The following is a 68,717-nucleotide window of genomic DNA, read 5'->3' as shown; positions in this document are numbered from 1 at the left end:
TCCACCAATTCAGTGAGGAGTCCGAATGTCCCCCGTTTCAGTGAGGAGTTTGAATGTCCTCCGTTTCAGTGAGTATTCTGAACGACCCCCTTTCTGTGAGTAGTCTGAACGTCCCCCGTTTCAGTGAGGAGTCTGAACGAGCCCTGTTTCAGGGAGGAGTCTGAACGTCCCCCATTTCAGTGAGGAGTCTGAACTTCCCTGTTTCAGTGAGCAGTTTGAATGTCCCTGTTTCGGTGAGGTGTCTGAACGTCCCTATTTCTGTGAGTAGTTTGAATATCCCCCATTTCAGCGAGATGTCTGAATGTCCCCCGTTTCTATCAGGAATGCGAACGTCCCCCGTTTCAGTGAGGAGTCGTAAAGTCCCCCGTTTCAGTGAGGAGTCGTAAAGTCCCCCGTTTCAGTGAGGAGTCTTAAAGTCCCCCGTTTCAGTGAGGAGTTTGAATGTCCCCCGTTTCAGTGAGGATTCTGAACGACCCCGTTTCTGTGAGGAGTCTGAACGTCCCCCGTTTCAGTGAGTAGTCTGAACGTCCGTTGTTTCACTGAGGAGTCTGAACGCACCTGTTTCAGTGAGGAGTTTGAATGTCCCCCGTTTCAGTGACTCGTGTGAACGTCCTTTGTTTCACTGAGGAGTCTGAACGCCCCTGTTTCAGTGAGGAGTTTGAATGTCCCCCGTTTCAGTGAGGTGTCGTAAAGTCCCCCGTTTCAGTGACGAGTCGTAAAGTCCCCCGTTTCAGTGAGGAGTTTGAATGTCCCCCGATTCAGTGAGGATTCTGAACGACCCCGTTTCTGTGAGGAGTCTGAACGTCCCCCGTTTCAGTGAGTAGTCTGAACGTCCTTTGTTTCACTGAGGAGTCTGAACGCACCTGTTTCAGTGAGGAGTTTGAATGTCCCCCGTTTCAGTGACTCATGTGAACGTCTTTGTTTCACTGAGGAGTCTGAACGCCCCTGTTTCAGTGAGGAGTTTGAATGTCCCCCGTTTCTGTGAGGAGTTTGAATGTCCCTGTTTCAGTGAGGAGTCTGAACGTCCCACTTTTCATTGAGGAGTTTGAATGTCCCTGTTTCAGTGTGGAGTCTGAATGTCCCTGTTTCGGTGAGAAGTCTATACTTCCCCCTTTTCAGTGAGGAGTCTGAACGTCCCTGTTTCAGTTAGGAGTCTGAACGTTCCTGTTTCAGTGAGGAGTTTGAATGTCCCACATTTCAGTGAGGAGTCAGAAAGTCCCTGTTTCAGTGAAGAGATTCAATGTCAACCATTTCAGTGAGGAGTTTGAATATACCCCATTTCAGTGAGATGCTGAACGTCCCTGTTTCAGTGAGGAGTTTGAATATCCCTGTTTCAGTGAGGTGTCTGAACTTCCCCCTTTTCAGTGAGATGTCTGAACGTCCCCCGTTTCTATGAGTATTCCGAACGTCCCCCGTTTCAGTAAGGAGTCGTAAAGTCCCCCGTTTCAGTGATGAGTTTGAATGTCCTCCTGTTTCAGTGAGGATTCTGAACGACCCCCTTTCTGTGAGATGTCTGAACGTCCCCCGTTTCTATCAGGAGTCCGAACGTCCCCCGTTTCAGTGACGAGTTGGAATGTCCCCCGTTTCAGTGAGGGTTCTGAACGACACCGTTTCTGTGAGGAGTCTGAACGTCCACCGTTTCAGTGTGTAGGCTGAACGACCACCAATTCAGTGAGGAGTCCGAATGTCCCCCGTTTGAGTGACTAGTCTGAACGTCCTCTGTTTCAGTGAGGAATCTGAACGTCCCTGTTACAGTGAGGAGTCTTACTGTCCCTCATTTCAGTGAGGAGTCTGCAGGTCCCTGTTTCAGTGAGGAGTCTGAACGTCCCTGTTTCAGTTAGGAGTCTGAACGTCCCTGTGTCAGTGAGGTGTTTGAATGTCTCTATTTCAGTGAGGAGTCTGAACGTCCCTGTTTCAGTGAGGAGTTTGAATATCCCCCATTTCAGCGGGATGTCTCAATGTCCCCCGTTTCTATCAGGTGTCCGAACGTCCCCCGTTTCAGTGAGGAGTCGTAAAGTCCCCCGTTTCAGTGAGGAGTTTGAATGTCCCCCGTTTCAGTGATGATTATGAACGACCCTGTTTCTGTGAGGAGTCTGAACGTCCCCCGTTTCAGTATGGAGTCTGAACGTCCACCAGTTCAGTGTGGAGTCCGAATGTCCCCCGTTTCAGTGACTAGTCTGAACGTCGTTTGTTTCACTGAGGAGTCTGAACGCCCCTGTATCAGTGAGGAGTTTGAATGTCCCCCGTTTCAGTGAGGAGTTTGAATCTCCCTGTTTCAGTGAGGAGTCTGAACGTCCCACTTTTCATTGAGGAGTTTGAATGTACCTGTTTCAGTGAGGAGTCCGAATGTCCCTGTTTCAGTGAGGAGTCTGAACGTCCCCCTTTTCAGTGAGGAGTTTGAATGTCCCTGTTTCAGTGAGGAGTCTGAATGTCCCTGTTTCGGTGAGGAGTCTGAACTTCTCCCTTTTCAGTGAGGAGTCTGAACCTCCCTGTTTCAGTTAGGAGTCTGAACGTCCCTGTTTCAGTGAGGAGTTTGAATGTCCCACATTTCAGTGAGGAGTCTGAAAGACCCTGTTTCAGTGAGGAGTTTAAATGTCCACCATTTCAGTGAGGAGTTTGAATATCCCCCATTTCAGTGAGATGTCTGAACGTCCCCCGTTTCTATGAGTATTCCGAACGTCCCCCGTTTCAGTAAGGAGTCGTAAAGTCCCCCGTTTCAGTGAGGAGTTTGCATGTCCTCAGTTTCAGTGAGGATTCTGAACGACCCCGTTTCTGTGAGTAGTCTGAACGTCCCCCGTTTCAGTGAAGAGTCTGAACGTCTCCTGTTCCAGTCTGTTATCTGAACGTCCACCAATTCAGTGAGGAGTCCGAATGTCCCCCGTTTCAGTGAGGAGTTTGCATGTCCTCAGTTTCAGTGAGGAGTCTGAACGAGCCCTGTTTCAGGGAGGAGTCTGAACGTCCCCCATTTCAGTGAGGAGTCTGAACGTCCCTGTTTCAGTGAGCAGTTTGAATGTCCCTGTTTCGGTGAGGAGTCTGAACGTCCCTATTTCTGTGAGTAGTTTGAATATCCCCCATTTCAGCGAGATGTCTGAATGTCCCCCGTTTCTATCAGGAGTGCGAACGTCCCCCGTTTCAGTGAGGTGTCGTAAAGTCCCCCGTTTCAGTGACGAGTCGTAAAGTCCCCCGTTTCAGTGAGGAGTTTGAATGTCCCCCGATTCAGTGAGGATTCTGAACGACCCCGTTTCTGTGAGGAGTCTGAACGTCCCCCGTTTCAGTGAGTAGTCTGAACGTCCTTTGTTTCACTGAGGAGTCTGAACGCACCTGTTTCAGTGAGGAGTTTGAATGTCCCCCGTTTCAGTGACTCATGTGAACGTCTTTGTTTCACTGAGGAGTCTGAACGCCCCTGTTTCAGTGAGGAGTTTGAATGTCCCCCGTTTCTGTGAGGCGTTTGAATGTCCCTGTTTCAGTGAGGAGTCTGAACGTCCCACTTTTCATTGAGGAGTTTGAATGTCCCTGTTTCAGTGAGGAGTCAGACTGTCCCTGTCTCAGTGAGGAGTTTAAATGTCCACCATTTCAGTGAGGAGTTTGAATATCCCCCATTTCAGTGAGATGGCTGAACGTCCCTATTTCAGTGAGGAGTCTGAACTTCCCCCTTCTCAGTGAGGAGTCTGAACATCCCTGTTTCAGTTAGGAGTCTGAACGTCCCTGTTTCAGTGAGGAGTTTGAATGTCCCACATTTCAGTGAGGGGTCTGAAAGTCCCTGTTTCAGTGAGGAGTTTAAATGTCCACCATTTCAGTGAGGAGTTTGAATATCCCCCATTTCAGTGAGATGGCTGAACGTCCCCCGTTTCTATGAGTATTCCGAACGTCCCCCGTTTCAGTAAGGAGTCGTAAAGTCCCCCGTTTCAGTGAGGAGTTTGCTTGTCCTCCGTTTCAGTGAGGATTCTGAACGACCCCGTTTCTGTGAGTAGTCTGAACGTCCCCCGTTTCAGTGAAGAGTCTGAACGTCTCCTGTTTCAGTCTGTTATCTGAACGTCCACCAATTCAGTGAGGAGTCCGAATGTCCCCCGTTTCAGTGAGGAGTTTGAATGTCCTCCGTTTCAGTGAGTATTCTGAACGACCCCCTTTCTGTGAGTAGTCTGAACGTCCCCCGTTTCAGTGAGGAGTCTGAACGAGCCCTGTTTCAGGGAGGAGTCTGAACGTCCCCCATTTCAGTGAGGAGTCTGAACTTCCCTGTTTCAGTGAGCAGTTTGAATGTCCCTGTTTCGGTGAGGTGTCTGAACGTCCCTATTTCTGTGAGTAGTTTGAATATCCCCCATTTCAGCGAGATGTCTGAATGTCCCCCGTTTCTATCAGGAATGCGAACGTCCCCCGTTTCAGTGAGGAGTCGTAAAGTCCCCCGTTTCAGTGAGGAGTCGTAAAGTCCCCCGTTTCAGTGAGGAGTCTTAAAGTCCCCCGTTTCAGTGAGGAGTTTGAATGTCCCCCGTTTCAGTGAGGATTCTGAACGACCCCGTTTCTGTGAGGAGTCTGAACGTCCCCCGTTTCAGTGAGTAGTCTGAACGTCCGTTGTTTCACTGAGGAGTCTGAACGCACCTGTTTCAGTGAGGAGTTTGAATGTCCCCCGTTTCAGTGACTCGTGTGAACGTCCTTTGTTTCACTGAGGAGTCTGAACGCCCCTGTTTCAGTGAGGAGTTTGAATGTCCCCCGTTTCAGTGAGGAGTTTGAATGTCCCTGTTTCAGTGAGGAGTCTGAACGTCCCACTTTTCATTGAGGAGTTTGAATGTCCCTGTTTCAGTGAGGAGTCAGAATGTCCCTGTCTCAGTGAGGAGTCTGAACGTCCCCCTTTTCAGTGAGGAGTTTGAATGTCCCTGTTTCAGTGAGGAGTCTGAATGTCCCTGTTTCGGTGAGGAGTCTGAACTTCTCCCTTTTCAGTGAGGAGTCTGAACCTCCCTGTTTCAGTTAGGAGTCTGAACGTCCCTGTTTCAGTGAGGAGTTTGAATGTCCCACATTTCAGTGAGGAGTCCGAAAGACCCTGTTTCAGTGAGGAGTTTAAATGTCCACCATTTCAGTGAGGAGTTTGAATATCCCCCATTTCAGTGAGATGTCTGAACGTCCCCCGTTTCTATGAGTATTCCGAACGTCCCCCGTTTCAGTAAGGAGTCGTAAAGTCCCCCGTTTCAGTGAGGAGTTTGCATGTCCTCAGTTTCAGTGAGGATTCTGAACGACCCCGTTTCTGTGAGTAGTCTGAACGTCCCCCGTTTCAGTGAAGAGTCTGAACGTCTCCTGTTTCAGTCTGTTATCTGAACGTCCACCAATTCAGTGAGGAGTCCGAATGTCCCCCGTTTCAGTGAGGAGTTGAATGTCCTCGGTTTCAGTGAGGATTCTGAACGACCCCCTTTCTGTGAGTAGTCTGAACGTCCCCCGTTTCCGTGAGGAGTCTGAACGAGCCCTGTTTCAGGGAGGAGTCTGAACGTCCCCCATTTCAGTGAGGAGTCTGAACGTCCCTGTTTCAGTGAGCAGTTTGAATGTCCCTGTTTCGGTGAGGAGTCTGAACGTCCCTATTTCTGTGAGTAGTTTGAATATCCCCCATTTCAGCGAGATGTCTGAATGTCCCCCGTTTCTATCAGGAGTGCGAACGTCCCCCGTTTCAGTGAGGTGTCGTAAAGTCCCCCGTTTCAGTGACGAGTCGTAAAGTCCCCCGTTTCAGTGAGGAGTTTGAATGTCCCCCGATTCAGTGAGGATTCTGAACGACCCCGTTTCTGTGAGGAGTCTGAACGTCCCCCGTTTCAGTGAGTAGTCTGAACGTCCTTTGTTTCACTGAGGAGTCTGAACGCACCTGTTTCAGTGAGGAGTTTGAATGTCCCCCGTTTCAGTGACTCATGTGAACGTCTTTGTTTCACTGAGGAGTCTGAACGCCCCTGTTTCAGTGAGGAGTTTGAATGTCCCCCGTTTCTGTGAGGAGTTTGAATGTCCCTGTTTCAGTGAGGAGTCTGAACGTCCCACTTTTCATTGAGGAGTTTGAATGTCCCTGTTTCAGTGAGGAGTCAGACTGTCCCTGTCTCAGTGAGGAGTCTGAACGTCCCCCTTTTCAGTGAGGAGTTTGAATGTCCCTGTTTCGGTGAGGAGTCTGAACTTCTCCCTTTTCAGTGAGGAGTCTGAACCTCCCTGTTTCAGTTAGGAGTCTGAACGTCCCTGTTTCAGTGAGGAGTTTGAATGTCCCACATTTCAGTGAGGAGTCTGAAAGACCCTGTTTCAGTGAGGAGTTTAAATGTCCACCATTTCAGTGAGGAGTTTGAATATCCCCCATTTCAGTGAGATGTCTGAACGTCCCCCGTTTCTATGAGTATTCCGAACGTCCCCCGTTTCAGTAAGGAGTCGTAAAGTCCCCCGTTTCAGTGAGGAGTTTGCATGTCCTCAGTTTCAGTGAGGATTCTGAACGACCCTGTTTCTGTGAGGAGTCTGAACGTCCCCCGTTTCAGTATGGAGTCTGAACGTCCACCAGTTCAGTGTGGAGTCCGAATGTCCCCCGTTTCAGTGACTAGTCTGAACGTCGTTTGTTTCACTGAGGAGTCTGAACGCCCCTGTATCAGTGAGGAGTTTGAATGTCCCCCGTTTCAGTGAGGAGTTTGAATCTCCCTGTTTCAGTGAGGAGTCTGAACGTCCCACTTTTCATTGAGGAGTTTGAATGTACCTGTTTCAGTGAGGAGTCCGAATGTCCCTGTTTCAGTGAGGAGTCTGAACGTCCCCCTTTTCAGTGAGGAGTTTGAATGTCCCTGTTTCAGTGAGGAGTCTGAATGTCCCTGTTTCGGTGAGGAGTCTGAACTTCTCCCTTTTCAGTGAGGAGTCTGAACCTCCCTGTTTCAGTTAGGAGTCTGAACGTCCCTGTTTCAGTGAGGAGTTTGAATGTCCCACATTTCAGTGAGGAGTCTGAAAGACCCTGTTTCAGTGAGGAGTTTAAATGTCCACCATTTCAGTGAGGAGTTTGAATATCCCCCATTTCAGTGAGATGTCTGAACGTCCCCCGTTTCTATGAGTATTCCGAACGTCCCCCGTTTCAGTAAGGAGTCGTAAAGTCCCCCGTTTCAGTGAGGAGTTTGCATGTCCTCAGTTTCAGTGAGGATTCTGAACGACCCCGTTTCTGTGAGTAGTCTGAACGTCCCCCGTTTCAGTGAAGAGTCTGAACGTCTCCTGTTTCAGTCTGTTATCTGAACGTCCACCAATTCAGTGAGGAGTCCGAATGTCCCCCGTTTCAGTGAGGAGTTTGCATGTCCTCAGTTTCAGTGAGGAGTCTGAACGAGCCCTGTTTCAGGGAGGAGTCTGAACGTCCCCCATTTCAGTGAGGAGTCTGAACGTCCCTGTTTCAGTGAGCAGTTTGAATGTCCCTGTTTCGGTGAGGAGTCTGAACGTCCCTATTTCTGTGAGTAGTTTGAATATCCCCCATTTCAGCGAGATGTCTGAATGTCCCCCGTTTCTATCAGGAGTGCGAACGTCCCCCGTTTCAGTGAGGTGTCGTAAAGTCCCCCGTTTCAGTGACGAGTCGTAAAGTCCCCCGTTTCAGTGAGGAGTTTGAATGTCCCCCGATTCAGTGAGGATTCTGAACGACCCCGTTTCTGTGAGGAGTCTGAACGTCCCCCGTTTCAGTGAGTAGTCTGAACGTCCTTTGTTTCACTGAGGAGTCTGAACGCACCTGTTTCAGTGAGGAGTTTGAATGTCCCCCGTTTCAGTGACTCATGTGAACGTCTTTGTTTCACTGAGGAGTCTGAACGCCCCTGTTTCAGTGAGGAGTTTGAATGTCCCCCGTTTCTGTGAGGCGTTTGAATGTCCCTGTTTCAGTGAGGAGTCTGAACGTCCCACTTTTCATTGAGGAGTTTGAATGTCCCTGTTTCAGTGAGGAGTCAGACTGTCCCTGTCTCAGTGAGGAGTTTAAATGTCCACCATTTCAGTGAGGAGTTTGAATATCCCCCATTTCAGTGAGATGGCTGAACGTCCCTATTTCAGTGAGGAGTCTGAACTTCCCCCTTCTCAGTGAGGAGTCTGAACATCCCTGTTTCAGTTAGGAGTCTGAACGTCCCTGTTTCAGTGAGGAGTTTGAATGTCCCACATTTCAGTGAGGGGTCTGAAAGTCCCTGTTTCAGTGAGGAGTTTAAATGTCCACCATTTCAGTGAGGAGTTTGAATATCCCCCATTTCAGTGAGATGGCTGAACGTCCCCCGTTTCTATGAGTATTCCGAACGTCCCCCGTTTCAGTAAGGAGTCGTAAAGTCCCCCGTTTCAGTGAGGAGTTTGCTTGTCCTCCGTTTCAGTGAGGATTCTGAACGACCCCGTTTCTGTGAGTAGTCTGAACGTCCCCCGTTTCAGTGAAGAGTCTGAACGTCTCCTGTTTCAGTCTGTTATCTGAACGTCCACCAATTCAGTGAGGAGTCCGAATGTCCCCCGTTTCAGTGAGGAGTTTGAATGTCCTCCGTTTCAGTGAGTATTCTGAACGACCCCCTTTCTGTGAGTAGTCTGAACGTCCCCCGTTTCAGTGAGGAGTCTGAACGAGCCCTGTTTCAGGGAGGAGTCTGAACGTCCCCCATTTCAGTGAGGAGTCTGAACTTCCCTGTTTCAGTGAGCAGTTTGAATGTCCCTGTTTCGGTGAGGTGTCTGAACGTCCCTATTTCTGTGAGTAGTTTGAATATCCCCCATTTCAGCGAGATGTCTGAATGTCCCCCGTTTCTATCAGGAATGCGAACGTCCCCCGTTTCAGTGAGGAGTCGTAAAGTCCCCCGTTTCAGTGAGGAGTCGTAAAGTCCCCCGTTTCAGTGAGGAGTCTTAAAGTCCCCCGTTTCAGTGAGGAGTTTGAATGTCCCCCGTTTCAGTGAGGATTCTGAACGACCCCGTTTCTGTGAGGAGTCTGAACGTCCCCCGTTTCAGTGAGTAGTCTGAACGTCCGTTGTTTCACTGAGGAGTCTGAACGCACCTGTTTCAGTGAGGAGTTTGAATGTCCCCCGTTTCAGTGACTCGTGTGAACGTCCTTTGTTTCACTGAGGAGTCTGAACGCCCCTGTTTCAGTGAGGAGTTTGAATGTCCCCCGTTTCAGTGAGGAGTTTGAATGTCCCTGTTTCAGTGAGGAGTCTGAACGTCCCACTTTTCATTGAGGAGTTTGAATGTCCCTGTTTCAGTGAGGAGTCAGAATGTCCCTGTCTCAGTGAGGAGTCTGAACGTCCCCCTTTTCAGTGAGGAGTTTGAATGTCCCTGTTTCAGTGAGGAGTCTGAATGTCCCTGTTTCGGTGAGGAGTCTGAACTTCTCCCTTTTCAGTGAGGAGTCTGAACCTCCCTGTTTCAGTTAGGAGTCTGAACGTCCCTGTTTCAGTGAGGAGTTTGAATGTCCCACATTTCAGTGAGGAGTCCGAAAGACCCTGTTTCAGTGAGGAGTTTAAATGTCCACCATTTCAGTGAGGAGTTTGAATATCCCCCATTTCAGTGAGATGTCTGAACGTCCCCCGTTTCTATGAGTATTCCGAACGTCCCCCGTTTCAGTAAGGAGTCGTAAAGTCCCCCGTTTCAGTGAGGAGTTTGCATGTCCTCAGTTTCAGTGAGGATTCTGAACGACCCCGTTTCTGTGAGTAGTCTGAACGTCCCCCGTTTCAGTGAAGAGTCTGAACGTCTCCTGTTTCAGTCTGTTATCTGAACGTCCACCAATTCAGTGAGGAGTCCGAATGTCCCCCGTTTCAGTGAGGAGTTGAATGTCCTCGGTTTCAGTGAGGATTCTGAACGACCCCCTTTCTGTGAGTAGTCTGAACGTCCCCCGTTTCCGTGAGGAGTCTGAACGAGCCCTGTTTCAGGGAGGAGTCTGAACGTCCCCCATTTCAGTGAGGAGTCTGAACGTCCCTGTTTCAGTGAGCAGTTTGAATGTCCCTGTTTCGGTGAGGAGTCTGAACGTCCCTATTTCTGTGAGTAGTTTGAATATCCCCCATTTCAGCGAGATGTCTGAATGTCCCCCGTTTCTATCAGGAGTGCGAACGTCCCCCGTTTCAGTGAGGTGTCGTAAAGTCCCCCGTTTCAGTGACGAGTCGTAAAGTCCCCCGTTTCAGTGAGGAGTTTGAATGTCCCCCGATTCAGTGAGGATTCTGAACGACCCCGTTTCTGTGAGGAGTCTGAACGTCCCCCGTTTCAGTGAGTAGTCTGAACGTCCTTTGTTTCACTGAGGAGTCTGAACGCACCTGTTTCAGTGAGGAGTTTGAATGTCCCCCGTTTCAGTGACTCATGTGAACGTCTTTGTTTCACTGAGGAGTCTGAACGCCCCTGTTTCAGTGAGGAGTTTGAATGTCCCCCGTTTCTGTGAGGAGTTTGAATGTCCCTGTTTCAGTGAGGAGTCTGAACGTCCCACTTTTCATTGAGGAGTTTGAATGTCCCTGTTTCAGTGAGGAGTCAGACTGTCCCTGTCTCAGTGAGGAGTCTGAACGTCCCCCTTTTCAGTGAGGAGTTTGAATGTCCCTGTTTCGGTGAGGAGTCTGAACTTCTCCCTTTTCAGTGAGGAGTCTGAACCTCCCTGTTTCAGTTAGGAGTCTGAACGTCCCTGTTTCAGTGAGGAGTTTGAATGTCCCACATTTCAGTGAGGAGTCTGAAAGACCCTGTTTCAGTGAGGAGTTTAAATGTCCACCATTTCAGTGAGGAGTTTGAATATCCCCCATTTCAGTGAGATGTCTGAACGTCCCCCGTTTCTATGAGTATTCCGAACGTCCCCCGTTTCAGTAAGGAGTCGTAAAGTCCCCCGTTTCAGTGAGGAGTTTGCATGTCCTCAGTTTCAGTGAGGATTCTGAACGACCCTGTTTCTGTGAGGAGTCTGAACGTCCCCCGTTTCAGTATGGAGTCTGAACGTCCACCAGTTCAGTGTGGAGTCCGAATGTCCCCCGTTTCAGTGACTAGTCTGAACGTCGTTTGTTTCACTGAGGAGTCTGAACGCCCCTGTATCAGTGAGGAGTTTGAATGTCCCCCGTTTCAGTGAGGAGTTTGAATCTCCCTGTTTCAGTGAGGAGTCTGAACGTCCCACTTTTCATTGAGGAGTTTGAATGTACCTGTTTCAGTGAGGAGTCCGAATGTCCCTGTTTCAGTGAGGAGTCTGAACGTCCCCCTTTTCAGTGAGGAGTTTGAATGTCCCTGTTTCAGTGAGGAGTCTGAATGTCCCTGTTTCGGTGAGGAGTCTGAACTTCTCCCTTTTCAGTGAGGAGTCTGAACCTCCCTGTTTCAGTTAGGAGTCTGAACGTCCCTGTTTCAGTGAGGAGTTTGAATGTCCCACATTTCAGTGAGGAGTCTGAAAGACCCTGTTTCAGTGAGGAGTTTAAATGTCCACCATTTCAGTGAGGAGTTTGAATATCCCCCATTTCAGTGAGATGTCTGAACGTCCCCCGTTTCTATGAGTATTCCGAACGTCCCCCGTTTCAGTAAGGAGTCGTAAAGTCCCCCGTTTCAGTGAGGAGTTTGCATGTCCTCAGTTTCAGTGAGGATTCTGAACGACCCCGTTTCTGTGAGTAGTCTGAACGTCCCCCGTTTCAGTGAAGAGTCTGAACGTCTCCTGTTTCAGTCTGTTATCTGAACGTCCACCAATTCAGTGAGGAGTCCGAATGTCCCCCGTTTCAGTGAGGAGTTTGCATGTCCTCAGTTTCAGTGAGGAGTCTGAACGAGCCCTGTTTCAGGGAGGAGTCTGAACGTCCCCCATTTCAGTGAGGAGTCTGAACGTCCCTGTTTCAGTGAGCAGTTTGAATGTCCCTGTTTCGGTGAGGAGTCTGAACGTCCCTATTTCTGTGAGTAGTTTGAATATCCCCCATTTCAGCGAGATGTCTGAATGTCCCCCGTTTCTATCAGGAGTGCGAACGTCCCCCGTTTCAGTGAGGTGTCGTAAAGTCCCCCGTTTCAGTGACGAGTCGTAAAGTCCCCCGTTTCAGTGAGGAGTTTGAATGTCCCCCGATTCAGTGAGGATTCTGAACGACCCCGTTTCTGTGAGGAGTCTGAACGTCCCCCGTTTCAGTGAGTAGTCTGAACGTCCTTTGTTTCACTGAGGAGTCTGAACGCACCTGTTTCAGTGAGGAGTTTGAATGTCCCCCGTTTCAGTGACTCATGTGAACGTCTTTGTTTCACTGAGGAGTCTGAACGCCCCTGTTTCAGTGAGGAGTTTGAATGTCCCCCGTTTCTGTGAGGCGTTTGAATGTCCCTGTTTCAGTGAGGAGTCTGAACGTCCCACTTTTCATTGAGGAGTTTGAATGTCCCTGTTTCAGTGAGGAGTCAGACTGTCCCTGTCTCAGTGAGGAGTTTAAATGTCCACCATTTCAGTGAGGAGTTTGAATATCCCCCATTTCAGTGAGATGGCTGAACGTCCCTATTTCAGTGAGGAGTCTGAACTTCCCCCTTCTCAGTGAGGAGTCTGAACATCCCTGTTTCAGTTAGGAGTCTGAACGTCCCTGTTTCAGTGAGGAGTTTGAATGTCCCACATTTCAGTGAGGGGTCTGAAAGTCCCTGTTTCAGTGAGGAGTTTAAATGTCCACCATTTCAGTGAGGAGTTTGAATATCCCCCATTTCAGTGAGATGGCTGAACGTCCCCCGTTTCTATGAGTATTCCGAACGTCCCCCGTTTCAGTAAGGAGTCGTAAAGTCCCCCGTTTCAGTGAGGAGTTTGCTTGTCCTCCGTTTCAGTGAGGATTCTGAACGACCCCGTTTCTGTGAGTAGTCTGAACGTCCCCCGTTTCAGTGAAGAGTCTGAACGTCTCCTGTTTCAGTCTGTTATCTGAACGTCCACCAATTCAGTGAGGAGTCCGAATGTCCCCCGTTTCAGTGAGGAGTTTGAATGTCCTCCGTTTCAGTGAGTATTCTGAACGACCCCCTTTCTGTGAGTAGTCTGAACGTCCCCCGTTTCAGTGAGGAGTCTGAACGAGCCCTGTTTCAGGGAGGAGTCTGAACGTCCCCCATTTCAGTGAGGAGTCTGAACTTCCCTGTTTCAGTGAGCAGTTTGAATGTCCCTGTTTCGGTGAGGTGTCTGAACGTCCCTATTTCTGTGAGTAGTTTGAATATCCCCCATTTCAGCGAGATGTCTGAATGTCCCCCGTTTCTATCAGGAATGCGAACGTCCCCCGTTTCAGTGAGGAGTCGTAAAGTCCCCCGTTTCAGTGAGGAGTCGTAAAGTCCCCCGTTTCAGTGAGGAGTCTTAAAGTCCCCCGTTTCAGTGAGGAGTTTGAATGTCCCCCGTTTCAGTGAGGATTCTGAACGACCCCGTTTCTGTGAGGAGTCTGAACGTCCCCCGTTTCAGTGAGTAGTCTGAACGTCCGTTGTTTCACTGAGGAGTCTGAACGCACCTGTTTCAGTGAGGAGTTTGAATGTCCCCCGTTTCAGTGACTCGTGTGAACGTCCTTTGTTTCACTGAGGAGTCTGAACGCCCCTGTTTCAGTGAGGAGTTTGAATGTCCCCCGTTTCAGTGAGGAGTTTGAATGTCCCTGTTTCAGTGAGGAGTCTGAACGTCCCACTTTTCATTGAGGAGTTTGAATGTCCCTGTTTCAGTGAGGAGTCAGAATGTCCCTGTCTCAGTGAGGAGTCTGAACGTCCCCCTTTTCAGTGAGGAGTTTGAATGTCCCTGTTTCAGTGAGGAGTCTGAATGTCCCTGTTTCGGTGAGGAGTCTGAACTTCTCCCTTTTCAGTGAGGAGTCTGAACCTCCCTGTTTCAGTTAGGAGTCTGAACGTCCCTGTTTCAGTGAGGAGTTTGAATGTCCCACATTTCAGTGAGGAGTCCGAAAGACCCTGTTTCAGTGAGGAGTTTAAATGTCCACCATTTCAGTGAGGAGTTTGAATATCCCCCATTTCAGTGAGATGTCTGAACGTCCCCCGTTTCTATGAGTATTCCGAACGTCCCCCGTTTCAGTAAGGAGTCGTAAAGTCCCCCGTTTCAGTGAGGAGTTTGCATGTCCTCAGTTTCAGTGAGGATTCTGAACGACCCCGTTTCTGTGAGTAGTCTGAACGTCCCCCGTTTCAGTGAAGAGTCTGAACGTCTCCTGTTTCAGTCTGTTATCTGAACGTCCACCAATTCAGTGAGGAGTCCGAATGTCCCCCGTTTCAGTGAGGAGTTGAATGTCCTCGGTTTCAGTGAGGATTCTGAACGACCCCCTTTCTGTGAGTAGTCTGAACGTCCCCCGTTTCCGTGAGGAGTCTGAACGAGCCCTGTTTCAGGGAGGAGTCTGAACGTCCCCCATTTCAGTGAGGAGTCTGAACGTCCCTGTTTCAGTGAGCAGTTTGAATGTCCCTGTTTCGGTGAGGAGTCTGAACGTCCCTATTTCTGTGAGTAGTTTGAATATCCCCCATTTCAGCGAGATGTCTGAATGTCCCCCGTTTCTATCAGGAGTGCGAACGTCCCCCGTTTCAGTGAGGTGTCGTAAAGTCCCCCGTTTCAGTGACGAGTCGTAAAGTCCCCCGTTTCAGTGAGGAGTTTGAATGTCCCCCGATTCAGTGAGGATTCTGAACGACCCCGTTTCTGTGAGGAGTCTGAACGTCCCCCGTTTCAGTGAGTAGTCTGAACGTCCTTTGTTTCACTGAGGAGTCTGAACGCACCTGTTTCAGTGAGGAGTTTGAATGTCCCCCGTTTCAGTGACTCATGTGAACGTCTTTGTTTCACTGAGGAGTCTGAACGCCCCTGTTTCAGTGAGGAGTTTGAATGTCCCCCGTTTCTGTGAGGAGTTTGAATGTCCCTGTTTCAGTGAGGAGTCTGAACGTCCCACTTTTCATTGAGGAGTTTGAATGTCCCTGTTTCAGTGAGGAGTCAGACTGTCCCTGTCTCAGTGAGGAGTCTGAACGTCCCCCTTTTCAGTGAGGAGTTTGAATGTCCCTGTTTCGGTGAGGAGTCTGAACTTCTCCCTTTTCAGTGAGGAGTCTGAACCTCCCTGTTTCAGTTAGGAGTCTGAACGTCCCTGTTTCAGTGAGGAGTTTGAATGTCCCACATTTCAGTGAGGAGTCTGAAAGACCCTGTTTCAGTGAGGAGTTTAAATGTCCACCATTTCAGTGAGGAGTTTGAATATCCCCCATTTCAGTGAGATGTCTGAACGTCCCCCGTTTCTATGAGTATTCCGAACGTCCCCCGTTTCAGTAAGGAGTCGTAAAGTCCCCCGTTTCAGTGAGGAGTTTGCATGTCCTCAGTTTCAGTGAGGATTCTGAACGACCCCGTTTCTGTGAGTAGTCTGAACGTCCCCCGTTTCAGTGAAGAGTCTGAACGTCTCCTGTTTCAGTCTGTTATCTGAACGTCCACCAATTCAGTGAGGAGTCCGAATGTCCCCCGTTTCAGTGAGGAGTTGAATGTCCTCGGTTTCAGTGAGGATTCTGAACGACCCCCTTTCTGTGAGTAGTCTGAACGTCCCCCGTTTCAGTGAGGAGTCTGAACGAGCCCTGTTTCAGGGAGGAGTCTGAACGTCCCCCATTTCAGTGAGGAGTCTGAACGTCCCTGTTTCAGTGAGCAGTTTGAATGTCCCTGTTTCGGTGAGGAGTCTGAACGTCCCTATTTCTGTGAGTAGTTTGAATATCCCCCATTTCAGCGAGATGTCTGAATGTCCCCCGTTTCTATCAGGAGTGCGAACGTCCCCCGTTTCAGTGAGGTGTCGTAAAGTCCCCCGTTTCAGTGACGAGTCGTAAAGTCCCCCGTTTCAGTGAGGAGTTTGAATGTCCCCCGATTCAGTGAGGATTCTGAACGACCCCGTTTCTGTGAGGAGTCTGAACGTCCCCCGTTTCAGTGAGTAGTCTGAACGTCCTTTGTTTCACTGAGGAGTCTGAACGCACCTGTTTCAGTGAGGAGTTTGAATGTCCCCCGTTTCAGTGACTCATGTGAACGTCTTTGTTTCACTGAGGAGTCTGAACGCCCCTGTTTCAGTGAGGAGTTTGAATGTCCCCCGTTTCTGTGAGGCGTTTGAATGTCCCTGTTTCAGTGAGGAGTCTGAACGTCCCACTTTTCATTGAGGAGTTTGAATGTCCCTGTTTCAGTGAGGAGTCAGACTGTCCCTGTCTCAGTGAGGAGTTTAAATGTCCACCATTTCAGTGAGGAGTTTGAATATCCCCCATTTCAGTGAGATGGCTGAACGTCCCTATTTCAGTGAGGAGTCTGAACTTCCCCCTTCTCAGTGAGGAGTCTGAACATCCCTGTTTCAGTTAGGAGTCTGAACGTCCCTGTTTCAGTGAGGAGTTTGAATGTCCCACATTTCAGTGAGGGGTCTGAAAGTCCCTGTTTCAGTGAGGAGTTTAAATGTCCACCATTTCAGTGAGGAGTTTGAATATCCCCCATTTCAGTGAGATGGCTGAACGTCCCCCGTTTCTATGAGTATTCCGAACGTCCCCCGTTTCAGTAAGGAGTCGTAAAGTCCCCCGTTTCAGTGAGGAGTTTGCTTGTCCTCCGTTTCAGTGAGGATTCTGAACGACCCCGTTTCTGTGAGTAGTCTGAACGTCCCCCGTTTCAGTGAAGAGTCTGAACGTCTCCTGTTTCAGTCTGTTATCTGAACGTCCACCAATTCAGTGAGGAGTCCGAATGTCCCCCGTTTCAGTGAGGAGTTTGAATGTCCTCCGTTTCAGTGAGTATTCTGAACGACCCCCTTTCTGTGAGTAGTCTGAACGTCCCCCGTTTCAGTGAGGAGTCTGAACGAGCCCTGTTTCAGGGAGGAGTCTGAACGTCCCCCATTTCAGTGAGGAGTCTGAACTTCCCTGTTTCAGTGAGCAGTTTGAATGTCCCTGTTTCGGTGAGGTGTCTGAACGTCCCTATTTCTGTGAGTAGTTTGAATATCCCCCATTTCAGCGAGATGTCTGAATGTCCCCCGTTTCTATCAGGAATGCGAACGTCCCCCGTTTCAGTGAGGAGTCGTAAAGTCCCCCGTTTCAGTGAGGAGTCGTAAAGTCCCCCGTTTCAGTGAGGAGTCTTAAAGTCCCCCGTTTCAGTGAGGAGTTTGAATGTCCCCCGTTTCAGTGAGGATTCTGAACGACCCCGTTTCTGTGAGGAGTCTGAACGTCCCCCGTTTCAGTGAGTAGTCTGAACGTCCGTTGTTTCACTGAGGAGTCTGAACGCACCTGTTTCAGTGAGGAGTTTGAATGTCCCCCGTTTCAGTGACTCGTGTGAACGTCCTTTGTTTCACTGAGGAGTCTGAACGCCCCTGTTTCAGTGAGGAGTTTGAATGTCCCCCGTTTCAGTGAGGAGTTTGAATGTCCCTGTTTCAGTGAGGAGTCTGAACGTCCCACTTTTCATTGAGGAGTTTGAATGTCCCTGTTTCAGTGAGGAGTCAGAATGTCCCTGTCTCAGTGAGGAGTCTGAACGTCCCCCTTTTCAGTGAGGAGTTTGAATGTCCCTGTTTCAGTGAGGAGTCTGAATGTCCCTGTTTCGGTGAGGAGTCTGAACTTCTCCCTTTTCAGTGAGGAGTCTGAACCTCCCTGTTTCAGTTAGGAGTCTGAACGTCCCTGTTTCAGTGAGGAGTTTGAATGTCCCACATTTCAGTGAGGAGTCCGAAAGACCCTGTTTCAGTGAGGAGTTTAAATGTCCACCATTTCAGTGAGGAGTTTGAATATCCCCCATTTCAGTGAGATGTCTGAACGTCCCCCGTTTCTATGAGTATTCCGAACGTCCCCCGTTTCAGTAAGGAGTCGTAAAGTCCCCCGTTTCAGTGAGGAGTTTGCATGTCCTCAGTTTCAGTGAGGATTCTGAACGACCCCGTTTCTGTGAGTAGTCTGAACGTCCCCCGTTTCAGTGAAGAGTCTGAACGTCTCCTGTTTCAGTCTGTTATCTGAACGTCCACCAATTCAGTGAGGAGTCCGAATGTCCCCCGTTTCAGTGAGGAGTTGAATGTCCTCGGTTTCAGTGAGGATTCTGAACGACCCCCTTTCTGTGAGTAGTCTGAACGTCCCCCGTTTCCGTGAGGAGTCTGAACGAGCCCTGTTTCAGGGAGGAGTCTGAACGTCCCCCATTTCAGTGAGGAGTCTGAACGTCCCTGTTTCAGTGAGCAGTTTGAATGTCCCTGTTTCGGTGAGGAGTCTGAACGTCCCTATTTCTGTGAGTAGTTTGAATATCCCCCATTTCAGCGAGATGTCTGAATGTCCCCCGTTTCTATCAGGAGTGCGAACGTCCCCCGTTTCAGTGAGGTGTCGTAAAGTCCCCCGTTTCAGTGACGAGTCGTAAAGTCCCCCGTTTCAGTGAGGAGTTTGAATGTCCCCCGATTCAGTGAGGATTCTGAACGACCCCGTTTCTGTGAGGAGTCTGAACGTCCCCCGTTTCAGTGAGTAGTCTGAACGTCCTTTGTTTCACTGAGGAGTCTGAACGCACCTGTTTCAGTGAGGAGTTTGAATGTCCCCCGTTTCAGTGACTCATGTGAACGTCTTTGTTTCACTGAGGAGTCTGAACGCCCCTGTTTCAGTGAGGAGTTTGAATGTCCCCCGTTTCTGTGAGGAGTTTGAATGTCCCTGTTTCAGTGAGGAGTCTGAACGTCCCACTTTTCATTGAGGAGTTTGAATGTCCCTGTTTCAGTGAGGAGTCAGACTGTCCCTGTCTCAGTGAGGAGTCTGAACGTCCCCCTTTTCAGTGAGGAGTTTGAATGTCCCTGTTTCAGTGAGGAGTCTGAATGTCCCTGTTTCGGTGAGAAGTCTATACTTCCCCCTTTTCAGTGAGGAGTCTGAACGTCCCTGTTTCAGTTAGGAGTCTGAACGTTCCTGTTTCAGTGAGGAGTTTGAATGTCCCACATTTCAGTGAGGAGTCAGAAAGTCCCTGTTTCAGTGAAGAGATTCAATGTCAACCATTTCAGTGAGGAGTTTGAATATACCCCATTTCAGTGAGATGCTGATCGTCCCTGTTTCAGTGAGGAGTTTGAATATCCCTGTTTCAGTGAGGTGTCTGAACTTCCCCCTTTTCAGTGAGATGTCTGAACGTCCCCCGTTTCTATGAGTATTCCGAACGTCCCCCGTTTCAGTAAGGAGTCGTAAAGTCCCCCGTTTCAGTGATGAGTTTGAATGTCCTCCTGTTTCAGTCTGTTATCTGAACGTCCACCAATTTAGTGAGGAGTCCGAATGTCCCCCGTTTCAGTGACTAGTCTGAACGTCCTCTGTTTCAGTGAGGAATCTGAACGTCCCTGTTACAGTGAGGAGTTTGAATGTCCTCCGTTTCAGTGAGGATTCTGAACGACCCCCTTTCTGTGAGATGTCTGAACGTCCCCCGTTTCTATCAGGAGTCCGAACGTCCCCCGTTTCAGTGACGAGTTGGAATGTCCCCCGTTTCAGTGAGGGTTCTGAACGACACCGTTTCTGTGAGGAGTCTGAACGTCCACCGTTTCAGTGTGTAGGCTGAACGACCACCAATTCAGTGAGGAGTCCGAATGTCCCCCGTTTGAGTGACTAGTCTGAACGTCCTCTGTTTCAGTGAGGAATCTGAACGTCCCTGTTACAGTGAGGAGTCTTACTGTCCCTCATTTCAGTGAGGAGTCTGCAGGTCCCTGTTTCAGTGAGGAGTCTGAACGTCCCTGTTTCAGTTAGGAGTCTGAACGTCCCTGTGTCAGTGAGGTGTTTGAATGTCTCTATTTCAGTGAGGAGTCTGAACGTCCCTGTTTCAGTGAGGAGTTTGAATATCCCCCATTTCAGCGGGATGTCTCAATGTCCCCCGTTTCTATCAGGTGTCCGAACGTCCCCCGTTTCAGTGAGGAGTCGTAAAGTCCCCCGTTTCAGTGAGGAGTTTGAATGTCCCCCGTTTCAGTGATGATTATGAACGACCCTGTTTCTGTGAGGAGTCTGAACGTCCCCCGTTTCAGTATGGAGTCTGAACGTCCACCAGTTCAGTGTGGAGTCCGAATGTCCCCCGTTTCAGTGACTAGTCTGAACGTCCTTTGTTTCACTGAGGAGTCTGAACGCCCCTGTATCAGTGAGGAGTTTGAATGTCCCCCGTTTCAGTGAGGAGTTTGAATCTCCCTGTTTCAGTGAGGAGTCTGAACGTCCCACTTTTCATTGAGGAGTTTGAATGTACCTGTTTCAGTGAGGAGTCCGAATGTCCCTGTTTCAGTGAGGAGTCTGAACGTCCCCCTTTTCAGTGAGGAGTTTGAATGTCCCTGTTTCAGTGAGGAGTCTGAATGTCCCTGTTTCAGTGAGGAATTTGAACGTCCCCCATTTCAGTGAGGAGTCTGAACGTCCCTGTTTCAGTTAGGAGTCTGAACTTCCCTGTTTCAGTGAGGAGTTTGAATGTCCCACATTTCAGTGAGGATTCTGAAAGTCACTGTTTCAGTGAGGAGTTTGAATATCCCCCATTTCAATGAGATGTCTGAACGTCCCCCGTTTCTCTGAGTATTCCGAACGTACCACGTTTCAGTAAGGAGTCGTAAAGTCCCCGGTTTCAGTGAGGAGTTTGAATGTCCTCCGTTTCATTGACGATTCTGAACGACCCCGTTTCTGGGAGTAGTCTGAACGTCCCCCATTTCAGTGAGGAGTCTGAACGTCTCCTGTTTCAGTCTGGAGTCTGAACGTCTCTTGTTTCAGTCTGGAGTCTGAACGTCCACCAATTCAGTGAGGAGTCCGAATGTCCCCCGTTTTAGTGACTCGTCCGAACGTCCCTGTTTCAGTGAGGAGTTTGCATGTCCCTGTTTCAGTGAGATGTCTGAACGTCCCCCGTTTCTATTAGGAGTCCGAACGTCCCCGGATTCTTGGAGGAGTCGTAAAGTCCCCCGTTTCATGAGGATTCTGAACGCCCCCGTTTCTGTGAGGAGTCTGAACGTCCCCCGTTTCAGTGTGGAGTCTGAACGTCCCTGTTTCAGTGAGGAGTTAGAATGTCCCCCATTTCAGTGACGAGTCTGAACGACCCCGTTTCAGTGAGGAGTTTGAATGTCCCATTTTTCAGTGAGGAGTCTGAACGTCCCTGTTTCAGTGAGGAGTCTGAACGTCCCTGTTTCACTGAGGAGTCTGAACGTCCCAGTTTTCATTGAGGAGTTTAAATGTCCCTGTTTCAGTGAGGAGTCCGAATGTCCCTGTTTCAGTGACTCTTCTGAACGTCCTTTGTTTCACTGAGGAGTCTGAACGCCCCTGTTTCAGTGACGAGTTTGAATGTCCCCCTTTTCAGTGAGGAGTTTGAATGTCCCTGTTTCAGTGAGGAGTCTGAACGTCCCAGTTTTCATTGAGGAGTTTTAATGTCCCTGTTTCAGTGAGGAGTCCGAATGTCCCTGTTTCAGTGAGGAGTCTGAACGTCCCCCTTTTCAGTGAGGAGTTTGAATGTCCCTGTTTCAGTGAGGAGTCTGAATGTCACTGTTTCAGTGAGGAGTCTGAACTTCCCCTTTTCAGTGAGGAGTCTGAACGTCCCTGTTTCAGTTAGGAGTCTGAACTTCCCCCGTTTCAGTGTGGAGTCTGAACGTCCATCAATTCGTTGAGGAGTCCGAATGTCCCCCGTTTCAGTGACTAGTCTGAACGTCCTCTGTTTCAGTGAGGAATCTGAACGTCCCTGTTACAGTGAGGAGTCTTAATGTCCCTCATTTCACTGAGGAGTCTGCAGGTCCCTGTTTCACTGAGGAGTTTGAATGTCGCTGTTTCAGTGAGGAGTTTGAATGTCCCCCGTTTCAGTGAGGAGTCTTAACGTCCCTGTTTCAGTGAGGAGTCTGAACGAGCCCTGTTTCAGGGAGGAGTCTGAACGTCCCCCATTTCAGTGAGGAGTCTGAACGTCCCCGTTTCAGTGAGGAGTTTGAATGTCCCCCGTTTCAGTGATGATTATGAACGACCCTGTTTCTGTGAGGAGTCTGAACGTCCCCCGTTTCAGTATGGAGTCTGAACGTCCACGAGTTCAGTGTGGAGTCCGAATGTCCCCCGTTTCAGTGACTAGTCTGAACGTCCTTTGTTTCACTGAGGAGTCTGAACGCCCCTGTATCAGTGAGGAGTTTGAATGTCCCCCGTTTCAGTGAGGAGTTTGAATCTCCCTGTTTCAGTGAGGAGTCTGAACGTCCCACTTTTCATTGAGGAGTTTGAATGTACCTGTTTCAGTGAGGAGTCCGAATGTCCCTGTTTCAGTGAGGAGTCTGAACGTCCCCCTTTTCAGTGAGGAGTTTGAATGTCCCTGTTTCAGTGAGGAGTCTGAATGTCCCTGTTTCAGTGAGGAATTTGAACGTCCCCCATTTCAGTGAGGAGTCTGAACGTCCCTGTTTCAGTTAGGAGTCTGAACTTCCCTGTTTCAGTGAGGAGTTTGAATGTCCCACATTTCAGTGAGGATTCTGAAAGTCACTGTTTCAGTGAGGAGTTTGAATATCCCCCATTTCAATGAGATGTCTGAACGTCCCCCGTTTCTCTGAGTATTCCGAACGTACCACGTTTCAGTAAGGAGTCGTAAAGTCCCCGGTTTCAGTGAGGAGTTTGAATGTCCTCCGTTTCATTGACGATTCTGAACGACCCCGTTTCTGGGAGTAGTCTGAACGTCCCCCATTTCAGTGAGGAGTCTGAACGTCTCCTGTTTCAGTCTGGAGTCTGAACGTCTCTTGTTTCAGTCTGGAGTCTGAACGTCCACCAATTCAGTGAGGAGTCCGAATGTCCCCCGTTTTAGTGACTCGTCCGAACGTCCCTGTTTCAGTGAGGAGTTTGCATGTCCCTGTTTCAGTGAGATGTCTGAACGTCCCCCGTTTCTATTAGGAGTCCGAACGTCCCCGGATTCTTGGAGGAGTCGTAAAGTCCCCCGTTTCATGAGGATTCTGAACGCCCCCGTTTCTGTGAGGAGTCTGAACGTCCCCCGTTTCAGTGTGGAGTCTGAACGTCCCTGTTTCAGTGAGGAGTTAGAATGTCCCCCATTTCAGTGACGAGTCTGAACGACCCCGTTTCAGTGAGGAGTTTGAATGTCCCATTTTTCAGTGAGGAGTCTGAACGTCCCTGTTTCAGTGAGGAGTCTGAACGTCCCTGTTTCACTGAGGAGTCTGAACGTCCCAGTTTTCATTGAGGAGTTTAAATGTCCCTGTTTCAGTGAGGAGTCCGAATGTCCCTGTTTCAGTGACTCTTCTGAACGTCCTTTGTTTCACTGAGGAGTCTGAACGCCCCTGTTTCAGTGACGAGTTTGAATGTCCCCCTTTTCAGTGAGGAGTTTGAATGTCCCTGTTTCAGTGAGGAGTCTGAACGTCCCAGTTTTCATTGAGGAGTTTTAATGTCCCTGTTTCAGTGAGGAGTCCGAATGTCCCTGTTTCAGTGAGGAGTCTGAACGTCCCCCTTTTCAGTGAGGAGTTTGAATGTCCCTGTTTCAGTGAGGAGTCTGAATGTCACTGTTTCAGTGAGGAGTCTGAACTTCCCCTTTTCAGTGAGGAGTCTGAACGTCCCTGTTTCAGTTAGGAGTCTGAACTTCCCCCGTTTCAGTGTGGAGTCTGAACGTCCATCAATTCGTTGAGGAGTCCGAATGTCCCCCGTTTCAGTGACTAGTCTGAACGTCCTCTGTTTCAGTGAGGAATCTGAACGTCCCTGTTACAGTGAGGAGTCTTAATGTCCCTCATTTCACTGAGGAGTCTGCAGGTCCCTGTTTCACTGAGGAGTTTGAATGTCGCTGTTTCAGTGAGGAGTTTGAATGTCCCCCGTTTCAGTGAGGAGTCTTAACGTCCCTGTTTCAGTGAGGAGTCTGAACGAGCCCTGTTTCAGGGAGGAGTCTGAACGTCCCCCATTTCAGTGAGGAGTCTGAACGTCCCCGTTTCAGTGAGGAGTTTGAATGTCCCCCGTTTCAGTGATGATTATGAACGACCCTGTTTCTGTGAGGAGTCTGAACGTCCCCCGTTTCAGTATGGAGTCTGAACGTCCACGAGTTCAGTGTGGAGTCCGAATGTCCCCCGTTTCAGTGACTAGTCTGAACGTCCTTTGTTTCACTGAGGAGTCTGAACGCCCCTGTATCAGTGAGGAGTTTGAATGTCCCCCGTTTCAGTGAGGAGTTTGAATCTCCCTGTTTCAGTGAGGAGTCTGAACGAGCCCTGTTTCAGGGAGGAGTCTGAACGTCCCCCATTTCAGTGAGGAGTCTGAACGTCCCGGTTTCAGTGAGCAGTTTGAATGTCCCCCGTTTCAGTGACTAGTCTGAACGTCCTCTGTTTCAGTGAGGAATCTGAACGTCCCTGTTACAGTGAGGAGTCTTAATGTCCCTCATTTCACTGAGGAGTCTGCAGGTCCCTGTTTCAGTGAGGAGTTTGAATGTCCCCCGTTTCAGTGAGGAGTCTTAACGTCCCTGTTTCAGTGAGGAGTCTGAACGAGCCCTGTTTCAGGGAGGAGTCTGAACGTCCCCCATTTCAGTGAGGAGTCTGAACGTCCCGGTTTCAGTGAGCAGTTTGAATGTCCCTGTTTCGGTGAGGAGTCTGAACGTCCCTATTTCTGTGAGTAGTTTGAATATCCCCCATTTCAGCGAGATGTCTGGATGTCCCCCGTTTCTATCAGAAATGCGAACGTCCCCCGTTTCAGTGAGGAGTCTTAAAGTCCCCCGTTTCAGTGAGGCGTTTGAATGTCCCCCGTTTCAGTGAGGATTCTGAACGACCCCGTTTCTGTGAGGAGTCTGAACGTCCCCCGTTTCAGTGAGTAGTCTGAACGTCCGTTGTTTCACTGAGGAGTCTGAACGCACCTGTTTCAGTGAGGAGTTTGAATGTCCCCCGTTTCAGTGACTCGTGTGAACGTCCTTTGTTTCAGTTAGGAGTCTGAACGTCCCTGTTTCAGTGAGGAGTTTGAATGTCCCACATTTCAGTGAGGAGTCAGAAAGTCCCTGTTTCAGTGAGGAGATTCAATGTCAACCATTTCAGTGAGGAGTTTGAATATCCCCCATTTAAGTGAGATGCTGAACGTCCCTGTTTCAGTGAGGAGTTTGAATGTCCCTGTTTCAGTGAGGTGTCTGAACTTCCCCCTTTTCAGTGAGATGTCTGAACGTCCCCCGTTTCTATGAGTATTCCGAACGTCCCCCGTTTCAGTAAGGAGTCGTAAAGTCCCCCGTTTCAGTGAGGAGTTGAATGTCCTCGGTTTCAGTGAGGATTCTGAACGACCCCCTTTCTGTAAGTAGTCTGAACGTCCCCCGTTTCAGTGAGGAGTCTGAACGAGCCCTGTTTCAGGGAGGAGACTGAACGTCCCCCATTTCAGTGAGGAGTCTGAACGTCCCTGTTTCAGTGAGCAGTTTGAATGTCCCTGTTTCGGTTAGGAGTCTGAACGTCCCTATTTCTGTGAGTAGATTGAATATCCCCCATTTCAGCGAGATGTCTGAATGTCCCCCGTTTCTATCAGGAGTGCGAACGTCCCCCGTTTCAGTGAGGTGTCGTAAAGTCCCCCGTTTCAGTGACGAGTCGTAAACTCCCCCGTTTCAGTGAGGAGTTTGAATGTCCCCCGTTTCAGTGAGGATTCTGAACGACCCCGTTTCTGTGAGGAGTCTGAACGTCCCCCGTTTCAGTGAGTAGTCTGAACGTCCTTTGTTTCACTGAGGAGTCTGAACGCACCTGTTTCAGTGAGAAGTTTGAATGTCCCCCGTTTCAGTGAGGAGTTTGAATGTCCCTGTTTCAGTGAGGAGTCTGAACGTCCCACTTTTCATTGAGGAGTTTGAATGTCCCTGTTTCAGTGAGGAGTCAGAATGTCCCTGTCTCAGTGAGGAGTCTGAACGTCCCCCTTTTCAGTGAGGAGTTTGAATGTCCCTGTTTCAGTGAGGAGTCTGAATGTCCCTGTTTCGGTGAGGAGTCTGAACTTCTCCCTTTTCAGTTAGGAGTCTGAACGTCCCTGTTTCAGTGTGGAGTTTAAATGTCCACCATTTCAGTGAGGAGTTTGAATAACCCCCATTTCAGTGAGATGTCTGAACGTCCCCCGTTTCTATGAGTATTCCGAACGTCCCCCGTTTCAGTAAGGAGTCGTAAAGTCCCCCGTTTCAGTGAGGAGTTTGCATGTCCTCAGTTTCAGTGAGGATTCTGAACGACCCCGTTTCTGTGAGTAGTCTGAACGTCCCCCGTTTCAGTGAAGAGTCTGAACGTCTCCTGTTTCAGTCTTTTATCTGAACGTCCACCAATTCAGTGAGGGGTCCGAATGTCCCCCGTTTCAGTGAGGAGTTGAATGTCCTCGGTTTCAGTGAGTATTCTGAACGACCCCCTTTCTGTGAGTAGTCTGAACGTCCCCCGTTTCAGTGAGGAGTCTGAACGAGCCCTGTTTCAGGGAGGAGTCTGAACGTCCCCCTTTTCAGTGAGGAGTCTGAACGTCCCTGTTTCAGTGAGCAGTTTGAATGTCCCTGTTTCGGTGAGGTGTCTGAACGTCCCTATTTCTGTGAGTAGTTTGAATATCCCCCATTTCAGCGAGATGTCTGAATGTCCCCCGTTTCTATCAGGAGTGCGAACGTCCCCCGTTTCAGTGAGGTGTCGTAAAGTCCCCCGTTTCTGTGACGAGTCGTAAAGTCCCCCGTTTCAGTGAGGAGTTTGAATGTCCCCCGATTCAGTGAGGATTCTGAACGACCCAGTTTCTGTGAGGAGTCTGAACGTCCCCCGTTTCAGTGAGTAGTCTGAACGTCCTTTGTTTCACTGAGGAGTCTGAACGCACCTGTTTCAGTGAGGAGTTTGAATGTCCCCCGTTTCAGTGACTCATGTGAACGTCTTTGTTTCACTGAGGAGTCTGAACGCCCCTGTTTCAGTGAGGAGTTTGAATGTCCCTGTTTCAGTGAGCAGTCTGAACGTCCCACTTTTCATTGAGGAGTTTGAATGTCCCTGTTTCAGTGAGGAGTCAGACTGTCCCTGTCTCAGTGAGGAGTCTGAACGTCCCCCTTTTCAGTGAGGAGTTTGAATGTCCCTGTTTCAGTGAGGAGTCTGAATGTCCCTGATTCGGTGAGGAGTCTGAACTTCCCCCTTTTCAGTGAGGAGTCTGAACGTCCATGTTTCAGTTAGGAGTCTGAACGTCCCTGTTTCAGTGAGGAGTTTGAATGTCCCACATTTCAGTGAGGAGTCAGAAAGTCCCAGTTTCAGTGAGGAGATTCAATGTCAACCATTTCAGTGAGGAGTTTGAATATCCCCCATTTCAGTGAGATGCTGAACGTCCCTGTTTCAGTGAGGAGTTTGAATGTCCCTGTTTCAGTGAGGTGTCTGAACTTCCCCCTTTTCAGTGAGATGTCTGAACGTCCCCCGTTTCTATGAGTATTCGGAACTTCCCCCGTTTCAGTAAGGAGTCGTAAAGTCCCCCGTTTCAGTGATGAGTTTGAATGTCCTCCGTTTCAGTGAGGATTCTGAACGACCCCGTTTCTGTGAGTAGTCGGAACGTCCCCCGTCTCAGTGAAGAGTCTGAACGTCTCCTGTTTCAGTCTGTTATCTGAACGTCCACCAATTTAGTGAGGAGTCCGAATGTCCCCCGTTTCAGTGAGGAGTTTGAATGTCCCTGTTTCAATGAGGAGTCTGAACGTCCCAGTTTTCATTGAGGAGTTTGAATGTCCCTGTTTCAGTGAGGAGTCCGAATGTCCCCCGTTTGAGTGACTAGTCTGAACGTCCTCTGTTTCAGTGAGGAATCTGAACGTCCCTGTTACAGTGAGGAGTCTTACTGTCCCTCATTTCAGTGAGGAGTCTGCAGGTCCCTGTTTAAGTGAGGAGTCTGAACGTCCCTGTTTCAGTTAGGAGTCTGAACGTCCCTGTGTCAGTGAGGAGTTTGAATGTCCCTATTTCAGTGAGGAGTCTGAACGTCCCTGTTTCAGTGAGGAGTTTGAATATCCCCCATTTCAGCGAGATGTCTCAATGTCCCCCGTTTCTATCAGGTGTCCGAACGTCCCCCGTTTCAGTGAGGAGTCGTAAAGTCCCCCGTTTCAGTGAGGAGTTTGAATGTCCCCCGTTTCAGTGATGATTATGAACGACTCTGTTTCTGTGAGGAGTCTGAACGTCCCCCGTTTCAGTATGGAGTCTGAACGTCCACCAGTTCAGTGTGGAGTCCGAATGTCCCCCGTTTCAGTGACTAGTCTGAACGTCCTTTGTTTCACTGAGGAGTCTGAACGTCCCACTTTTCATTGAGGAGTTTGAATGTACCTGTTTCAGTGAGGAGTCCGAATGTCCCTGTTTCAGTGAGGAGTCTGAACGTCCCCCTTTTCAGTGAGGAGTTTGAATGTCCCTGTTTCAGTGAGGAGTCTGAATGTCCCTGTTTCAGTGAGGAATTTGAACGTCCCCCGTTTCAGTGAGGAGTCTGAACGTCCCTGTTTCAGTTAGGAGTCTGAACTTCCCTGTTTCAGTGAGGAGTTTGAATGTCCCACATTTCAGTGAGGATTCTGAAAGTCACTGTTTCAGTGAGGAGTTTGAATATCCCCCATTTCAATGAGATGTCTGAACGTCCCCCGTTTCTCTGAGTATTCCGAACGTACCCCGTTTCAGTAAGGAGTCGTAAAGTCCCCGGTTTCAGTGAGGAGTTTGAATGTCCTCCGTTTCATTGACGATTCTGAACGACCCCGTTTCTGTGAGTAGTCTGAACGTCCCCCATTTCAGTGAGGAGTCTGAACGTCTCCTGTTTCAGTCTGGAGTCTGAACGTCTCTTGTTTCAGTCTGGAGTCTGAACGTCCACCAATTCAGTGAGGAGTCCGAATGTCCCCCGTTTTAGTGACTCGTCCGAACGTCCCTGTTTCAGTGAGGAGTTTGCATGTCCCTGTTTCAGTGAGATGTCTGAACGTCCCCCGTTTCTATTAGGAGTCCGAACGTCCCCGGATTCTTGGAGGAGTCGTAAAGTCCCCCGTTTCATGAGGATTCTGAACGCCCCCGTTTCTGTGAGGAGTCTGAACGTCCCCCGTTTCAGTGTGGAGTCTGAACGTCCCTGTTTCAGTGAGGAGTTAGAATGTCCCCCATTTCAGTGAGGAGTCTGAACGACCCCGTTTCAGTGAGGAGTTTGAATGTCCCATTTTTCAGTGAGGAGTCTGAACGTTCCTGTTTCAGTTAGGAGTCTGAACGTCCCTGTTTCAGTGAGGAGTTTGAATGTCCCTGTTTCACTGAGGAGTCTGAATGTCCCTGTTTCAGTGAGGAGTTTTGAATATCCCCCATTTCAGCGAGATGACTGAATGTCCCCCGTTTCTATCAGGAGTCCGAACGTCCCCCGTTTCAGTGAGGAGTCGTAAAGTCCCCCGTTTCAGTGAGGAGTTTGAATGTCCCCCGTTTCAGTGATAATTATGAACGACCCCGTTTCTGTGAGGTTTCTGAACGTCCCCCGTTTCAGTATGGAGTCTGAACGTCCACCAGTTCCGTGAGGAATCCGATTGTCCCCCGTTTCAGTGACTCTTCTGAACGTCCTTTGTTTCACTGAGGAGTCTGAACGCCCCTGTTTCAGTGAGGAGTTTGAATGTCCCCCGTTTCAGTGAGGAGTTTGAATGTCCCTGTTTCAATGAGGAGTCTGAACGTCCCAGTTTTCATTGAGGAGTTTGAATGTCCCTGTTTCAGTGAGGAGTCTGAATGTCACTGTTTCAGTGAGGAGTCTGAACTTCCCCTTTTCAGTGAGGAGTCTGAACGTCCCTGTTTCAGTTAGGAGTCTGAACTTCCCCCGTTTCAGTGTGGAGTCTGAACGTCCACCAATTCGTTGAGGAGTCCGAATGTCCCCCGTTTCAGTGACTAGTCTGAACGTCCTCTGTTTCAGTGAGGAATCTGAACGTCCCTGTTACAGTGAGGAGTCTTAATGTCCCTCATTTCAGTGAGGAGTCTGCAGGTCCCTGTTTCACTGAGGAGTTTTAATGTCGCTGTTTCAGTGAGGAGTTTGAATGTCCCCCGTTTCAGTGAGGTGTCTTAACGTCCCTGTTTCAGTGAGGAGTCTGAACGAGCCCTGTTTCAGGGAGGAGTCTGAACGTCCCCCATTTCAGTGAGGAGTCTGAACGTCCCGGTTTCAGTGAGCAGTTTGAATGTCCCTGTTTCGGTGAGGAGTCTGAACGTCCCTATTTCTGTGAGTAGTTTGAATATCCCCCATTTCAGCGAGATGTCTGGATGTCCCCCGTTTCTATCAGAAATGCGAACGTCCCCCGTTTCAGTGAGGAGTCGTAAAGTCCCCCGTTTCAGTGAGGAGTTTGAATGTCCCCCGTTTCAGTGAGGATTCTGAACGACCCCGTTTCTGTGAGGAGTCTGAACGTCCCCCGTTTCAGTGAGTAGTCTGAACGTCCGTTGTTTCACTGAGGAGTCTGAACGCACCTGTTTCAGTGAGGAGTTTGAATGTCCCCCGTTTCAGTGACTCGTGTGAATGTCCTTTGTTTCAGTTAGGAGTCTGAACGTCCCTGATTCAGTGAGGAGTTTGAATGTCCCATATTTCAGTGAGGAGTCAGAAAGTCCCTGTTTCAGTGAGGAGATTCAATGTCAACCATTTCAGTGAGGAGTTTGAATATCCCCCATTTCAGTGAGATGCTGAACGTCCCCCGTTTCTATGAGTATTCCGAACGTCCCCCGTTTCAGTAAGGAGTCGTAAAGTCCCCCGTTTCAGTGATGAGTTTGAATATCCTCCGTTTCAGTGAGGATTCTGAACGACCCTGTTTCTGTGAGTAGTCTGAACGTCCCCCGTTTCAGTGAGGAGTCTGAACGTCTGCTGTTTCAGTCTGTTGTCTGAGCGTCCACCAATTCAGTGAGGAGTCCGAATGTCCCCCGTTTCAATGAGGAGTCTGAACGTCCCACTTTTCATTGAGGAGTTTCAATGTCCCTGTTTCAGTGAGGAGTCAGAATGTCCCTGTTTCAGTGAGTATTCTGAACGACCCCCTTTCTGTGAGTAGTCTGAACGTCCCCCGTTTCAGTGAGGAGTCTGAACGAGCCCTGTTTCAGGGAGGAGTCTGAACGTCCCCCATTTCAGTGAGGAGTCTGAACTTCCCTGTTTCAGTGAGCAGTTTGAATGTCCCTGTTTCGGTGAGGAGTCTGAACGTCCCTATTTCTGTGAGTAATTTGAATATCCCCCATTTCAGCGAGATGTCTGAATGTCCCCCGTTTCTATCAGGAATGCGAACGTCCCCCGTTTCAGTGAGGAGTCGTAAAGTCCCCCGTTTCAGTGAGGAGTCTTAAAGTCCCCCGTTTCAGTGAGGAGTTTGAATGTCCCCCGTTTCAGTGAGGATTCTGAACGACCCCGTTTCTGTGAGGAGTCTGAACGTCCCCCGTTTCAGTGAGTAGTCTGAACGTCCGTTGTTTCACTGAGGAGTCTGAACGCACCTGTTTCAGTGAGGAGTTTGAATGTCCCCCGTTTCAGTGACTCGTGTGAACGTCCTTTGTTTCACTGAGGAGTCTGAACGCCCCTGTTTCAGTGAGCAGTTTGAATGTCCCCCGTTTCAGTGAGGAGTTTGAATGTCCCTGTTTCAGTGAGGAGTCTGAACGTCCCACTTTTCATTGAGGAGTTTGAATGTCCCCCGTTTCAGTGAGGACTTTGAATGTCCCTGTCTCAGTGAGGAGTCTGAACGTCCCCCTTTTCAGTGAGGAGTTTGAATGTCCCTGTTTCAGTGAGGAGTCTGAATGTCCCTGTTTCGGTGAGGAGTCTGAACTTCCCCCTATTCAGTGAGGAGTCTAAACGTCCCTGTTTCAGTGAGGAGTTTGAATGTCCCACATTTCAGAGAGGAGTCTGAAAGACCCTGTTTCAGTGAGGAGTTTAAATGTCCACCATTTCAGTGAGGAGTTTGAATATCCCCCATTTCAGTGAGATGTCTGAACGTCCCCCGTTTCTATGAGTATTCCGAACGTCCCCCGTTTCAGTAAGGAGTCGTAAAGTCCCCCGTTTCAGTGAGGAGTTTGCATGTCCTCAGTTTCAGTGAGGATTCGAAACGACCCCCTTTCTGTGAGTAGTCTGAACGTCCCCCGTTTCACTGAGGAGTCTGAACGAGCCCTGTTTCAGGGAGGAGTCTGAAAGTCCCCCATTTCAGTGAGTAGTTTGAATATCCCCCATTTCAGCGAGATGTCTGAATGTCCCCCGTTTCTATCAGGAGTGCGAACGTCCCCCGTTTCAGTGAGGTGTCGTAAAGTCCCCCGTTTCAGTGACGAGTCGTAAAGTCCCCCGTTTCTGTGAGGAGTCTGAACGTCCCCCGTTTCAGTGAGTAGTCTGAACGTCCTTTGTTTCACTGAGGAGTGTGAACGCACCTGTTTCAGTGAGGAGTTTGAATGTCCCCCGTTTCAGTGACTCGTGTGAACGTCTTTGTTTCACTGAGGAGTATGAACGCCCCTGTTTCAGTGAGGAGTTTGAATGTCCCCCGTTTCAGTGAGGAGTTTGAATGTCCCTGTTTCAGTGAGGAGTCTGAACGTCCCACTTTTCATTGAGGAGTTTGAATGTCCCTGTTTCAGTGAGGAGTCTGAATGTCACTGTTTCAGTGAGGAGTCTGAACTTCCCCTTTTCAGTGAGGAGTCTGAACATCCCTGTTTCAGTTAGGAGTCTGAACTTCCCCCGTTTCAGTGTGGAGTCTGAACATCCACCAATTCGTTGAGGAGTCCGAATGTCCCCCGTTTCAGTGACTAGTCTGAACGTCCTCTGTTTCAGTGAGGAATCTGAACGTCCCTGTTACAGTGAGGAGTCTTAATGTCCCTCATTTCAGTGAGGAGTCTGCAGGTCCCTGTTTCACTGAGGAGTTTTAATGTCGCTGTTTCAGTGAGGAGTTTGAATGTCCCCCGTTTCAGTGAGGTGTCTTAACGTCCCTGTTTCAGTGAGGAGTCTGAACGAGCCCTGTTTCAGGGAGGAGTCTGAACGTCCCCCATTTCAGTGAGGAGTCTGAACGTCCCGGTTTCAGTGAGCAGTTTGAATGTCCCTGTTTCGGTGAGGAGTCTGAACGTCCCTATTTCTGTGAGTAGTTTGAATATCCCCCATTTCAGCGAGATGTCTGGATGTCCCCCGTTTCTATCAGAAATGCGAACGTCCCCCGTTTCAGTGAGGAGTCGTAAAGTCCCCCGTTTCAGTGAGGAGTTTGAATGTCCCCCGTTTCAGTGAGGATTCTGAACGACCCCGTTTCTGTGAGGAGTCTGAACGTCCCCCGTTTCAGTGAGTAGTCTGAACGTCCGTTGTTTCACTGAGGAGTCTGAACGCACCTGTTTCAGTGAGGAGTTTGAATGTCCCCCGTTTCAGTGACTCGTGTGAATGTCCTTTGTTTCAGTTAGGAGTCTGAACGTCCCTGTTTCAGTGAGGAGTTTGAATGTCCCATATTTCAGTGAGGAGTCAGAAAGTCCCTGTTTCAGTGAGGAGATTCAATGTCAACCATTTCAGTGAGGAGTTTGAATATCCCCCATTTCAGTGAGATGCTGAACGTCCCCCGTTTCTATGAGTATTCCGAACGTCCCCCGTTTCAGTAAGGAGTCGTAAAGTCCCCCGTTTCAGTGATGAGTTTGAATATCCTCCGTTTCAGTGAGGATTCTGAACGACCCTGTTTCTGTGAGTAGTCTGAACGTCCCCCGTTTCAGTGAGGAGTCTGAACGTCTCCTGTTTCAGTCTGTTGTCTGAGCGTCCACCAATTCAGTGAGGAGTCCGAATGTCCCCCGTTTCAATGAGGAGTCTGAACGTCCCACTTTTCATTGAGGAGTTTCAATGTCCCTGTTTCAGTGAGGAGTCAGAATGTCCCTGTTTCAGTGAGTATTCTGAACGACCCCCTTTCTGTGAGTAGTCTGAACGTCCCCCGTTTCAGTGAGGAGTCTGAACGAGCCCTGTTTCAGGGAGGAGTCTGAACGTCCCCCATTTCAGTGAGGAGTCTGAACTTCCCTGTTTCAGTGAGGAGTCTGAATGTCCCTGTTTCGGTGAGGAGTCTGAACTTCCCCCTATTCAGTGAGGAGTCTAAACGTCCCTGTTTCAGTGAGGAGTTTGAATGTCCCACATTTCAGTGAGGAGTCTGAAAGACCCTGTTTCAGTGAGGAGTATAAATGTCCACCATTTCAGTGAGGAGTTTGAATATCCCCCATTTCAGTGAGATGTCTGAACGTCCCCCGTTTCTATGAGTATTCCGAACGTCCCCCGTTTCAGTAAGGAGTCGTAAAGTCCCCCGTTTCAGTGAGGAGTTTGCATGTCCTCAGTTTCAGTGAGGATTCGAAACGACCCCCTTTCTGTGAGTAGTCTGAACGTCCCCCGTTTCACTGAGGAGTCTGAACGAGCCCTGTTTCAGGGAGGAGTCTGAAAGTCCCCCATTTCAGTGAGTAGTTTGAATATCCCCCATTTCAGCGAGATGTCTGAATGTCCCCCGTTTCTATCAGGAGTGCGAACGTCCCCCGTTTCAGTGAGGTGTCGTAAAGTCCCCCGTTTCAGTGACGAGTCGTAAAGTCCCCCGTTTCTGTGAGGAGTCTGAACGTCCCCCGTTTCAGTGAGTAGTCTGAACGTCCTTTGTTTCACTGAGGAGTGTGAACGCACCTGTTTCAGTGAGGAGTTTGAATGTCCCCCGTTTCAGTGACTCGTGTGAACGTCTTTGTTTCACTGAGGAGTATGAACGCCCCTGTTTCAGTGAGGAGTTTGAATGTCCCCCGTTTCAGTGAGGAGTTTGAATGTCCCTGTTTCAGTGAGGAGTCTGAACGTCCCACTTTTCATTGAGGAGTTTGAATGTCCCTGTTTCAGTGAGGAGTCAGACTGTCCCTGTCTCAGTGAGGAGTCTGAACGTCCCCCTTTTCAGTGAGGAGTTTGAATGTCCCTGTTTCAGTGAGGAGTCTGAATGTCCCTGTTTCGGTGAGGAGTCTGAACTTCCCCCTTTTCAGTGAGGAGTCTGAACGTCCCTGTTTCAGTTAGGAGTCTGAACGTCCCTGTTTCAGTGAGGAGTTTGAATGTCCCACATTTCAGTGAGGAGTCAGAAAGGCCCTGTTTCAGTGAGGAGATTCAATGTCAACCATTTCAGTGAGGAGTTTGAATATCCCCCATTTCAGTGAGATGCTGAACGTCCCTGTTTCAGTGAGGAGTTTGAATGTCCCTGTTTCAGTGAGGTGTCTGAACTTCCCACTTTTCAGTGAGATGTCTGAACGTCCCCCGTTTCTATGAGTATTCCGAACGTCCCCCGTTTCAGTAAGGAGTCGTAAAGTCCCCCGTTTCAGTGAGGAGTTGAATGTCCTCGGTTTCAGTGAGGATTCTGAACGAGCCCTGTTTCAGGTAGGAGTCTGAACGTCCCCCATTTCAGTGAGGAGTCTGAACGTCCCTGTTTCAGTGAGCAGTTTGAATGTCCCTGTTTCGCTGAGGAGTCTGAACGTCCCTATTTCTGTGAGTAGTTTGAATATCCCCCATTTCAGCGAGATGTCTGAATGTCCCACGTTTCTATCAGGAGTGCGAACGTCCCCCGTTTCAGTGAGGTGTCGTAAAGCCCCCGTTTCAGTGACGAGTCGTAAAGTCCCCCGTTTCAGTGAGGAGTTTGAATGTCCCCCGTTTCAGTGAGGATTCTGAACGACCCCGTTTCTGTGAGGAGTCTGAACGTCCCCCGATTCAGTGAGTAGTCTGAACGTCCTTTATTTCACTGAGGAGTCTGAACGCACCTGTTTCAGTGTGAAGTTTGAATGTCCCCCGTTTCAGTGACTCGTGTGAACGTCTTTGTTTCACTGAGGGGTCTGAACGCCCCTGTTTCAGTGAGGAGTTTGAATGTCCCCCGTTTCCGTGAGGAGTTTGAATGTCCCTGTTTCAGTGAGGAGTCTGAACGTCCCACTTTTCATTGAGGAGTTTGAATGTCCCTGTTTCTGTGAGGAGTCAGACTGTCCCTGTCTCAGTGAGGAGTCTGAACGTCCCCCTTTTCAGTGAGGAGTTTGAATGTCCCTGTTTCAGTGAGGAGTCTGAATGTCCCTGATTCGGTGAGGAGTCTGAACTTCCCCCTTTTCAGTGAGGAGACTGAACGTCCCTGTTTCAGTTAGGAGTCTGAACGTCCCTGTTTCAGTTAGGAGTCTGAACGTCCCTGTTTCAGTGAGGAGTTTGAATGTCCCACATTTCAGTGAGGAGTCAGAAAGTCCCTGTTTCAGTGAGGAGATTCAATGTCAATCATTTCAGTGAGGAGTTTGAATATCCCCCATTTCAGTGAGATGCTGAACGTCCCTGTTTCAGTGAGGAGTTTGAATGTCCCTGTTTCAGTGAGGATTCTGAACGACCCCGTTTCTGTGAGTAGTCTGAACGTCCCCCGTTTCAGTGAGGAGTCTGAACGTCTCCTGTTTCAGTCTGTTGTCTGAGCGTCCACCAATTCAGTGAGGAGTCCGAATGTCCCCCGTTTCAGTGAGGAGTTTGAATGTCCTCCGTTTCAGTGAGGATTCTGAACGACCCCCTTTCTGTGAGATGTCTGAACGTCCCCCGTTTCTATCAGGAGTCCGAACGTCCCTGTTTCAGTGAGGAGTTTGAATGTCCTCCGTTTCAGTGAGGATTCTGAACGACCCCGTTTCTGTGAGGAGTCTGAACGTCCACCGTTTCAGTGTGTAGGCTGAACGACCACCAATTCAGTGAGGAGTCCGAATGTCCCCCGTTTCAGTGACTAGTCTGAACGTCCTCTGATTCAGTGAGGAATCTGAACGTCCCTGTTACAGTGAGGAGTCTTACTGTCCCTCATTTCAGTGAGGAGTCTGCAGGTCCCTGTTTCAGTGAGGAGTCTGAAAGTCCCTGTTTCAGTTAGGAGTCTGAACGTCCCTGTGTCAGTGATGATTATGAACGACCCTGTTTCTGTGAGGAGTCTGAACGTCCCCCGTTTCAGTATGGAGTCTGAACGTCCACCAGTTCAGTGTGGAGTCCGAATGTCCCCCGTTTCAGTGACTAGTCTGAACGTCCTTTGTTTCTCTGAGGAGTCTGAACGCCCCTGTTTCAGTGAGGAGTTTGACTGTTCCCCGTTTCAGTGAGGAGTTTGAATGTCCCTGTTTCAGTGAGGAGTCTGAACTTCCCACTTTTCATTGAGGAGTTTGAATGTACCTGTTTCAGTGAGGAGTCCGAATGTCCCTGTTTCAGTGAGGAGTCTGAACGTCCCCCTTTTCAGTGAGGAGTTTGAATGTCCCTGTTTCAGTGAGGAGTCTGAATGTCCCTGTTTCAGTGAGGAATTTGAACGTCCCCCATTTCAGTGAGGAGTCAGAATGTCCCTGTTTCAGTTAGGAGTCTGAACTTCCCTGTTTCAGTGAGGAGTTTGAATATCCCCCATTTCAGTGAGATGTCTGAACGTCCCCCGTTTCTCTGAGTATTCCGAACGTACCCCGTTTCAGTAAGGAGTCGTAAAGTCCCCGGATTCAGTGAGGAGTTTGAATGTCCTCCGTTTCATTGTCGATTCTGACCGACCCCGTTTCTGTGAGTAGTCTGAACGTCCCCCATTTCAGTGAGGAGGCTGAACGTCTCCTGTTTCAGTCTGGAGTCTGAACGTCTCTTGTTTCAGTCTGGAGTCTGAACGTCCACCAATTCAGTGAGGAGTCCGAATGTCCCCCGTTTTTGTGACTCGTCCGAACGTCCCTGTTTCAGTGAGGAGTTTGCATGTCCCTGTTTCAGTGAGATGTCTGAACGTCCCCCGTTTCTATTAGGAGTCCGAACGTCCCCGGATTCTTGGAGGAGTCGTAAAGTCCCCCGTTTCAGTGAGGAGTTTGAATGTCCCCCGTTTCATGAGGATTCTGAACGCACCCGTTTCTGTGAGGAGTCTGAACGTCCCCCGTTTCAGTGTGGAGTCTGAACGTCCCTGTTTCAGTGAGGAGTTAGAATATCCCCCATTTCAGTGAGGAGTCTGAACGACCCCGTTTCAGTGATAATTATGAACGACCCCGTTTCTGTGAGGTGTCTGAACGTCCCCCGTTTCAGTATGGAGTCTGAACGTCCACCAGTTCAGTGAGGAGTCCGAATGTCCCCCGTTTCAGTGACTCTTCTGAACGTCCTTTGTTTCACTGAGGAGTCTGAACGCCCCTGTTTCAGTGAGGAGTTTGAATGTCCCCCGTTTCAGTGAGGTGTTTGAATGTCCCTGTTTCAGTGAGGAGTCTGAACGTCCCAGTTTTCATTGAGGAGTTTGAATGTCCCCGTTTCAGTGAGGAGTCTGAACGAGCCCTGTTTCAGGGAGGAGTCTGAACGTCCCCCATTTCAGTGAGGAGTCTGAACGTCCCTGTTTCAGTGAGCAGTTTGAATGTCCCTGTTTCGGTGAGGAGTCTGAACGTCCCTATTTCTGTGAGTAGTTTGAATATCCCCCATTTCAGCGAGATGTCTGAATGTCCCACGTTTCTATCAGGAGTGCGAACGTCCCCCGTTTCAGTGAGGTGTCGTAAAGTCCCCCGTTTCAGTGACGAGTCGTAAAGTCCCCCGTTTCAGTGAGGAGTTTGAATGTCCCCCGTTTTAGTGAGGATTCTGAACGACCCCGTTTCTGTGAGGAGTCTGAACGTCCCCCGTTTCAGTGAGTAGTCTGAACGTCCTTTGTTTCACTGAGGAGTCTGAACGCACCTGTTTCAGTGAGAAGTTTGAATGTCCCCCGTTTCAGTGACTCGTGTGAACGTCTTTGTTTCACTGAGGGGTCTGAACGCCCCTGTTTCAGTGAGGAGTTTGAATGTCCCCCGTTTCCGTGAGGAGTTTGAATGTCCCTGTTTCAATGAGGAGTCTGAACGTCCCACTTTTCATTGAGGAGTTTGAATGTTCCTGTTTCAGTGAGGAGTCAGACTGTCCCTGTCTCAGTGAGGAGTCTGAACGTCCCCCTTTTCAGTGAGGAGTTTGAATGTCCCTGTTTCAGTGAGGAGTCTGAATGTCCCTGATTCGGTGAGGAGTCTGAACTTCCCCCTTTTCAGTGAGGAGACTGAACGTCCCTGTTTCAGTTAGGAGTCTGAACGTCCCTGTTTCAGTGAGGAGTTTGAATGTCCCACATTTCAGTGAGGAGTCAGAAAGTCCCTGTTTCAGTGAGGAGATTCAATGTCAATCATTTCAGTGAGGAGTTTGAATATCCCCCATTTCAGTGAGATGCTGAACGTCCCTGTTTCAGTGAGGAGTTTGAATGTCCCTGTTTCAGTGAGGATTCTGAACGACCCCGTTTCTGTGAGTAGTCTGAACGTCCCCCGTTTCAGTGAGGAGTCTGAACGTCTCCTGTTTCAGTCTGTTGTCTGAGCGTCCACCAATTCAGTGAGGAGTCCGAATGTCCCCCGTTTCAGTGAGGAGTTTGAATGTCCCTGTTTCAATGAGGAGTCTGAACGTCCCACTTTTCATTGAGGAGTTTCAATGTCCCTGTTTCAGTGAGGAGTCAGAATGTCCCTGTTTCAGTGAGGAGTCTGAACTTCCCCCTTTTCAATGAGGAGTCTGAACGTCCCTGTTTCAGTTAGGAGTCTGAACGTCCCTGTTTCAGTGAGGAGTTTAAATGTCCACCATTTCAGTGAGGAGTTTGAATATCCCCCATTTCAGTGAGATGTCTGAACGTCCCCCGTTTCTATGAGTATTCCGAACGTCCCCCGTTTCAGTAAGGAGTCGTAAAGTCCCCCGTTTCAGTGAGGAGTTTGCATGTCCTCCGTTTCAGTGAGTATTCTGAACGACACCGTTTCTGTGAGTAGTCTGAACGTCCCCCGTTTCAGTGAAGAGTCTGAACGTCTCCTGTTTCAGTCTGGAGTCTGAACGTCTCCTGTTTCAGTCTGGAGTCTGAACGTCCACCAATTCAGTGAGGAATCCGAATGTCCCCCGTTTCAGTGAGGAGTTTGAATGTCCTCCGTTTCAGTGAGGATTCTGAACGACCCCCTTTCTGTGAGATGTCTGAACGTCCCCCGTTTCTATCAGGAGTCCGAACGTCCCTGTTTCAGTGAGGAGTTTGAATGTCCTCCGTTTCAGTGAGGATTCTGAACGACCCCGTTTCTGTGAGGAGTCTGAACGTCCACCGTTTCAGTGTGTAGGCTGAACGACCACCAATTCAGTGAGGAGTCCGAATGTCCCCCGTTTCAGTGACTAGTCTGAACGTCCTCTGATTCAGTGAGGAATCTGAACGTCCCTGTTACAGTGAGGAGTCTTACTGTCACTCATTTCAGTGAGGAGTCTGCAGGTCCCTGTTTCAGTGAGGAGTCTGAAAGTCCCTGTTTCAGTTAGGAGTCTGAACGTCCCTGTGTCAGTGATGATTATGAACGACCCTGTTTCTGTGAGGAGTCTGAACGTCCCCCGTTTCAGTATGGAGTCTGAACGTCCACCAGTTCAGTGTGGAGTCCGAATGTCCCCCGTTTCAGTGACTAGTCTGAACGTCCTTTGTTTCTCTGAGGAGTCTGAACGCCTCTGTTTCAGTGAGGAGTTTGACTGTCCCCCGTTTCAGTGAGGAGTTTGAATGTCCCTGTTTCAGTGAGGAGTCTGAACGTCCCACTTTTCATTGAGGAGTTTGAATGTACCTGTTTCAGTGAGGAGTCCGAATGTCCCTGTTTCAGTGAGGAGTCTGAACGTCCCCCTTTTCAGTGAGGAGTTTGAATGTCCCTGTTTCAGTGAGGAGTCTGAATGTCCCTGTTTCAGTGAGGAATTTGAACGTCCCCCATTTCAGTGAGGAGTCAGAATGTCCCTGTTTCAGTTAGGAGTCTGAACTTCCCTGTTTCAGTGAGGAGTTTGAATATCCCCCATTTCAGTGAGATGTCTGAACGTCCCCCGTTTCTCTGAGTATTCCGAACGTACCCCGTTTCAGTAAGGAGTCGTAAAGTCCCCGGATTCAGTGAGGAGTTTGAATGTCCTCCGTTTCATTGACGATTCTGACCGACCCCGTTTCTGTGAGTAGTCTGAACGTCCCCCGTTTCAGTATGGAGTCTGAACGTCCACCAGTTCAGTGAGGAGTCCGAATGTCCCCCGTTTCAGTGACTCTTCTGAACGTCCTTTGTTTCACTGAGGAGTCTGAACGCCCCTGTTTCAGTGAGGAGTTTGAATGTCCCCCGTTTCAGTGAGGAGTTTGAATGTCCCTGTTTCAGTGAGGAGTCTGAACGTCCCAGTTTTCATTGAGGAGTTTGAATGTCCCCGTTTCAGTGAGGAGTCTGAACGAGCCCTGTTTCAGGGAGGAGTCTGAACGTCCCCCATTTCAGTGAGGAGTCTGAACGTCCCTGTTTCAGTGAGCAGTTTGAATGTCCCTGTTTCGCTGAGGAGTCTGAACGTCCCTATTTCTGTGAGTAGTTTGAATATCCCCCATTTCAGCGAGATGTCTGAATGTCCCACGTTTCTATCAGGAGTGCGAACGTCCCCCGTTTCAGTGAGGTGTCGTAAAGTCCCCCGTTTCAGTGACAAGTCGTAAAGTCCCCCGTTTCAGTGAGGAGTTTGAATGTCCCCCGTTTCAGTGAGGATTCTGAACGACCCCGTTTCTGTGAGGAGTCTGAACGTCCCCCGTTTCAGTGAGTAGTCTGAACGTCCTTTGTTTCACTGAGGAGTCTGAACGCACCTGTTTCAGTGAGAAGTTTGAATGTCCCCCGTTTCAGTGACTCGTGTGAACGTCTTTGTTTCACTGAGGGGTCTGAACGCCCCTGTTTCAGTGAGGAGTTTGAATGTCCCCCGTTTCCGTGAGGAGTTTGAATGTCCCTGTTTCAGTGAGGAGTCTGAACGTCCCACTTTTCATTGAGGAGTTTGAATGTCCCTGTTTCAGTGAGGAGTCAGACTGTCCCTCTCTCAGTGAGGAGTCTGAACGTCCCCCTTTTCAGTGAGGAGTTTTAATGTCCCTGTTTCAGTGAGGAGTCTGAATGTCCCTGATTCAGTGAGGAGTTTGAATGTCCCTGTTTCAGTGAGGAGTCTGAATGTCCCTGTTTCAGTGAGGAGTCTGAACTTCCCCCTTTTCAGTGAGGAGACTGAACGTCCCTGTTTCAGTTAGGAGTCTGAACGTCCCTGTTTCAGTGAGGAGTTTGAATGTCCCACATTTCAGTGAGGAGTCAGAAAGTCCCTGTTTCAGTGAGGAGATTCAATGTCAATCATTTCAGTGAGGAGTTTGAATATCCCCCATTTCAGTGAGATGCTGAACGTCCCTGTTTCAGTGAGGAGTTTGAATGTCCCTGTTTCAGTGAGGATTCTGAACGACCCCGTTTCTGTGAGTAGTCTGAACGTCCCCAGTTTCAGTGAGGAGTCTGAACGTCTCCTGTTTCAGTCTGTTGTCTGAGCGTCCACCAATTCAGTGAGGAGTCCGAATGTCCCCCGTTTCAGTGAGGAGTTTGAATGTCCCTGTTTCAATGAGGAGTCTGAACGTCCCACTTTTCATTGAGGAGTTTCAATGTCCCTGTTTCAGTGAGGAGTCAGTATGTCCCTGTTTCAGTGAGGAGTCTGAACTTCCCCCTTTTCAATGAGGAGTCTGAACGTCCCTGTTTCAGTTAGGAGTCTGAACGTCCCTGTTTCAGTGAGGAGTTTAAATGTCCACCATTTCAGTAAGGAGTTTGAATATCCCCCATTTCAGTGAGATGTCTGAACGTCCCCCGTTTCTATGAGTATTCCGAACGTCCCCCGTTTCAGTAAGGAGTCGTAAAGTCCCCCGTTTCAGTGAGGAGTTTGCATGTCTTCCGTTTCAGTGAGTATTCTGAACGACACCGTTTCTGTGAGTAGTCTGAACGTCCCCCGTTTCAGTGAAGAGTCTGAACGTCTCCTGTTTCAGTCTGTTATCTGAACGTCCACCAATTCAGTGAGGAATCCGAATGTCCCCCGTTTCAGTGAGGAGTTTGAATGTCCTCCGTTTCATTGAGGATTCTGAACGACCCCCTTTCTGTGAGATGTCTGAACGTCCCCCGTTTCTATCAGGAGTCCGAACGTCCCTGTTTCAGTGAGGAGTTTGAATGTCCTCCGTTTCAGTGAGGATTCTGAACGACCCCGTTTCTGTGAGGAGTCTGAACGTCCACCGTTTCAGTGTGTAGGCTGAACGACCACCAATTCAGAGAGGAGTCCGAATGTCCCCCGTTTCAGTGACTAGTCTGAACGTCCTCTGATTCAGTGAGGAATCTGAACGTCCCTGTTACAGTGAGGAGTCTTACTGTCCCTCATTTCAGTGAGGAGTCTGCAGGTCCCTGTTTCAGTGAGGAGTCTGAAAGTCCCTGTTTCAGTTAGGAGTCTGAACGTCCCTGTGTCAGTGATGATTATGAACGACCCTGTTTCTGTGAGGAGTCTGAACGTCCCCCGTTTCAGTATGGAGTCTGAACGTCCACCAGTTCAGTGTGGAGTCCGAATGTCCCCCGTTTCAGTGACTAGTCTGAACGTCCTTTGTTTCTCTGAGGAGTCTGAACGCCACTGTTTCAGTGAGGAGTTTGACTGTCCCCCTTTTCAGTGAGGAGTTTGAATGTCCCTGTTTCAGTGAGGAGTCTGAATGTCCCTGTTTCAGTGAGGAATTTGAACGTCCCCATTTCAGTGAGGAGTTTGAATATCCCCCATTTCAGTGAGATGTCTGAACGTCCCCCGTTTCTCTGAGTATTCCGAACGTACCCCGTTTCAGTAAGGAGTCGTAAAGTCCCCGGATTCAGTGAGGAGTTTGAATGTCCTCCGTTTTAGTGAGGAGTCTGAACGTCTCCTGTTTCAGTCTGGAGTCTGAACGTCTCTTGTTTCAGTCTGGAGTCTGAACGTCCACCAATTCAGTGAGGAGTCCGAATGTCCCCCGTTTTTGTGACTCGTCCGAACGTCCCTGTTTCAGTGAGGAGTCTGAACGACCCCGTTTCAGTGATAATTATGAACGACCCCGTTTCTGTGAGGTGTCTGAACGTCCCCCGTTTCAGTATGGAGTCTGAACGTCCACCAGTTCAGTGAGGAGTCCGAATGTCCCCCGTTTCAGTGACTCTTCTGAACGTCCTTTGTTTCACTGAGGAGTCTGAACGCCCCTGTTTCAGTGAGGAGTTTGAATGTCCCCCGTTTCAGTGAGGAGTTTGAATGTCCCTGTTTCAGTGAGGAGTCTGAACGTCCCAGTTTTCATTGAGGAGTTTGAATGTCCCTGTTTCAGTGAGGAGTCCGAATGTCCCTGTTTCAGTGAGGAGTCTGAACGTCCCCCTTTTCAGTGAGGAGTTTGAATGTCCCTATTTCAGTGAGGAGTCTGAATGTCACTGTTCCAGTGAGGAGTCTGAACTTCCCCTTTTCAGTGAGGAGTCTGAACGTCCCTGTTTCAGTTAGGAGTCTGAACTTCCCCCGTTTCAGTGTGGAGTCTGAACGTCCACCAATTCGTTGAGGAGTCCGAATGTCCCCCGTTTCAGTGACTAGTCTGAACGTCCTCTGTTTCAGTGAGGAATCTGAACGTCCCTGTTACAGTGAGGAGTCTTAATGTCCCTCATTTCAGTGAGGAGTCTGCAGGTCCCTGTTTCACTGAGGAGTTTGAATGTCGCTGTTTCAGTGAGGAGTTTGAATGTCCCCCGTTTCAGTGAGGAGTCTTAACGTCCCTGTTTCAGTGAGGAGTTAGAATCTCCCCCATTTCAGTGAGGAGTCTGAACGTCCATGTTTCAGTGAGGAGTTTGAATGTCCCCCGCTCAGTCAGGAGTCCGAACGTCCCACGTTTCGGTGAGGAGTTTGAATGTCTCTGTATCAGTGAAGTGTCTTAATTTCCCCCATTTCAGTGAGGAGTCTGAACGTCCCTGTTTCGGTGAGGAGTTTGAACTTCCCCCATTTCAGTGAGGAGTCTGAACGTCCCTGTTTCAGTGAGCAGTTTGAATGTCCCCCATTTCAGCGAGATGTCTGAATGTCCCCCGTTTCTATCAGGAGTCCGAACGCCCCCCTTTTCAGTGAGGAGTCTGAACGTCCCCCGTTTCAGTGTGGAGTCTGAACGTCCACCAGTTCAGTGAGGAGTCCAAATGTCCCCCGTTTCAGTGAGTAGTCTGAACGTCCTTTGTTTCACTGAGGAGTCTGAACGCACCTGTTTCAGTGAGGATTTTGAATGTCCCCCGTTTCAGTGACTCGTCTGCCCGTCCTTTGTTTCGCTGAGGAGTCTGAACGCCCCTGTTTCAGTGAGGAGTTTGAATGTCCCCCGTTTCAGTGAGGAGTTTGAATGTCCCTGTTTCAGTGAGGAGTCTGAACGTCCCAGTTTCAGTGAGGAGTTAGAATGTCCCCCATTTCAGTGAGGAGTCTGAACGACCCCGTTTCAGTGAGGAGTTTGAATGTCCCCCTTTTCAGTGAGGAGTCTGAACGTCCCTGTTTCAGTTAGGAGTCTGAACGTCCCTGTTTCAGTGAGGAGTTTGAATGTCCCTGTTTCAGTGAGGAGTCGGAATGTCCCTGTTTCAGTGAGGAGTTTTGAATATCCCCCATTTCAGCGAGATGACTGAATGTCCCCCGTTTCTATCAGGAGTCCGAACGTCCCCCGTTTCAGTGAGGAGTCGTAAAGTCCCCCGTTTCAGTGAGGAGTTTGAATGTCCCCCGTTTCAGTGATAATTATGAACGACCCCGTTTCTGTGAGGTGTCTGAACGTCCCCCGTTTCAGTATGGAGTCTGAACGTCCACCAGTTCAGTGAGGAGTCCGAATGTCCCCCGTTTCAGTGACTCTTCTGAACGTCCTTTGTTTCACTGAGGAGTCTGAGCGCACCTGTTTCAGTGAGGAGTTTGAATGTCCCCCGTTTCAGTGAGGAGTTTGAATGTCCCTGTTTCAGTGAGGAGTCTGAACGTCCCAGTTTTCATTGAGGAGTTTGAATGTCCCTGTTTCAGTGAGGAGTCCGAATGTCCCTGTTTCAGTGAGGAGTCTGAACGTCCCCCTTTTCAGTGAGGAGTTTGAATGTCCCTGTTTCAGTGAGGAGTCTGAATGTCACTGTTTCAGTGAGGAGTCTGAACTTCCCCTTTTCAGTGAGGAGTCTGAACGTCCCTGTTTCAGTGAGGAGTTTGAACGTCCCCCGTTTCAGTGAGGAGTCTGAACTTCCCTGTTTCAGTTAGGTGTCTGAACGTCCCCCGTTTCAGTGTGGAGTCTGAACGTCCACCAATTCAGTGAGGAGTCCGAATGTCCCCCGTTTCAGTGACTAGTCTGAACGTCCTCTGTTTCAGTGAGGAATCTGAACGTCCCTGTTTCAGTGAGGAGTTTGAATGTCCTCCGTTTCTGTGAGGAGTCTGAACGTCCACCGTTTCAGTGTGTAGGCTGAACGACCACCAATTCAGTGAGGAGTCCGAATGTCCCCCGTTTCAGTGACTAGTCTGAACGTCCTCTGATTCAGTGAGGAATCTGAACGTCCCTGTTACAGTGAGGAGTCTTACTGTCCCTCATTTCAGTGAGGAGTCTGCAGGTTCCTGTTTCAGTGAGGAGTCTGAAAGTCCCTGTTTCAGTTAGGAGTCTGAACGTCCCTGTGTCAGTGATGATTATGAACGACCCTGTTTCTGTGAGGAGTCTGAACGTCCCCCGTTTCAGTATGGAGTCTGAACGTCCACCAGTTCAGTGTGGAGTCCGAATGTCCCCCGTTTCAGTGACTAGTCTGAACGTCCTTTGTTTCTCTGAGGAGTCTGAACGCCACTGTTTCAGTGAGGAGTTTGACTGTCCCCCGTTTCAGTGAGGAGTTTGATTGTCCCTGTTTCAGTGAGGAGTCTGAACGTCCCACTTTTCATTGAGGAGTTTGAATGTACCTGTTTCAGTGAGGAGTCCGAATGTCCCTGTTTCAGTGAGGAGTCTGAACGTCCCCCTTTTCAGTGAGGAGTTTGAATGTCCCTGTTTCAGTGAGGAGTCTGAATGTCCCTGTTTCAGTGAGGAATTTGAACGTCCCCCATTTCAGTGAGGAGTCTGAACGTCCCTGTTTCAGTTAGGAGTCTGAACTTCCCTGTTTCAGTGAGGAGTTTGAATATCCCCCATTTCAGTGAGATGTCTGAACGTCCCCCGTTTCTCTGAGTATTCCGAACGTACCCCGTTTCAGTAAGGAGTCGTAAAGTCCCCGGATTCAGTGAGGAGTTTGAATGTCCTCCGTTTCATTGACGATTCTGACCGACCCCGTTTCTGTGAGTAGTCTGAACGTCCCCCATTTCAGTGAGGAGTCTGAACGTCTCCTGTTTCAGTCTGGAGTCAGAACGTCTCTTGTTTCAGTCTGGAGTCTGAACGTCCACCAATTCAGTGAGGAGTCCGAATGTCCCCCGTTTTTGTGACTCGTCCGAACGTCCCTGTTTCAGTGAGGAGTTTGCATGTCCCTGTTTCAGTGAGATGTCTGAACGTCCCCCGTTTCTATTAGGAGTCCGAACGTCCCCGGATTCTTGGAGGAGTCGTAAAGTCCCCCGTTTCAGTGAGGAGTTTGAATGTCCCCCGTTTCATGAGGATTCTGAACGCACCCGTTTCTGTGAGGAGTCTGAACGTCCCCCGTTTCAGTGTGGAGTCTGAACGTCCCCGTTTCAGTGATAATTATGAACGACCCCGTTTCTGTGAGGTGTCTGAACGTCCCCCGTTTCAGTATGGAGTCTGAACGTCCACCAGTTCAGTGAGGAGTCCGAATGTCCCCCGTTTCAGTGACTCTTCTGAACGTCCTTTGTTTCACTGAGGAGTCTGAACGCCCCTGTTTCAGTGAGGAGTTTGAATGTCCCCCGTTTCAGTGAGGAGTTTGAATGTCCCTGTTTCAGTGAGGAGTCTGAACGTCCCAGTTTTCATTGAGGAGTTTGAATGTCCCTGTTTCAGTGAGGAGTCCGAATGTCCCTGTTTCAGTGAGGAGTCTGAACGTCCCCCTTTTCAGTGAGGAGTTTGAATGTCCCTATTTCAGTGAGGAGTCTGAATGTCACTGTTCCAGTGAGGAGTCTGAACTTCCCCTTTTCAGTGAGGAGTCTGAACGTCCCTGTTTCAGTTAGGAGTCTGAACTTCCCCCGTTTCAGTGTGGAGTCTGAACGTCCACCAATTCGTTGAGGAGTCCGAATGTCCCCCGTTTCAGTGACTAGTCTGAACGTCCTCTGTTTCAGTGAGGAATCTGAACGTCCCTGTTACAGTGAGGAGTCTTAATGTCCCTCATTTCAGTGAGGAGTCTGCAGGTCCCTGTTTCACTGAGGAGTTTGAATGTCGCTGTTTCAGTGAGGAGTTTGAATGTCCCCCGTTTCAGTGAGGAGTCTTAACGTCCCTGTTTCAGTGAGGAGTTAGAATCTCCCCCATTTCAGTGAGGAGTCTGAACGTCCATGTTTCAGTGAGGAGTTTGAATGTCCCCCGCTCAGTCAGGAGTCCGAACGTCCCACGTTTCGGTGAGGAGTTTGAATGTCTCTGTATCAGTGAGGTGTCTTAATTTCCCCCATTTCAGTGAGGAGTCTGAACGTCCCTGTTTCGGTGAGGAGTTTGAACTTCCCCCATTTCAGTGAGGAGTCTGAACGTCCCTGTTTCAGTGAGCAGTTTGAATGTCCCCCATTTCAGCGAGATGTCTGAATGTCCCCCGTTTCTATCAGGAGTCCGAACGTCCCCCTTTTCAGTGAGGAGACTGAACGTCCCGCGTTTCAGTGTGGAGTCTGAACGTCCACCAGTTCAGTGAGGAGTCCAAATGTCCCCCGTTTCAGTGAGTAGTCTGAACGTCCTTTGTTTCACTGAGGAGTCTGAACGCACCTGTTTCAGTGAGGATTTTGAATGTCCCCCGTTTCAGTGACTCGTCTGCCCGTCCTTTGTTTCGCTGAGGAGTCTGAACGCCCCTGTTTCAGTGAGGAGTTTGAATGTCCCTGTTTCAGTGAGGAGTCTGAACGTCCCAGTTTCAGTGAGGAGTTAGAATGTCCCCCATTTCAGTGAGGAGTCTGAACGACCCCGTTTCAGTGAGGAGTTTGAATGTCCCCCTTTTCAGTGAGGAGTCTGAACGTCCCTGTTTCAGTTAGGAGTCTGAACGTCCCTGTTTCAGTGAGGAGTTTGAATGTCCCTGTTTCAGTGAGGAGTCGGAATGTCCCTGTTTCAGTGAGGAGTTTTGAATATCCCCCATTTCAGCGAGATGACTGAATGTCCCCCGTTTCTATCAGGAGTCCGAACGTCCCCCGTTTCAGTGAGGAGTCGTAAAGTCCCCCGTTTCAGTGAGGAGTTTGAATGTCCCCCGTTTCAGTGATAATTATGAACGACCCCGTTTCTGTGAGGTGTCTGAACGTCCCCCGTTTCAGTATGGAGTCTGAACGTCCACCAGTTCAGTGAGGAGTCCGAATGTCCCCCGTTTCAGTGACTCTTCTGAACGTCCTTTGTTTCACTGAGGAGTCTGAACGCACCTGTTTCAGTGAGGAGTTTGAATGTCCCCCGTTTCAGTGAGGAGTTTGAATGTCCCTGTTTCAGTGAGGAGTCTGAACGTCCCAGTTTTCATTGAGGAGTTTGAATGTCCCTGTTTCAGTGAGGAGTCCGAATGTCCCTGTTTCAGTGAGGAGTCTGAACGTCCCCCTTTTCAGTGAGGAGTTTGAATGTCCCTGTTTCAGTGAGGAGTTTGAATGTCACTGTTTCAGTGAGGAGTCTGAACTTCCCCTTTTCAGTGAGGAGTCTGAACGTCCCTGTTTCAGTGAGGAGTTTGAACGTCCCCCGTTTCAGTGAGGAGTCTGAACGTCCCTGTTTCAGTTAGGAGTCTGAACGTCCCCCGTTTCAGTGTGGAGTCTGAACGTCCACCAATTCAGTGAGGAGTCCGAATGTCCCCCGTTTCAGTGACTAGTCTGAACGTCCTCTGTTTCAGTGAGGAATCTGAACGTCCCTGTTACAGTGAGGAGCCTTAATGACCCTCATTTCAGTGAGGAGTCTGCAGGTCCCTGTTTCACTGAGGAGTTTGAAAGTCGCTGTTTCTGTGAGGAGTTTGAATGTCCCCCGTTTCAGTGAGGAGTCTTAACGTCCCTGTTTCAGTGAGGAGTTAGAATCTCCCCCATTTCAGTGAGGAGTCAGAACGTCCATGTTTCAGTGAGGAGTTTGAATGTCCCCCGCTCAGTGAGGAGTCCGAACGTCCCACGTTTCGGTGAGGAGTTTGAATGTCTCTGTATCAGTGAGGAGTCTGAATTTCCCCCATTTCAGTGAGGAGTCTGAACGTCCCTGTTTCGGTGAGGAGTTTGAACTTCCCCCATTTCAGTGAGGAGTCTGAACGTCCCTGTTTCAGTGAGCAGTTTGAATGTCCCTGTTTCGGTGAGGAGTCTGAACGTCCCTGTTTCTGTGAGGAGTTTGAATATCCCCCATTTCAGCGACATGTCTGAATGTCTCCCGTTTCTATCAGGAGTCCTAACGTCCCCCTTTTCAGTGAGGAGTCTGAACTTCCCCCGTTTCAGTGTGGAGTCTGAACGTCCACCAGTTCTGTGAGGAGTCCGAATGTCCCCCGTTTCAGTGAGTAGTCTGAACGTCCTTTGTTTCACTGAGGAGTCTGAACGCACCTGTTTCAGTGAGGATTTTGAATGTCCCCCGTTTCAGTGACTCGTCTGCCCGTCCTTTGTTTCGCTGAGGAGTCTGAACGCCCCCGTTTCAGTGAGGAGTCTGAACCTCCCAAGTTTCAGTGAGGAGTCTGAAAGTCCCCCGTTTCAGTGAGGAGTTTGAATCTGCCCCATTTCAGTGAGGAGTCTTAACGTCCCTGTTTCAGTGAGGAGTTTGAATGCCCCCATTTCAATGAGGAGTCTGAACGTCCCCCATTTCAGTGAGGAGTCTGAACGTCCCCCGTTTCAGTGTGGAGTCTGAACGTCCCTGTTTCAGTGAGGAGTTTCAATGTCCCCCATTTCAATGAGGAGTCGGAAAGTCCCTGGTTTCAGTGAGGAGTTTGAATCTGCCCCATTTCAGTGAGGAGTCTGAACGTCCCTGTTTCAGTGAGGAGTTTGAATGTCCCCCATTTCAATGAGGAATCTGAACATCCCCAGTTTCAGTGAGCAGAAGGATCGTCCCCAATTTCAGTGACGAGTCTGAACGTCCCCCATTTCAGTGAGGAGTCGGAACGTCCCCCGTTTCAGTGAGGAGTCTGAATGTCACCCGTTTCAGTGAGGAGTCTGAATGTCCCGCGTTTCAGTGAGGAGACTGAACGTCCCCCATTTCAGTGAGGAGTCTGAATGTCCCACGTTTCAGTGAGGAGTCTGAACGTCCCAAGTTTCAGTGAGGATTCTGAACGTCCCCATTTTCAGTGAGGATTTTGAAAGTACCCCTTTCAGTGAGGAGTCTGAACGTCCCTGATTCAGTGAGGAATTTGAATGTCCCCCATTTCAATGAGGAGTCTGAACGTCCCCCATTTCCGTGAGGAGTCTGAACGTCCCCCGTGTCAGTGTGGATTCTGAACGTCCCCCATTTCAATGAGGAGTCTGAACGTCCCCCGTTTCAGTGAGGGGTCCGAACGTCCCCCGTTTCAGTGACGAGTCTGAACGTCCCTGTTTCAGTGAGGAGTCTGAAAGTCCCTGGTTTCAGTGAGGAGTTTGAATCTGCCCCATTTCAGTGAGGAGTCTGAACGTCCCTGTTTCAGTGAGGAGTTTGAATGTCCCGCATTTCAATGAGGAGTCCGAACGTCCCCCACTTCAGTGAGGAGTCTGAAGGTCCCCCGTTTCAGTAAGGAGTCTGAAGGTCCCCCGTTTCCGTGTGGAGTCTGAACGTCCCACATTTCTGTGAGGAATCTGAACCACTCCGTTTCATTGAGGAGTCTTAATGTCCCCCTTTTCAGTGAGGAGTCCGAATGTTCCCTGTTTCAATGAGCAGTCGGAACGTCCACCATTTCAGTGAGGAGTCTGAATGTCCCCCGTTTCAGTGAACTGTCTGAACGTCCCCCGTTTCAGTGAGGAGTCTGAACGTCCCCCGTTTCAGTAAGGAGTCCGAACGTCCCCCGTTTCAGTGAGCTGTCGGAACGTCCCCCATTTCAGTGAGGAGTCTGAATGTCCCCCTTTTCAGTGAACAGTCTGAACGTCCCCCGTTTCAGTGAGGAGTTTGAATCTGCCCCAATTCAGTGAGGAGTCTGAACGTCCCTGATTCAGTGAGGAGTTTGAATGTCCCCCGTTTCAGTGAGGAGTTTGAATCTGCCCCATTTCAGTGAGGAATCTGAACGTCCCTGTTTCAGTGAGGAGTTTGAATGTCCCCCATTTCAATGAGGAATCTGAACATCCCCAGTTTCAGTGAGCAGAAGGATCGTCCCCAATTTCAGTGACGAGTCTGAACGTCCCCCATTTCAGTGAGGAGTCGGAACGTCCCCCGTTTCAGTGAGGAGTCTGCAGGTCCCTGTTTCACTGAGGAGTTTGAATGTCGCTGTTTCAGTGAGGAGTTTGAATGTCCCCCGTTTCAGTGAGGAGTCTTAACGTCCCTGTTTCAGTGAGGAGTTAGAATCTCCCCCATATCAGTGGGGAGTCAGAACGTCCATGTTTCAGTGAGGAGTTTGAATTTCCCCCGCTCAGTGAGGAGTCCGAACGTCCCACGTTTCGGTGAGGAGTTTGAATGTCTCTGTATCAGTGAGGAGTCTAAATTTCCCCCATTTCAGTGAGGAGTCTGAACGTCCCTGTTTCGGTGAGGAGTTTGAACTTCCCCCATTTCAGTGAGGAGTCTGAACGTCCCTGTTTCAGTGAGCAGTTTGAATGTCCCTGTTTCGGTGAGGAGTCTGAACGTCCCTGTTTCTGTGAGGAGTTTGAATATCCCCCATTTCAGCGACATGTCTGAATGTCTCCCGTTTCTATCAGGAGTCCTAACGTCCCCCTTTTCAGTGAGGAGTCTGAACTTCCCCCGTTTCAGTGTGGAGTCTGAACGTCCACCAGTTCTGTGAGGAGTCCGAATGTCCCCCGTTTCAGTGAGTAGTCTGAACGTCCTTTGTTTCACTGAGGAGTCTGAACGCACCTGTTTCAGTGAGGATTTTGAATGTCCCCCGTTTCAGTGACTCGTCTGCCCGTCCTTTGTTTCGCTGAGGAGTCTGAACGCCCCCGTTTCAGTGAGGAGTCTGAACCTCCCAAGTTTCAGTGAGGAGTCTGAAAGTCCCCCGTTTCAGTGAGGAGTTTGAATCTGCCCCATTTCAGTGAGGAGTCTTAACGTCCCTGGTTTCAGTGAGGAGTTTGAATCTGCCCCATTTCAGTGAGGAGTCTGAACGTCCCTGTTTCAGTGAGGAGTTTGAATGTCCCGCATTTCAATGAGGAGTCCGAACGTCCCCCACTTCAGTGAGGAGTCTGAAGGTCCCCCGTTTCAGTAAGGAGTCTGAAGGTCCCCCGTTTCCGTGTGGAGTCTGAACGTCCCACATTTCTGTGAGGAATCTGAACCACTCCGTTTCATTGAGGAGTCTTAATGTCCCCCTTTTCAGTGAGGAGTCCGAATGTTCCCTGTTTCAATGAGCAGTCGGAACGTCCACCATTTCAGTGAGGAGTCTGAATGTCCCCCGTTTCAGTGAACTGTCTGAACGTCCCCCGTTTCAGTGAGGAGTCTGAACGTCCCCCGTTTCAGTAAGGAGTCCGAACGTCCCCCGTTTCAGTGAGCTGTCGGAACGTCCCCCATTTCAGTGAGGAGTCTGAATGTCCCCCTTTTCAGTGAACAGTCTGAACGTCCCCCGTTTCAGTGAGGAGTTTGAATCTGCCCCAATTCAGTGAGGAGTCTGAACGTCCCTGATTCAGTGAGGAGTTTGAATGTCCCCCGTTTCAGTGAGGAGTTTGAATCTGCCCCATTTCAGTGAGGAATCTGAACGTCCCTGTTTCAGTGAGGAGTTTGAATGTCCCCCATTTCAATGAGGAATCTGAACATCCCCAGTTTCAGTGAGCAGAAGGATCGTCCCCAATTTCAGTGACGAGTCTGAACGTCCCCCATTTCAGTGAGGAGTCCGAACGTCCCCCACTTCAGTGAGGAGTCTGAAGGTCCCCCGTTTCAGTAAGGAGTCTGAAGGTCCCCCGTTTCCGTGTGGAGTCTGAACGTCCCACATTTCTGTGAGGAATCTGAACCACTCCGTTTCATTGAGGAGTCTTAATGTCCCCCTTTTCAGTGAGGAGTCCGAATGTTCCCTGTTTCAATGAGCAGTCGGAACGTCCACCATTTCAGTGAGGAGTCTGAATGTCCCCCGTTTCAGTGAACTGTCTGAACGTCCCCCGTTTCAGTGAGGAGTCTGAACGTCCCCCGTTTCAGTAAGGAGTCCGAACGTCCCCCGTTTCAGTGAGCTGTCGGAACGTCCCCCATTTCAGTGAGGAGTCTGAATGTCCCCCTTTTCAGTGAACAGTCTGAACGTCCCCCGTTTCAGTGAGGAGTTTGAATCTGCCCCAATTCAGTGAGGAGTCTGAACGTCCCTGATTCAGTGAGGAGTTTGAATGTCCCCCGTTTCAGTGAGGAGTTTGAATCTGCCCCATTTCAGTGAGGAATCTGAACGTCCCTGTTTCAGTGAGGAGTTTGAATGTCCCCCATTTCAATGAGGAATCTGAACATCCCCAGTTTCAGTGAGCAGAAGAATCGTCCCCAATTTCAGTGACGAGTCTGAACGTCCCCCATTTCAGTGAGGAGTCGGAACGTCCCCCGTTTCAGTGAGGAGTCTGCAGGTCCCTGTTTCACTGAGGAGTTTGAATGTCGCTGTTTCAGTGAGGAGTTTGAATGTCCCCCGTTTCAGTGAGGAGTCTTAACGTCCCTGTTTCAGTGAGGAGTTAGAATCTCCCCCATATCAGTGAGGAGTCAGAACGTCGATGTTTCAGTGAGGAGTTTGAATGTCCCCCGCTCAGTGAGGAGTCCGAACGTCCCACGTTTCGGTGAGGAGTTTGAATGTCTCTGTATCAGTGAGGAGTCTGAATTTCCCCCATTTCAGTGAGGAGTCTGAACGTCCCTGTTTCGGTGAGGAGTTTGAACTTCCCACATTTCAGTGAGGAGTCTGAACGTCCCTGTTTCAGTGAGCAGTTTGAATGTCCCTGTTTCGGTGAGGAGTCTGAACGTCCCTGTTTCTGTGAGGAGTTTGAATATCCCCCATTTCAGCGACATGTCTGAATGTCTCCCGTTTCTATCAGGAGTCCTAACGTCCCCCTTTTCAGTGAGGAGTCTGAACTTCCCCCGTTTCAGTGTGGAGTCTGAACGTCCACCAGTTCTGTGAGGAGTCCGAATGTCCCCCGTTTCAGTGAGTAGTCTGAACGTCCTTTGTTTCACTGAGGAGTCTGAACGCACCTGTTTCAGTGAGGATTTTGAATGTCCCCCGTTTCAGTGACTCGTCTGCCCGTCCTTTGTTTCGCTGAGGAGTCTGAACGCCCCCGTTTCAGTGAGGAGTCTGAACCTCCCAAGTTTCAGTGAGGAGTCTGAAAGTCCCCCGTTTCAGTGAGGAGTTTGAATCTGCCCCATTTCAGTGAGGAGTCTTAACGTCCCTGGTTTCAGTGAGGAGTTTGAATCTGCCCCATTTCAGTGAGGAGTCTGAACGTCCCTGTTTCAGTGAGGAGTTTGAATGTCCCGCATTTCAATGAGGAGTCCGAACGTCCCCCACTTCAGTGAGGAGTCTGAAGGTCCCCCGTTTCAGTAAGGAGTCTGAAGGTCCCCCGTTTCCGTGTGGAGTCTGAACGTCCCACATTTCTGTGAGGAATCTGAACCACTCCGTTTCATTGAGGAGTCTTAATGTCCCCCTTTTCAGTGAGGAGTCCGAATGTTCCCTGTTTCAATGAGCAGTCGGAACGTCCACCATTTCAGTGAGGAGTCTGAATGTCCCCCGTTTCAGTGAACTGTCTGAACGTCCCCCGTTTCAGTGAGGAGTCTGAACGTCCCCCGTTTCAGTAAGGAGTCCGAACGTCCCCCGTTTCAGTGAGCTGTCGGAACGTCCCCCATTTCAGTGAGGAGTCTGAATGTCCCCCTTTTCAGTGAACAGTCTGAACGTCCCCCGTTTCAGTGAGGAGTTTGAATCTGCCCCAATTCAGTGAGGAGTCTGAACGTCCCTGATTCAGTGAGGAGTTTGAATGTCCCCCGTTTCAGTGAGGAGTTTGAATCTGCCCCATTTCAGTGAGGAATCTGAACGTCCCTGTTTCAGTGAGGCGTTTGAATGTCCCCCATTTCAATGAGGAATCTGAACATCCCCAGTTTCAGTGAGCAGAAGGATCGTCCCCAATTTCAGTGACGAGTCTGAACGTCCCCCATTTCAGTGAGGAGTCGGAACGTCCCCTGTTTCAGTGAGGAGTCTGCAGGTCACTGTTTCACTGAGGAGTTTGAATGTCGCTGTTTCAGTGAGGAGTTTGAATGTCCCCCGTTTCAGTGAGGAGTCTTAACGTCCCTGTTTCAGTGAGGAGTTAGAATCTCCCCCATATCAGTGAGGAGTCAGAACGTCCATGTTTCAGTGAGGAGTTTGAATGTCCCCCGCTCAGTGAGGAGTCCGAACGTCCCACGTTTCGGTGAGGAGTTTGAATTTCTCTGTATCAGTGAGGAGTCTGAATTTCCCCCATTTCAGTGAGGAGTCTGAACGTCCCTGTTTCGGTGAGGAGTTTGAACTTCCCCCATTTCAGTGAGGAGTCTGAACGTCCCTGTTTCAGTGAGCAGTTTGAATGTCCCTGTTTCGGTGAGGAGTCTGAACGTCCCTGTTTCTGTGAGGAGTTTGAATATCCCCCATTTCAGCGACATGTCTGAATGTCTCCCGTTTCTATCAGGAGTCCTAACGTCCCCCTTTTCAGTGAGGAGTCTGAACTTCCCCCGTTTCAGTGTGGAGTCTGAACGTCCACCAGTTCTGTGAGGAGTCCGAATGTCCCCCGTTTCAGTGAGTAGTCTGAACGTCCTTTGTTTCACTGAGGAGTCTGAACGCAACTGTTTCAGTGAGGATTTTGAATTTCCCCCGTTTCAGTGACTCGTCTGCCCGTCCTTTGTTTCGCTGAGGTGTCTGAACGCCCCCGTTTCAGTGAGGAGTCTGAACCTCCCAAGTTTCAGTGAGGAGTCTGAAAGTCCCCCGTTTCAGTGAGGAGTTTGAATCTGCCCCATTTCAGTGAGGAGTCTTAACGTCCCTGTTTCAGTGAGGAGTTTGAATGCCCCCATTTCAATGAGGAGTCTGAACGTCCCCCATTTCAGTGAGGAGTCTGAACGTCCCCCGTTTCAGTGTGGAGTCTGAACGTCCCTGTTTCAGTGAGGAGTTTCAATGTCCCCCATTTCAATGAGGAGTCTGAAAGTCCCTGGTTTCAGTGAGAAGTTTGAATCTGCCCCATTTCAGTGAGGAGTCTGAACGTCCCTGTTTCAGTGAGGAGTTTGAATGTCCCCCATTTCAATGAGGAATCTGAAAATCCCCAGTTTCAGTGAGCAGAAGGATCGTCCCCAATTTCAGTGAGGAGTCTGAACGTCCCCCATTTCAGTGAGGAGTCGGAACGTCCCCCGTTTCAGTGAGGAGTCTGAATGTCACCCGTTTCAGTGAGGAGTCTGAATGTCCCGCGTTTCAGTGAGGAGACTGAACGTCCCCCATTTCAGTGAGGAGTCTGAATGTCCCACGTTTCAGTGAGGAGTCTGAACGTCCCAAGTTTCAGTGAGGATTCTGAACGTCCCCATTTTCAGTGAGGATTTTGAAAGTACCCCTTTCAGTGAGGAGTCTGAACGTCCCTGATTCAGTGAGGAATTTGAATGTCCCCCATTTCAATGAGGAGTCTGAACGTCCCCCATTTCCGTGAGGAGTCTGAACGTCCCCCGTGTCAGTGTGGATTCTGAACGTCCCCCATTTCAATGAGGAGTCTGAACGTCCCCCGTTTCAGTGAGGGGTCCGAACGTCCCCCGTTTCAGTGACGAGTCTGAACGTCCCTGTTTCAGTGAGGAGTCTGAAAGTCCCTGGTTTCAGTGAGGAGTTTGAATCTGCCCCATTTCAGTGAGGAGTCTGAACGTCCCTGTTTCAGTGAGGAGTTTGAATGTCCCGCATTTCAATGAGGAGTCCGAACGTCCCCCACTTCAGTGAGGAGTCTGAAGGTCCCCCGTTTCAGTTAGGAGTCTGAAGGTCCCCCGTTTCCGTGTGGAGTCTGAACGTCCCACATTTCTGTGAGGAATCTGAACCACTCCGTTTCAGTGAGGAGTCTTAATGTCCCCCTTTTCAGTGAGGAGTCCGAATGTTCCCTGTTTCAATGAGCAGTCGGAACGTCCACCATTTCAGTGAGGAGTCTGAATGTCCCCCGTTTCAGTGAACTGTCTGAACGTCCCCCGTTTCAGTGAGGAGTCTGAACGTCCCCCGTTTCAGTAAGGAGTCCGAACGTCCCCCGTTTCAGTGAGCTGTCGGAACGTCCCCCATTTCAGTGAGGAGTCTGAATGTCCCCCTTTTCAGTGAACAGTCTGAACGTCCCCCGTTTCAGTGAGGAGTTTGAATCTGCCCAAATTCAGTGAGGAGTCTGAACGTCCCTGATTCAGTGAGGAGTTTGAATGTCCCCCGTTTCAGTGAGGAGTTTGAATCTGCCCCATTTCAGTGAGGAATCTGAACGTCCCTGTTTCAGTGAGGAGTTTGAATGTCCCCCATTTCAATGAGGAATCTGAACATCCCCAGTTTCAGTGAGCAGAAGGATCGTCCCCAATTTCAGTGACGAGTCTGAACGTCCCCCATTTCAGTGAGGAGTCGGAACGTCCCCCGTTTCAGTGAGGAGTCTGAACGTCCCAAGTTTCAGTGAGGATTCTGAACGTCCCCATTTTCAGTGAGGATTTTGAAAGTCCCCCTTTCAGTGAGGAGTCTGAACGTCCCTGATTCAGTGAGGAATTTGAATGTCCCCCGTTTTAGTGATAATTATGAACGACCCCGTTTCTGTGAGGTGTCTGAACGTCCCCCGTTTCAGTATGGAGTCTGAACGTCCACCAGTTCAGTGAGGAGTCCGAATGTCCCCCGTTTCAGTGACTCTTCTGAACGTCCTTTGTTTCACTGAGGAGTCTGAACGCCCCTGTTTCAGTGAGGAGTTTGAATGTCCCCCGTTTCAGTGAGGATTTTGAATGTCCCTGTTTCAGTGAGGAGTCTGAACGTCCCAGTTTTCATTGAGGAGTTTGAATGTCCCTGTTTCAGTGAGGAGTCCGAATGTCCCTGTTTCAGTTAGGAGTCTGAACGTCCCCCTTTTCAGTGAGGAGTTTGAATGTCCCTGTTTCAGTGAGGAGTCTGAATGTCACTGTTTCAGTGAGGAGTCTGAACTTCCCCTTTTCAGTGAGGAGTCTGAACGTCCCTGTTTCAGTTAGTAGTCTGAACTTCCCCCGTTTCAGTGTGGAGACTGAACGTCCACCAATTCGTTGAGGAGTCCGAATGTCCCCCGTTTCAGTGACTAGTCTGAACGTCCTCTGTTTCAGTGAGGAATCTGAACGTCCCTGTTACAGTGAGGAGTCTTAATGTCCCTCATTTCAGTGAGGAGTCTGCAGGTCCCTGTTTCACTGAGGAGTTTGAATGTCGCTGTTTCAGTGAGGAGTTTGAATGTCCCCCGTTTCAGTGAGGAGTCTTAACGTCCCTGTTTCAGTGAGGAGTTAGAATCTCCCCCATTTCAGTGAGGAGTCTGAACGTCCATGTTTCAGTGAGGAGTTTGAATGTCCCCCGCTCAGTCAGGAGTCCGAACGTCCCACGTTTCGGTGAGGAGTTTGAATGTCTCTGTATCAGTGAGTTGTCTTAATTTCCCCCATTTCAGTGAGGAGTCTGAACGTCCCTGTTTCGGTGAGGAGTTTGAACTTCCCCCATTTCAGTGAGGAGTCTGAACGTCCCTGTTTCAGTGAGCAGTTTGAATGTCCCCCATTTCAGCGAGATGTCTGAATGTCCCCCGTTTCTATCAGGAGTCCGAACGTCCCCCTTTTCAGTGAGGAGTTTGAACGTCCCCCGTTTCAGTGTGGAGTCTGAACGTCCACCAGTTCAGTGAGGAGTCCGAATGCCCCCGTTTCAGTGAGTAGTCTGAACGTCCTTTGTTTCACTGAGGAGTCTGAACGCACCTGTTTCAGTGAGGATTTTGAATGTCCCCCGTTTCAGTGACTCGTCTGCCCGTCCTTTGTTTCGCTGAGGAGTCTGAACGACCCCGTTTCAGTGAGGAGTTTGAATGTCCCCCTTTTCAGTGACGAGTCTGAACGTCCCTGTTTCAGTTAGGAGTCTGAACGTCCCTGTTTCAGTGAGGAGTTTGAATGTCCCTGTTTCAGTGAGGAGTCGGAATGTCCCTGTTTCAGTGAGGAGTTTTGAATATCCCCCATTTCAGCGAGATGACTGAATGTCCCCCGTTTCTATCAGGAGTCCGAACGTCCCCCGTTTCAGTGACGAGTCGTAAAGTCCCCCGTTTCAGTGAGGAGTTTGAATGTCCCCCGTTTCAGTGATAATTATGAACGACCCCGTTTCTGTGAGGTGTCTGAACGTCCCCCGTTTCAGTATGGAGTCTGAACGTCCACCAGTTCAGTGAGGAGTCCGAATGTCCCCCGTTTCAGTGACTCTTCTGAACGTCCTTTGTTTCACTGAGGAGTCTGAACGCACCTGTTTCAGTGAGGAGTTTGAATGTCCCCCGTTTCAGTGAGGAGTTTGAATGTCCCTGTTTCAGTGAGGAGTCTGAACGTCCCAGTTTTCATTGAGGAGTTTGAATGTCCCTGTTTCAGTGAGGAGTCCGAATGTCCCTGTTTCAGTGAGGAGTCTGAACGTCCCCCTTTTCAGTGAGGAGTTTGAATGTCCCTGTTTCAGTGAGGAGTCTGAATGTCACTGTTTCAGTGAGCAGTCTGAACTTCCCCTTTTCAGTGAGGAGTCTGAACGTCCCTGTTTCAGTGAGGAGTTTGAACGTCCCCCGTTTCAGTGAGGAGTCTGAACGTCCCTGTTTCAGTTAGGAGTCCGAACGTCCCCCGTTTCAGTGTGGAGTCTGAACGTCCACCAATTCAGTGAGGAGTCCGAATGTCCCCCGTTTCAGTGACTAGTCTGAACGTCCTCTGTTTCAGTGAGGAATCTGAACGTCCCTGTTACAGTGAGGAGCCTTAATGACCCTCATTTCAGTGAGGAGTCTGCAGGTCCCTGTTTCACTGAGGAGTTTGAAAGTCGCTGTTTCTGTGAGGAGTTTGAATGTCCCCCGTTTCAGTGAGGAGTCTTAACGTCCCTGTTTCAGTGAGGAGTTAGAATCTCCCCCATTTCAGTGAGGAGTCAGAACGTCCATGTTTCAGTGAGGAGTTTGAATGTCCCCCGCTCAGTGAGGAGTCCGAACGTCCCACGTTTCGGTGAGGAGTTTGAATGTCTCTGTATCAGTGAGGAGTCTGAATTTCCCCCATTTCAGTGAGGAGTCTGAACGTCCCTGTTTCGGTGAGGAGTTTGAACTTCCCCCATTTCAGTGAGGAGTCTGAACGTCCCTGTTTCAGTGAGCAGTTTGAATGTCCCTGTTTCGGTGAGGAGTCTGAACGTCCCTGTTTCTGTGAGGAGTTTGAATATCCCCCATTTCAGCGACATGTCTGAATGTCTCCCGTTTCTATCAGGAGTCCTAACGTCCCCCTTTTCAGTGAGGAGTCTGAACTTCCCCCGTTTCAGTGTGGAGTCTGAACGTCCACCAGTTCTGTGAGGAGTCCGAATGTCCCCCGTTTCAGTGAGTAGTCTGAACGTCCTTTGTTTCACTGAGGAGTCTGAACGCACCTGTTTCAGTGAGGATTTTGAATGTCCCCCGTTTCAGTGACTCGTCTGCCCGTCCTTTGTTTCGCCGAGGAGTCTGAACGCCCCCGTTTCAGTGAGGAGTCTGAACCTCCCAAGTTTCAGTGAGGAGTCTGAAAGTCCCCCGTTTCAGTGAGGAGTTTGAATCTGCCCCATTTCAGTGAGGAGTCTGAAAGTCCCCCGTTTCAGTGAGGAGTTTGAATCTGCCCCATTTCAGTGAGGAGTCTTAACGTCCCTGTTTAAGTGAGGAGTTTGAATGCCCCCATTTCAATGAGGAGTCTGAACGTCCCCCATTTCAGTGAGGAGTCTGAACGTCCCCCGTTTCAGTGTGGAGTCTGAACGTCCCTGTTTCAGTGAGGAGTTTCAATGTCCCCCATTTCAATGAGGAGTCTGAAAGTCCCTGGTTTCAGTGAGGAGCTTGAATCTGCCCCATTTCAGTGAGGAGTCTGAACGTCCCTGTTTCAGTGAGGAGTTTGAATGTCCCGCATTTCAATGAGGAGTCCGAACGTCCCCCACTTCAGTGAGGAGACTGAAGGTCCCCCGTTTCAGTAAGGAGTCTGAAGGTCCCCCGTTTCAGTGTGGAGTCTGAACGTCCCACATTTCTGTGAGGAATCTGAACCACTCCGTTGCAGTGAGGAGTCTTAATGTCCCCCTTTTCAGTGAGGAGTCCGAATGTTCCCTGTTTCAATGAGCAGTCGGAACGTCCACCATTTCAGTGAGGAGTCTGAATGTCCCCCGTTTCAGTGAACTGTCTGAACGTCCCCCGTTTCAGTGAGGAGTCTGAACGTCCCCCGTTTCAGTAAGGAGTCCGAACGTCCCCCGTTTCAGTGAGCTGTCGGAACGTCCCCCATTTCAGTGAGGAGTCTGAATGTCCCCCTTTTCAGTGAACAGTCTGAACGTCCCCCGTTTCAGTGAGGAGTTTGAATCTGCCCCAATTCAGTGAGGAGTCTGAACGTCCCTGATTCAGTGAGGAGTTTGAATGTCCCCCGTTTCAGTGAGGAGTTTGAATCTGCCCCATTTCAGTGAGGAATCTGAACGTCCCTGTTTCAGTGAGGAGTTTGAATGTCCCCCATTTCAATGAGGAATCTGAACATCCCCAGTTTCAGTGAGCAGAAGGATCGTCCCCAATTTCAGTGACGAGTCTGAACGTCCCCCATTTCAGTGAGGAGTCGGAACGTCCCCCGTTTCAGTGAGGAGTCTGAACGTCCCCCGTTTCAGTGAGGAGTCTGAACGTCCCCCGTTTCAGTGAGGAGTCGGAACGTCCCCCGTTTCAGTGAGGAGTCTGAACGTCCCCCGTTTCAGTGAGGAGTCTGAACGTCCCCCGTTTCAGTGAGGAGTCGGAACGTCCCCCGTTTCAGTGAGGAGTCTGAACGTCCCAAGTTTCAGTGAGGATTCTGAACGTCCCCATTTTCAGTGAGGATTTTGAAAGTCCCCCTTTCAGTGAGGAGTCTGAACGTCCCTGATTCAGTGAGGAATTTGAATGTCCCCCGTTTCAGTGACTCGTCTGCCCGTCCTTTGTTTCGCTGAGGAGTCTGAACGCCCCTGTTTCAGTGAGGAGTTTGAATGTCCCCCGTTTCAGTGAGGAGTTTGAATGTCCCTGTTTCAGTGAGGAGTCTGAACGTCCCTGTTTCAGTGAGGAGTTAGAATGTCCCCCATTTCAGTGAGGAGTCTGAACGACCCCGTTTCAGTGAGGAGTTTGAATGTCCCCCTTTTCAGTGAGGAGTCTGAACTTCCCTGTTTCAGTGAGGAGTTTGAATGTCCCTGTTTCAGTGAGGAGTCGGAATGTCCCTGTTTCAGTGAGGAGTTTTGAATATCCCCCATTTCAGCGAGATGACTGAATGTCCCACGTTTCTATCAGGAGTCCGAACGTCCCCCGTTTCAGTGAGGAGTCGTAAAGTCCCCCGTTTCAGTGAGGAGTTTGAATGTCCCCCGTTTCAGTGATAATTATGAACGACCCCGTTTCTGTGAGGTGTCTGAACGTCCCCCGTTTCAGTATAGAGTCTGAACGTCCACCAGTTCAGTGAGGAGTCCGAATGTCCCCCGTTTCAGTGACTCTTCTGAACGTCCTTTGTTTCACTGAGGAGTCTGAACGCACCTGTTTCAGTGAGGAGTTTGAATGTCCCCCGTTTCAGTGAGGAGTTTGAATGTCCCTGTTTCAGTGAGGAGTCTGAACGTCCCAGTTTTCATTGAGGAGTTTGAATGTCCCTGTTTCAGTGAGGAGTCCGAATGTCCCTGGTTTCAGTCAGGCGTCTGAACGTCCCTGTTTCAGTGAGGAGTCTGAAAGTCCCTGGTTTCACTGAGGAGTTTGAATCTGCCCCATTTCAGTGAGGAGTCTGAACGTCCCTGTTTCAGTGAGGAGTTTGAATGTCCCGCATTTCAATGAGGAGTCCGAACGTCCCCCACTTCAGTGAGGAGTCTGAAGGTCCCCCGTTTCAGTAAGGAGTCTGAAGGTCCCCCGTTTCAGTGTGGAGTCTGAACAATCACATTTCTGTGAGGAATCTGAACCACTCCGTTTCAGTGAGGAGTCTTAATGTCCCCCTTTTCAGTGAGGAGTCCGAATGTTCCCTGTTTCAATGAGCAGTCGGAACGTCCACCATTTCAGTGAGGAGTCTGAATGTCCCCTGTTTCAGTGAACTGTCTGAACGTCCCCCGTTTCAGTGAGGAGTCTGAACGTCCCCCGTTTCAGTAAGGAGTCCGAACGTCCCCCGTTTCAGTAAGCTGTCGGAACGTCCCCCATTTCAGTGAGGAGTCTGAATGTCCCCCTTTTCAGTGAACAGTCTGAACGTCCCCCGTTTCAGTGAGGAGTTTGAATCTGCCCCAATTCAGTGAGGAGTCTGAACGTCCCTGATTCAGTGAGGAGTTTGAATGTCCCCCGTTTCAGTGAGGAGTTTGAATCTGCCCCATTTCAGTGAGGAATCTGAACGTCCCTGTTTCAGTGAGGAGTTTGAATGTCCCCCATTTCTATGAGGAATCTGAACATCCCCAGTTTCAGTGAGCAGAAGGATCGTCCCCAATTTCAGTGACGAGTCTGAACGTCCCCCATTTCAGTGAAGAGTCGGAACGTCCCCCGTTTCAGTGAGGAGTCTGAACGTCCCAAGTTTCAGTGAGGATTCTGAACGTCCCCATTTTCAGTGAGGATTTTGAAAGTCCCCCTTTCAGTGAGGAGTCTGAACGTCCCTGATTCAGTGAGGAATTTGAATGTCCCCCATTTCAATGAGGAGTCTGAACGTCCCCCATTTCCGTGAGGAGTCTGAACGTCCCCCGTGTCAGTGTGGAGTCTGAACGTCCCCCATTTCAATGAGGAGTCTGAACGTCCCCGTTTCAGTGAGGTGTCCGAACGTCCCCCGTTTCAGTGACGAGTCTGAACGTCCCCATTTTCAGTGAGGATTCTGAAAGTCCCCCGTTTCAGTCAGGCGTCTGAACGTCCCTGTTTCAGTGAGGAGTCTGAAAGTCCCTGGTTTCAGTGAGGAGTTTGAATCTGCCCCATTTCAGTGAGGAGTCTGAACGTCCCTGTTTCAGTGAGGCGTTTGAATGTCCCCAATTTCAATGAGGAGTCCGAACGTCCCCCACTTCAGTGAGGAGTCTGAAGGTCCCCCGTTTCAGTGAGGCGTCTGAAGGTCCCCCGTTTCAGTGTGGAGTCTGAACGTCCCACATTTCTGTGAGGAATCTGAACCACTCCGTTTCAGTGAGGAGTCTGAATGTCCCCCTTTTCAGTGAGGAGTCCGAATGTTCCCTGTTTCAATGAGCAGTCGGAACGTCCACCATTTCAGTGAGGAGTCTGAATGTCCCCCGTTTCAGTGAACCGTCTGGACGTCTCCCGTATCCGTGAACAGTCTGAACGTCCCCCGTTTCATTGAGGAGTCTGAACGTCCCCCGTTTAAGTAAGGAGTCCGAAAGTCCCCCGTTTCAGTGAGCAGTCGGAACGTCCCCCATTTCAGTGAGGAGTCTGAATGTCCCCCTTTTCAGTGAACAGTCTGAACGTCCCCCGTTTCAGTGAACAGTCTGAACGTCCCCCGTTTCAGTGAGGAGACTGAACGTCCCCCGTTTCAGTAAGGAGTCCGAACGTCCCCCGTTTCAGTGAGCAGTCGAAACGTCCCCTATTTCAGTGAGGAGTCTGAATGTCCCCCATTTCAATGAGGAGCCTGAACATCCCCCATTTCAGTGAGGAATCTGAACCACACCGTTTCAGTGAGGAGTCTGAATGTCCCCCTTTTCAGTGAGGAGTCTGAATGTCCACTGTTTCAATGAGCAGTCGGAACGTCCCCCATTTCAGTAAGGAGTCTGAACGTCCGCCGTTTCAGTGAACAGTCTGAACTTACCCCGTTTCTGTGAACAGTCTGAACGTCCCCCGTTTCAGTGAGGAGTCTGAATGCCCCCCGTTTCAGTGAGGAGTCTGAACCTCCCAAGTTTCAGTGAGGAGTCTGAAAGTCCCCCGTTTCAGTGAGGAGTTTGAATCTGCCCCATTTCAGTGAGGAGTCTTAACGTCCCTGTTTCAGTGAGGACTTTGAATGCCCCCATTTCAATGAGGAGTCTGAACGTCCCCCATTTCAGTGAGGAGTCTGAACGTCCCCCGTTTCAGTGTGGAGTCTGAACGTCCCTGTTTCAGTGAGGAGTTTCAATGTCCCCCATTTCATTGAGGAGTCTGAAAGTCCCTGGTTTCAGTGAGGAGTTTGAATCTGCCCCATTTCAGTGAGGAGTCTTAACGTCCCTGTTTCAGTGAGGACTTTGAATGCCCCCATTTCAATGAGGAGTCTGAACGTCCCCCATTTCAGTGAGGAGTCTGAACGTCCCTGTTTCAGTGAGGAGTTAGTATACCCCCTTTTCAATGAGGAGTCTGAACGTCCACTGTTTAAAAGAGCAGCCGGAACGTCCCCCATTTCAATGAGGAGTCTGAATGTCCCACGTTTCATTGAACAGTCTGAACGTCCCCCGTTTCCGTGAACAGTCTGAACGTCCCTCGTTTCAGTGACGAGTCTGAACGTCCCCCGTTTCCGTGAACAGTCTAAACGTCCCCCGTTTCAGTGAGGAGTCTGAACGTCCCCCGTTTCAGTAAGGATTCCGAACGTCCCCCGTTTCAGTGAGCAGTCGAAACGTCCCCTATTTCAGTGAGGAGTCTGAATGTCCCCCGTTTCATAAGGAGTCTGAACATCCCAAGTTTCAGTGAGGAGTCTGAAAGTCCCCCGTTTCAGTGAGGTGTTTGAATCTGCCCCATTTCCGTGAGGAGTCTGAACGTCCCTGTTTCAGTGAGGAGTTTGAATGTCCCCCATTTCAATGAGGAGTCTGAACGTCCCCCATTTCAGTGAGGAGTCTGAACGTCCCCCGTTTCAGTGTTGAGTCTGAACGTCCCACATTTCAGTGAGGAATCTGAACGTCCCCCGTTTCAGTGAGGAGTCTGAGAGTCCCTGGTTTCAGTGAGGAGTTATAATCTGCCACATTTCAGTGAGGAGTCTGAACGTCCCTGTTTCAGTGAGGAGTTTGAATGTCCCCCATTTCAATGAGGAGCCTGAACATCCCTCATTTCAGTGAGGAATCTGAACCACACCGTTTCTGTGAGGAGTCTGAATGTCCCCCTTTTCAGTGAGGAGTCTGAAAGTCCCCCGTTTCAGTGAGGTGTTTGAATCTGCCCCATTTCCGTGAGGAGTCTGAACGTCCCTTTTTCAGTGAGGAGTCTGAATGTGCCCCATTTCAATGAGGAGTCTGAACGTCCCCCATTTCAGTGAGGAGTCTGAACGTCCCCCGTTTCAGTGTTGAGTCTGAACGTCCCACATTTCAGTGAGGAATCTGAACGTCCCCCTTTTCAGTGAGGAGTCTGAATGTCCCCTGTTTCAATGAGCAGTCGGAACTTCCCCCATTTCAGTAAGGAGTCTGAACGTCCGCCGTTTCAGTGAACAGTCTGAACTTACCCCGTTTCAGTGAACTGTCTGAACGTCCCCCGTTTCAGTAAAGAGTCCGAACGTCCCCCGTTTCAGTGAGCAGTCGGAACGTCCCCCATTTCAGTGAGGAGTCTGAATGTCCCCCGTTTCAGTGAACAGTCTGAACGTCCCCCGTTTCAGTGAACAGTCTGAACGTCCCCCGTTTCAGTGAGGAGTCTGAACGTCCCCCGTATCAGTAAGGAGTCCGAACGTCCCCCGTTTCAGTGAGCAGTCGAAACGTCCCCTATTTCAGTGAGGAGTCTGAATGTCCCCCGTTTCAGTAAGGAGTCTGAACGTCCCAAGTTTCAGTGAGGAGTCTGAAAGTCCCCCGTTTCAGTGAGGTGTTTGAATCTGCCCCATTTCCGTGAGGAGTCTGAACGTCCCTGTTTCAGTGAGGAGTTTGAATGTCCCCCATTTCAATGAGGTGTCTGAACGTCCCCCATTTCAGTGAGGAGTCTGAACGTCCCCCGTTTCAGTGTTGAGTCTGAACGTCCCACATTTCAGTGAGGAATCTGAACGTCCCCCGTTTCAGTGAGGAGTCTGAGAGTCCCTGGTTTCAGTGAGGAGTTATAATCTGCCCCATTTCAGTGAGGAGTCTGAACGTCCCTGTTTCAGTGAGGAGTTTGAATGTCCCCCATTTCAATGAGGAGCCTGAACATCCCCCATTTCAGTGAGGAATCTGAACCACACCGTTTCAGTGAGGAGTCTGAATGTCCCCCTTTTCAGTGAGGAGTCTGAATGTCCCCTGTTTCAATGAGCAGTCGGAACGTCCACCATTTCAGTAAGGAGTCTGAACGTCCGCCGTTTCAGTGAACAGTCTGAACTCACCCCGTTTCTGTGAACAGTCTGAACGTCCCCCGTTTCAGTAAAGAGTCCGAACGTCCCCCGTTTCAGTGAGCAGTCGGAACGTTCCCCATTTCAGTGAGGAGTCTGAATGCCCCCCGTTTCAGTGAGGAGTCTGAACCTCCCAAGTTTCAGTGAGGAGTCTGAAAGTCCCCCGTTTCAGTGAGGAGTTTGAATCTGCCCCATTTCAGTGAGGAGTCTTAACGTCCCTGTTTCAGTGAGGACTTTGAATGCCCCCATTTCAATGAGGAGTCTGAACGTCCCCCATTTCAGTGAGGAGTCTGAACGTCCCCCGTTTCAGTGTGGAGTCTGAACGTCCCTGCTTCAGTGAGGAGTTTCAATGTCCCCAATTTCATTGAGGAGTCTGAAAGTCCCTGGTTTCAGTGTGGAGTTTGAATCTGCCCCATTTCAGTGAGGAGTCTGAACGTCCCTGTTTCAGTGAGGAGTTAGAATGCCCCCATTTCAATGAGGAGTCTGAACGTCCCCTGTTTAAATGAGCAGTCGGAACGTCCCCCATTTCAATGAGGAGTCTGAATGTCCCACGTTTCATTGAACAGTCTGAACGTCCCCCGTTTCCGTGAACAGTCTGAACGTCCCTCGTTTCAGTGACGAGTCTGAACGTCCCCCGTTTCCGTGAACAGTCTAAACGTCCCCCGTTTCAGTGAGGAGTCTGAACGTCCCCCGTTTCAGTAAGGATTCCGAACGTCCCCCGTTTCAGTGAGCAGTCGAAACGTCCCCTATTTCAGTGAGGAGTCTGAATGTCCCCCGTTTCATAAGGAGTCTGAACATCCCAAGTTTCAGTGAGGAGTCTGAAAGTCCCCCGTTTCAGTGAGGTGTTTGAATCTGCCCCATTTCCGTGAGGAGTCTGAACGTCCCTGTTTCAGTGAGGAGTTTGAATGTCCCCCATTTCAATGAGGAGTCTGAACGTCCCCCATTTCAGTGAGGAGTCTGAACGTCCCCCGTT

Source organism: Hemitrygon akajei, chromosome 5 (assembly GCF_048418815.1).
Source record: "Hemitrygon akajei chromosome 5, sHemAka1.3, whole genome shotgun sequence".
Classification (NCBI taxonomy): domain Eukaryota; kingdom Metazoa; phylum Chordata; class Chondrichthyes; order Myliobatiformes; family Dasyatidae; genus Hemitrygon; species Hemitrygon akajei.
This window is presented reverse-complemented; position numbering follows the sequence as displayed.